This window comes from Lacerta agilis, chromosome 8, assembly GCF_009819535.1.
Source record: "Lacerta agilis isolate rLacAgi1 chromosome 8, rLacAgi1.pri, whole genome shotgun sequence".
Classification (NCBI taxonomy): domain Eukaryota; kingdom Metazoa; phylum Chordata; class Lepidosauria; order Squamata; family Lacertidae; genus Lacerta; species Lacerta agilis.
Window position 1 is genome coordinate 8,051,389 of NC_046319.1, and position 71,724 is coordinate 8,123,112.

A 71,724-nucleotide genomic window follows, 5' to 3' on the forward strand; every position below is an offset into this window, starting at 1 on the left:
CACTTGCTTTGAGGGCTGAGGCTTTTCTCTCCAAGTAGGCGAGGTCTTCCCACCCAGTCCCTGGCCAGCAGGGGAGAAGCTGCTTCCATTAAAAACGGGAAATTTAAGGGAAATAAAAAATAAGGGAGAGCAGCCGGAAACTGCTTGAAATAAGGGAGAATCCCGGGGAAAACGGGATACTTGACAGCCTGGGCTGTGTGTATGGAGATCCTGGGTTGCCCAGGAGACAGGGGCAGAGGAAGGGGTGTGTGGTGGATGCGGTCAGCCACGGGTGTCACCACTGAGGGGGGGGGGCGTGACAAAATGCCAGGTGGCACTCACCTGTGGGGCCTGCAGCGCGCCTGAGCCACACATTTCTCCTGGGAGTGATGTGGTGGCTTGGGCGCATGCAGGCTCCGCGCTGCCCAAATGGTCCTCCCGCTGCCTCCCCCCCCCAGGCTATAGGGTGGCTGAGTGGGAGGAGGCAGGCAGACTCCAGTGGCCCCACGGTGCACCCCGCCCCTATGGGAAGGGCGCCCTGCCCTTGCTCTGCCCCTATGGTACTTGATTGGTACTTATGTATCACACCCCAAAACCTGCACACCTTAAACTTCTGTTTCGCACCTGGTACATATAAAATGGTGCATAGGCGATTGGAAATAGTTGGGAGCTGTCGTGTGGACTTAAAAGGCCTGAGAGAGGAGAGAGAACAACAGCATTGCACTGCTCTGAGAACACCACAAGTGAAGTGCTGCAGGGATCTCAGATCTTCTTCTCTTCTGAAGTGTTGGACCCAGCACCTTCACGACGAGACATTTCCATGTTCTCCATTGGCTTTAAAAACTATGAGCGGAGGATGTTCCCTTAGGGGTCCACAAAAGAGACACACACAGAGAAACTGGAAACAGTCTATCCTCTGTACAATAGGCTTTGCTTTTGTATAAAAGCACTTTCCCCCAACCAAAGGGAGATTTTCTTCTCTCTGCACTTCCCTAAATTCATCCCAAACCAACTGGGCAACACCGTACTCCATAGGCAGACTTTTCATTCATTCGTTCATTCCAGAATATATAAAGGTAAAAGGTAAAAGACCCCTGGACCACTGGCGGAGGAAGGGAGGTGCGGTGGGGGTGGTCCGCCCTGGTTGTCATTCCTGAGGGGGGGGGTTGACACTGCCGCACCCTCCTGGGCCACTTCCCGCTTGCTGCAGGTGACCAGTGGGTGACTAGCCCCACCCCTGGGTGCATGGCATGTGTGCCGCTCTGGTTCCCTTGAGCAGCTAGCTCCGCCTCTAACCTGGACAGTTAAGTCCAGTCAAAGGCGACTACGGGGTTGCGGCACTCACCTCGCTTTCAGGCTGAGGGAGCCGGTGTTCGTCCACACACAGCTTTCCGGGTCATGTGGCCAGCATGACTAAACTGCTTCTGGCGCAACGGAACACGGCGACAGAAACCAGAGCCCACGGAAACGGCGTTTATCTTCCCGCCGCAGCGATACCTGCCACTACACATTCAAAAGACTACCTGAGCAGTGAATGGGGGGGGGGGGTCCAAGAGCACCCCAGACTGAGAGTTCAGGGCCCAATCCTGAGACCTAGAGGTGGTAAACTGGGAGGGGAGGCAGGGGAGGAGGGCAAATGCCCCCCAAGAATGGGGATTAAATTATGGGGGTTTAATGGGGAGGGGGAAGACCATGTGTGCCACCTGGAGTTCCTCGGAGAAGAAGGTGGGATTTAAACGTAGTAAATCAAGAAAACAAACAAACAAACAAATAAATCACATGTTGTCCCAGGGTCTTCTCTTTCTCCTAGCCCAACTCACTTCTGTTATGAGAACTCTTGTGGGGAGAGTTCAGGCAATGGAGCCTGTGAGTGAAAGCTTCCCCTTTACTTGATGCCAACATGACACAGGTATCCTCCCAATTTTATGTGTAGCTTGGCCTTGAGAGGGGAAGGAAAACAGGCAACAGAACCCAGGAGCTCCAGAGATGAATATGGTTGAAGTTCACTGTTTCATATAATAAACAGCCACTCGCTGGTTTCCGGCCTCCGGCGTATAATTCATCCTCTCTCTTCCTGACACGTTTTCTCCTCTTTGATTTCCAGGTAGAGCGTTCTCGTTTGGATGCCGCCGCAGTGAGCGGAGGTTTGTTTTGCAAAGTTCCCAGGCGTTCCTTCATTCCTAGGAAGTCCCTGGATGTGTCTCCATTCTTCGCCTGAAAGGGGAGTCCCTCCTGCCTCTTCTGTGACGTCAAAACAACCCATCCCAGCAGCAAAGGGAATCCAGTCGGCTTTCAAACAGAAACACATCACTCTCCCAAACATGATCCCTCCGTCGATGGAATCTCTGGGCCAGATTCTGAGGGGTTTTGAACGGGAGGCAAAGGCGCCAGCAGAAAACGATGCTTTGAGAAAGCACCACCTTATCTCAGAGCAAGACTGATATCTAAAATAAGACAATACACCTTCCCTTTCCAAGCCTAGGCCTGGGGGACCATTAGAATCGTGGGGTGTTTTGGGCACCCAATATATCGAAATGCCGCATTTGAGCCATCGACAATAGCACTCTGTCTCCTTTCCATTTTGGCCTTTGACACCAACCACAGTTCATTCCGCCTGCTTGGGAATTCGTCGGCAAGCTCAGAGCTGGAGCCTTTCTGCGTGCTGTGGATTTGTGCCCAGTCGAGGAACGTAATGAAACCGGCATGGCCAAGCTCCTGCTAAAGTTCCAGCGGTATTTTCGGCGGAAACCCATCCGCTTCTTCACGCTGATTGCCCTCTACCTGACTGCTGGGAGTTTGGTGTTCCTCCATGCTAGCTTCACCGGAGAGGTGAGAGTCTTGGAGAATGTGCCCAGGGCCAATGATGGCCCCGGGAATGGGATGGAAGCCCAGTCTTTGGTGACGCTGCAACTTGGCAGGGAGTTTAAAGAGACACCGGAATCTTTGACCGTGGCCCGGAGGTATGGATCTTGGTTTAAGAGCCCTTCCAAGGATACAACGGGGAGAAGCAAGATAGGGGACTACGGCGGGACTTGGAGTAGAGCTCTCAAGGGCAGGAACGTGCGAGACAAGGAAGAAGACAGAGGTAACATCTCCTTTGAGGGGGTATATGGGAGACAATTGAAAGCTTTTGGTTTGGAATGGAACGTAAAAGTTTTGCAGGGTTTTCTGAAATCCAGCCTCTTTTCCTTCCCTGTCCCCGCCCTCCCCAAACGTCTTCTCTCTACAGGTCACATCCTTATGAGGACTACGTCAAATATTCCCCTGGTTTGAATCTGGGATCAAAAATAATGATTGTTCAGAATCTGGAATTCAATTCTGTCTCCGGCTTTTGCTCCATTCTGAACTTTTGCTGCTGCTTTCTCCTTCTCCCTGGTTGGGTGATCCCAACCAATCAGGGATCGCAATGCAGCACGTTCCAGCCAATCAGGGAGCCCAGCAAATAAATATGTCAATGTTTTGTTATTTCTTTATATATTCAACTATTCAATATGTTTATAAATGACCTATGTCAGTCCATTCTGGCCTAAAATTAGGGGAAAACGTGGATAATAATAATAATAATAATAATAATAATAATTGGAATAAGAAAAAGAATTTAAAAAGAAGAAACAAGCAGTAACCTGGTTATGATTTCTGCTTGTAGTTGATTGGGGGAGGGGCTGTTTACAAAACTGAATTAAGCTGCATTCACAAGGCGGTTTATTCTGCTTTCATGACATTTCGCTGACTATGAGTTTCTGCATTTCATTTGAGCTTTCACGGGACATAGAAACGTCTTCAAACCCTCTGAGTTGTCTCAGGTTTTAAAATTTGTATGGATAATGATTGTGTTCTGACTGACGGTCGAATAAATTGTTATTGTATTGAAACGTCTTCCAGAAATATAGCAGAATATGGTGCAAGTTTAATGCTTATTTCCATATAATTTGCTTCCAGAAAAGAAAAGAAAAATGGTTTATAAGCAATATGGAAATGAGTGCTGAACTTGCTCTGTGCTCCCTATATTTCTGGAAGCGGCTTTTCCATCGTACGAAAGCTCAGATATAACGCTGAAATCAACAGTTATGGAAATGTCGTGAAAACGGAATAAGCAGCCGTGCAAATGCAGCCTTAGTGAATTGGATGATGTTGTGATACTATGGAAAGAAATCATAGTAAGCTCCCCTCTACGAAGTCAGGACATTGGTCTTTGTAGCCCAGAACGGTCTGCTCAGGGATGGAATTCTCTCCCCTTGGTGTGGATTTTAAAGCAGGTTTCAGTAAGCCACACGCTTTCAAATTGCATCTTCTTAAATGTGGCAGCCCTCATCCGCTTTGATTATTTTTATTTATCATTTTTTCCCCACAGCGTTGGGAACCGTCTCGGGTGGCCTAGTGCCCCAAAAGGTAGCCTAGAAACAATTTTGTAAGGAAATAGAAATAACAATATTTGTTCTCCGAAAGCATCCATTAACACGTGCTGATGAATTCTTTAAAAACAAAACAAATCAATTGCAAATGAATGTGGACATTAAGAGAAGGAAACTTAAGATTGAAAAACACTTACAGCTCTGCTCACCAGTACCTTTGCCACTGCTCGTTGTTCCCTCAGAATTTGCCTCCTGAGGCAATCGCCTCACTCTGCCTAAGGGTAGGGCTGGCCCTGAGTGTTCGGAGTGGCTGGAGGGCCTTGTTTTCCAATAATAATAATAATAATAATAATAATAATAATAATAATAATAATAATAATAATTTATACCATGCCCATCTGGCTACGTTTCCCCAGCCACTCTGGGCGGCTTCCAACAAAATATTAAAATACAATATGGTCTGTTAAACATTAAAAGCTTCCCTAAACAGGGCTGCCTTCAGGTGTCTTCTAAAAGTCTGGTAGTTGTTTTTCTCTTTGACATCTGGTGGGAGGGTGTTCCACAGGGTGGGTGCCACTACCGAGAAGGCCCTCTGCCTGGTTCCCTGTAACTTGGCTTCTCGTAGTGAGGGGACTGCCAGAAGGCCCTCGGCGCTGGACCTCAGTGTCCGGGCAGAACAATGGGGGTGGAGACGCTCCTTCAGGTATACTGGACCGAAGCCGTTTAGGGCTTTAAAGGTCAGCACCAACACTTTGAATTGTGATCGGAAACGTACTGGGAGCCAATGTAGATCTTTCAAGAACGGTGTTATGTGGTCTTGGTGGCCGCTCCCAGTCACCAGCCTAGCTGCCGCATTCTGGATTAGTTGTAGTTTCCAGGTCACCTTCAAAGGTAGCCCCACATAGAGCGCATTGAAGTAGTCCAAGCGGGAGATAACCAGAGCATGCACCACTCTGGCGAGACAGTCTGTGGGCAGGTAGGGTCTCAGCCTGTGTACCAGATGGAGCTGGTAAACAGCTGCCCTGGGCACAGAATTGACCTGCGCCTCCATGGACAGCTGTGAGTCCAAAATGACTCCCAGGCTGCGCACCTGGTCCTTCAGGGGCACAGTTACCCCATTCAGGACCAGGGAGTCCTCCACACCTGCCCTCCTCCTGTCCCCCCCAAACAGTACTTCTGTCTTGTCAGGATTCAACCTCAATCTATTTGAAGAGTCAGATGTGGGGCTGATTTCACTCATGTCAGATGTTCTTCAAAGCCAAAAGCCCAGGCATCATCACATCACTTTCATTTTGCTCCGCTGATGGTGTCTTTTGACTGGTGACTTATGGGGACTGTCTGGAGAGCACTTAGTGCCTTGAAGGCCTCATTTACTCTACCTGACAGGTTGCTTATTTTTTGGAGAGGAGAGGATGCCGCCGTGCCGCTGCTTCATTCATTACAAAGTAGAAGGGCAGCCCAGAGGCTCCTCTGTCATTCCGATGCCACAGCCCCCAGAACCCTGGTCAGCATGTCATAAGGAAAATGTGGGGACAGAGGGGAGTTTTTCTCCCCATCTCACAACCACAGGACATCCGAGGAACCTGAATGTTGGAAGATCCAGGACTTTAAAAAGAAAGGACTTCTGCACACAGCTCAGAGTTAAACTCTGGAACTCCCTCCCACAGGAAGCAGTGATGACCACCAACATAGATGGCTTTAAGAGGATTGGACAAATTCATGGAGGAGAAGGCTACCGATGACCACTAATCAGAATGGCTATGCTCTGCCTCCCCAACCAGGAGCAGAAAGTGCTCTTCAGCTCGGGTCCTGCTTGTGGTTTCAAATTGGGGCAGGATCCCGGACTAGATGGGCCACTGGCCTGATCCAGCAGGCTCTCCTCCTCGATTCATAGAATTATAGAGTTGGAAGGGACCATGAGGGTCATCTAGTCCAACTCCCTGCAATGCGGGAATATTTTGCCCAACTTGGGGCTTGGACCCACAACCCTGAGATCAAGAGTCTTGTGTTCTACCAACTGAGCTATCCCAACGTAAAAAAATTGCACGGGACCCAGACCCAGTGGCGTCGCAACGGGGGGGGGGGAGGTTTGCCCCGGATGCCATGTCTGGGGGGTGACAGGAAGGCACCCCATGGGGGCTCGTGGTGGCGCGAGCAGGCATCGCACTGCTGCTGCCGCATATGGAGGATCCTCCGTTTGTTGCTGCAGCCGTGAGCAGAGGATCCCGGCGCCGGCGGCAAACCGCTATGTGCAGCGCATGTGCAGCGGCGCACGCATGCGCTGTATGTATCGGCGCCGCACCTGCGCTGTACATAGCGGTTTGCCGCCGGTGCCGCTCGAGCGCCGTTTAGATGGCGGTAGGATCCCTCTGTCGCCGCTATAGCCACATGTAGAGGATCCTCCGTTTGCAGCTGTAGCGGTGACGGAGGGATCCCGGCACCATCCGTATGGTGCTGGAGCGGCGCCGGTGGCAAACCGCTATGTACAGCGCATGTGCAGTGTCGCTGCATACGGTGCATGCGTCATATGCAGTGACGCCTTCGTTCATCCCTGCCCAGACCACCTGGGTTAAAACCAGGAATCCTAACTGCTGGCTCTTATGTTCTTATAATTTGCAAAGGAGAGGGCTATTGATAACCACTAGGCAATGGTGACTATGCTCTGCTTCCATAGTCAGTGATGCTTGTGAATGACAGTTGCTGGAAACCACAGGAGGGGAGAGCCAGTGTGGTGTAGTGGTTAAGAGCGGTAGACTCGTAATCTGGTGAACCGGGTTCGCGTCTCCGCTCCTCCACAAGCAGCTGCTGGGTGACCTTGGGCCAGTCACACTTCTCTGAAGTCTCTCAGCCCCACTCACCTCACAGAGTGTTTGTTATGGGGGAGGAAGGGAAAGGAGAATGTTAGCCGCTTTGAGACTCCTTCGGGTAGTGAAAAGCGGGATATCAAATCCAAACTCCTCCTCCTCCTCCTCCTCCTCCTCCTCCTCCTCCTCCTCCTCCTCCTCCTCCTCCTCCTCTTCTTCTTCTTCTTCTTCTTCTTCTTCTTCTTCTTCTTCTTCTTCTTCTTCTTCTTCTTCTTCTTCTTCTTCTTTTTCTTCCTGCTCAGATCCTGCTTGCCACAAGGCATCTGGTTGGATGTTGGTCTAGACGGGCCACTTGCCTGATTCAACCCGCTCGCCTTATATCCTGATATTCTTATATATATTCATATCATGCCTTTCTGAATAATATGCCAGATATCTAGATTAGTACAAAGCTGAGATCCGGGGCAGGGAAGCTTTTCCAGCCTGAGGGAACAGTTCTTCATGTAGCCAGAGGCAATAGTTGATGGAGCACAGGATGAGAAACATGCCAGGCATGAGGCATCCTCACAGCTCAGGGATAAAGCAACACAAGGAGGCCCTGGGGGAAGGCCAACGAGGGCCATGTCCTATGGAAAGTTCAGAGGGTCAGACAGAGAGACAGACCCATTCCGCCCAGTTTAGACGAGCATCAAAGCTTCACTTGGCCATCTTTAGGTACCAGCGACAAAGGCATTCTCCAAACGCCCATCACAAATACAGCACCACCTGTGAACAAGACCATAGAATCATAGAGTTGGAAGGGACCACAGCGGTCATCTAGTCCAACCCCCTGCAATGTGGGACTCTCTTTCCCAACATGAGACTTGAACGCATAAGAGCCAACTCTTAGGAGCCGTGGGGGCTTCGGCCCCCATAGTAAAATATTAGGGGGAGGGCTGCTGCAAAGCTGAAGGTGTGTGTGCCCTGTGTTATGTGATCGATTGTGCAGGGCAGGTTTTACCTGAGCCCCCACAATATTTTGTTCAAGTTGGCACACCCTGCTGGAACCCACAAGCCTGAAATTAAGAGTCCCATGCTCTGCTGACTGAACTATAAGTGTGCGTATATGTTTGTGGGGTCAGCACACTCAGGAGAAGGGCAAAGTTTGCAGAAGGTCAAATGTTCTTTCGGAAAGGTTCGGCAGCAGCGGCGGGATGGGTGGTTGGTTGGTTGGGTTTAACCAGAACAGCCCGCCGAAAGGTTAGCAGGCTCAGTGGGCACAGAATGCTGTCAATCTGGGAAAGGGTGTGGAATGGAGTCTCGGAGCCGGCCCACCTATGAGGCACAGTGAGGCAGTTGCCTGAGGGTGGCGCACTCCCAAGGGTGATGGTGGGGCATAGCAGGGGTGGGTAAGGATATGAAACATCCCACCCTGGCCCCGTGGAGTCTCCCTGGAAGAAGGCATGGGTGGCTGCTGGGAGCTGGAGTGCTCATGCTGCAGCATTTTATTGCAGTTCTGATTTGCCGCAGCCATCGAAGACTCCGCCCTCTTTCCTTTCCCAGCGTAAGACAAGCGAAAAGCTTGTTGCATCCCGATGCCATCTTCTCAGGAATTCTCCAGTTGCCTCTAGATTTGCTTCCCTCGTCTGAAGTCGCCAGGGCAGCCCCTTCCAACGCCAGCTCCCCTCCATACCAACATTTCCCTCCTCCTCACGAGCTTTTGGCTCGGTTGCCACACTCTGTGAGTGAAGGAGAGGGGGCTGTGGACCCGTTTGGGGGGAACATATTTGGCCGGGCTCATTAGTTTAATTTGAAATGACAATCAGAGAATCTCTACCAGATGGTGAGTGAAGACTCAACTGTCAGCGGCGGCCATCGCGTTCCCAGCCATATGCAAGGTGTCCGGAACAATTAACCTCCGCTAGGACGGCTCCTAATTCCTAATGATGGTGACAGCGATTGGCCTTGGGAAATAACTGCATCACTCGACGTGGGTGAGCAGTGTCTGTCGCTGACACACGCCCCTCCGTTGACTCTCGTAAAAAGGAGGGCGAGCAGATGCAAATCCTTCCCCCATTCAATGCAACGTTTCTAGACGGCTTTGTTCGTTTGGTGTAGGGCTGCGTCAAAAGCCGGCTCCGGCCGTGATCCTCTGCAAGAGCCACCAAAGAGCCTGCCAATGGGCTCCCCTCTGGCTCAGCATCCTCTTCTCGCAGTGGCCGAGAAGATGCTCCAAAGGGAAACCAGCAAGCAGGACCTGAGCACAAGAGCAACTCTCCCTGGTTTCCAGGGGCGTAGCGTGGGTTGCAGGCACCCGGGGCAGGACAAGTGTTGCAACCTCTGGTAGACTGGCCAGCGGGGTCTCTGCTTGCAAACAAGGAAAAGGAGTCACCGCAGCAACAAAGGCCCAACCACACACAAAAAACGTAACCGCCTGATGAATTAGTCTCAATATTGCATAATTTTTACATATAAAACACACCAAACATGTGCAAAACTACAACAGTTTGGCGTGTTTTATATGTAAAAATTATGCAATATTGAGACTAATTTATCAGCCGGTTACGTTTTTTTGTGTGGTTGGTATATTGCTGTATGCAACAAAGGCCCAGCCTGGGCAAGGATTGCCTCCATGTGGCTCCAGCCTCAATGAGGAAGCCAGTCATGGGGGTGCCTTGTTGTATCCCCTCAGAAATCTGCAGCCGGGGCCACGGCCCCCCCTGCCCCTCGTGCTATGCCGCTGATGGTTTCCCACAACTTCTACAGACCCTCCAAGCGTCCCTATTTTCCAGGGACAGTCCCGGATTTACAGAAGCCATCCCGGTTTCTGATTTGATCCCCAAATCTCCCAGTTTCCTTAGGTCGGATGCCTCCATTTCCATCGGAGAAATGTTGGAGGGTATGGAATTATGCGACACCCGAGCCAAATAGATAAGCAACTATGCAACCTTTAGATAGAAGACATCTGAAGGCAGCTCTGTATAGGGAAGTTTTTTTAAAAATGTTGTATTATGTTTTTATATATGTTGGAAGCTTCCCAGAGTGACTGGGGCAACCCAATCAGATGGGTTGGGTACAATTATTATTATTATTATTATTATTATTATTATTATTATTATTATTATTATTTGTACCCCGCCCATCTGGCAGGGTCTCCCCAGCCACTCTGGGCGGCTTCCATCAAATATTAAAATACATTTAAAATATCACAGTTTTAAAACTTCCCTAAACAGGGCTGCCTTCAGGTATTTTCTGAATGTCAGGTAGTTGCTTATTCCCTTGACTTCTGATGGGAGGGCGTTCCACAGGGCAGGTGCCACTACCGAGAAGGCCCTCTGCCTGGTTCCCTGTAGTTTTGCTTCTTGCAGTGAGGGAACCGCCAGAAAGCCCTCGGCGCTGGATCTCAGTGTCCGGGCTGAATGATGGGGGGTGGAGACGCTCCTTCAGGTATACAGGACCGAGGCCGTTTAGGGCTTTAAAGGTCAACACCAACACTTTGAATTGTGCTCGGAAACGTACTGGGAGCCAATGTAGATCTCTCGGGACTGGTGTTATGTGGTCCCGGCGGCCGCTCTCAGTCACCAGTCTAGCTGCCGTGTTCTGGATTAATTGCAGTTTCTGGGTCACCTTCAAAGGTAGCCCCACGTAGAGTGCATTGCAGTAGTCCAAGCGGGAGATAACCAGAGCATGCACCACTCTGGTGAGACAGTCCGCGGGCAGGTAGGGTCTCAGCCTGCGTACCAGATGGAGCTGGTAAACAGCCGCCCTGGACACAGAATTAGCCTGTGCCTCCATGGACAGCTGTGAGTCCAAAATGACTCTCAGGCTGCGTACCTGGTCCTTCAGGGGCACAGTTACCCCATTCAGGACCAGGGATGATGATGATGATGATGATGATGATGATGATGATTATTATTGACACCCCTATTTTCACTGCAGAAATGTTGGTGGGAATAATGCTGGTGTTCAGAAGCATTACAGCCTCTAGTAGCATTTTGGCTCTCCTTACTTCCATATTATCACCTCAGTGTTTTTCTTCATGGACATATGTGTGTCAGTAACACAGAGCGACAAGGGAATTGAACTGAAAGTGGTAGCAAACCGTGAATGCTCCCATTCCAGCGTTAATTTCAGAAGATCTCCTACTTTAGGTCAAAATTCGAGAGGAGGATAGAATAAGAGGAAGGCGGAAGGGATGGAAGGGGATGGAATCTCCCCCTTGTAGCCATTTTGTGCATCCTCGGGATCTGGTTCAGCTGAGAGGCTAGGCCGAAGCCTTTCCGGGTGAGGTGTCTTTTAAGGAGAGATTTTTGCAGAAGGGACTTGCTCCCCTTTTTTAAAAAAGCAACAAAACAAAAACAATAACGCAGTTGCTATAGAGGTTTCTTTCTTTTTCCTTTCGGGAGCACGGATGCAGAATGAACACCCAGCGTGTTTTCCGCACAGAGCCTGACGGCTTGTAAATCAAAGCTTCGTCTGTATGCCGGAGAGCACTCTCAGCGGCCATGCCTAGCCTGTGGCTTAACAGGGCTGTCACCATGATTGATGATTCCCCAGACAGGGAAGTGGAGGTTTTCGGGGAGAAAGAGAGTGGGAGAGAGCGAGAGCTTGCACGCCACTTTGCGATGGCTATTGTTTCTGTGACACTCTGTGGCGATGGAGAGATGGAGTCAGAAGGGGCTGTGCTGGAAAGCAACGGCCCATCATCAGGGGCAATGGAAGGTGGGCCCAGATCCTTGCATCCTTGGGCATCACCACAGGGGAGGAAAATCCCTTGCTCCCTCATGCTCACTACTGTAGCTTGGCTGATTTGGGTCTCTCCTCTTCTCCTCTCATTTAGGAACATTACTGATGAAGCTGGTGTGTTGGGGGATCGAGCTGGCTGGCACTGGAATGACACTGAGCAGCCATGGCAGGGCAGGACCACCCAGGCACCAGGCTGGCGACAGCCGGGGGGGGGGAGGGGGAATCCAGAAAGAAGATATCACACACCATTGCTGCTCCTCTTTTGGCTGTGGATAGGAGCTGCTCCCACTCCAGTCACCCCGAAGGAGAATGTTCCCAGGGGCGTCTTACCCATAGAGGCTAGTGGCGCGGGGCGCCAGGGCACCAAGTTCTGGAGGATGGCAGGGAAGAGGTGGAGACTTGCCACATCACCCGCCTCCACCATGCCGTGCTGAAGGAGCGCCGTGCCCGGAGCCTCCGTCTGCCGTGGCCACCGTGGCACGAAGTGGCCAGCTGAGCTGGGAGGCGCCGCGTCCAGCCTCTGCCTCTTCCCCGCCGGAGGAGCCGCCCTCCAGCCACTGCCCGCCTCCTCCAGCCCCACCAGCAGCGCCGTCTTCCCTAAAAAACTCTGGGAAACGGGGGTGGGGGGTGGGTGGCGGCCCTGGAGGAAGCTTTGCACCATGGCGCCGGATATGCTTAAGACGGCCCTGAATGTTCCTCTTCCAGTGCCTGCTTCTCTCCAGCCTCCCCTTTCTTCCCCTTTCTCATGATGCCACCTCAGGCAGCAGGGGCAGAGGAGGTGGGGCATGCAGGCCCTAGCTGCTCTCTCCCCCCCCCCCCGCCGCTGCCACTGGCCTTGGCCACCGGCAAAATAACTGGGCTGCTCCAGAGTTTTGCTGCTTCTTCCCAGGAGACAGGGACCAAGATCAGCTGGCCTTCAATATCACTTGAAAGCAGCCTCGAACACAGGAAGAGATGACTGGAGATATGGAGTGCTCCACTAGGGGTGTGGTGGGGATTCAACTCTGTTCACGTTTCAGTAGTGTGAGCCTACCTGATTTGCTCTTCCTGAAAAGATACACAAAGCGAAAAACTCATTCCTCCTTTACAAATCTGTCTCTGTCTTCTGCCATACACTGCCCTGTCATTGCTGCTTCCTCCTCCTCCTCCTGGAGGTCCGGATAAAGGGCCTCATCCTGGACAGTTGCTGGGTAGGGTCTTCTGAGAGCCACGCTCAGTTTGGGTCCCTTGCTGTGTGCTGGTGTGACATGACTGGAGTCCAGCAAAGGGATGGGAGGCAGAAGGAGGCACTAAGATGCAGGGATTATCGTGCTAGCTTTCCTCATTGTTATATATTTAGTATATATAGTATTTATTTATATGCCACTCGGTTGTTTTAAAAAAAATCAAAGAATTTTATGAGAAAGGGGGGGGATCCCCAATAAAATTATTGCTAACAAAAACGAACAGCAACAATTTGAAACTTTTGAAAAGTTACAATAATGGTAGGCTAAATAAAGCTGAACATGTGGGTGGGCTTGTCCAAACAAAAGTGTTTTTAGCAGGCGCCAAAAAGGGTGATGTCCAAAGGCAGGGAGTTCCACAGTGTGCAAGTGCTGCCACACTGAAATATTGATTTCTTTCAGCTGCAAAACAGGCATTGTGTGGCACCTGGATCTGTGCCAGTTCTGCCAATCGACACAGTCGAGTGGGCATATATGGAGTTCATGCTGCTAGAATTCCTGTCCTGTTTCCTAACATTTCTTTCACACTGCAGGACCTGCTGCGTTGTGGAACTGCGGCTTGCTGATCAATCTACTGGCATGTTGCGTGAATTGTCATTCACGCCCAGTAGGCACAGCAACAAATGTCACTGGGCTTTGCCGCTACTCGACTCCGCTTCCCACACATGCCTGCTTCTGCCCTTCCCGTGATTTCGCCCATGAAAACAGCAGGAAAGGACCCTGTGCTGTTACAGCACCCCAAATTTCACTGCTTTATTCCCATGGTTTTCCAGGCTAAGAGGGCTGCAAACATAGTTTCCTTTCCTGGATCCCAATAACATGGAAATGGACGCTAAGCACTAATTGTATTCCATTAGTTTTCCTGAAGTGAATTTCATGTGATGTGAACGGACACCTTCTTCTTTCTTCTTCTTCTTTGGCAATCACTCATAGCCGAGTAAGATTGCCTTCCATAAACACTGTTTTAACAACGAGTCTGTAAGTGACTGTGGAGGCCAATTCTAGATCCACACGTCCTTCTACAGTGGGGACATTGGTTTCCGGGCAGGAGTCGATCACTGTGTGGGTTTGGCAGGCATGCCTTCCTCTTATCATGTTTCTCCCTTGCGTCCTGAGTTTGAGTGTCTTCAAAGCCCATGACACCTTTGGTAAAAGCTGTTCTCCGATAGGAGCCCTCACAGGCCAATGTTTCCCAGTTGTCAGTGTTTATACTACATTTTTTAAAGATTTGCCTTGGGAGAGTCTTTAAACCTCATTTGTTGACCACCAGCATTACGCTTTCCATTTTTAAGTTCATAGAATCATAGAGTTGGAAGAGACCACAAGGGCCATCCAGTCCAACCCCCTGCCAAGCAGGAAACACCATCAAAGCATTCCTGACAGATGGCTGTCAAGCCTCTGCTTAAAGACCTCCAAAGAAGGAGACTCCACCACACTCCTTGGTAGCAAATTCCACTGCCGAACAGCTCTCACTGTCAAGAAGTTCTTCCTAATGTTTAGGTGGAGTTGTAGTTTGAATCCATTGCTCCGTGTCCGCTTCTCTGGAGCAGCAGAAAACAACCTTTCACCCTCCTCTATATGACATCCTTTTATATATTTGAACATGGCTATCATATCACCCCTTAACCTTCTCTTCTCCAGGCTAAACATACCTAGCTCCCTAAGCCGTTCCTCATAAGGCATCGTTTCCAGGCCTTTCACCATTTTGGTTGCCCTCCTCTGGACACGTTCCAGCTTGTCAGTATCCTTCTTGAACTGTGGCGCCCAGAACTGGACACAGTATTCCAGGTGAGGTCTGACCAGAGCGGAATATAGTGGTACTATTACTTCCCTTGATCTAGACGCTATAGTCCTATTGATGCAGCCCAGAATTGCATTGGCTTTTTTAGCTGCTGCATCACACTGTTGACACATGTTCGGAATAGAGTAGTTGCTTAATGAGGAAATCAGGACTGCATTTACATGGCAGCGCATTCCATTTGCGCAATGTGTGAATTTCCCACATTATATTTGAGCTTTCGCACAACGTAAATGCTGCTTCTTGAATATAGCACAAGTTTAGCACTCGTTTCCATATTATTTGCAAACAGATCCGCCCCCCCTCCAGAAGGAAATGACACAGCAACAAGCATGACACTTTGCACTATATTCCACAAGTGGCTTTTACATCGTGTGAAAAGTCAAATATAAAGCAGAGCTTGACAGTCAGAGAAAAATCATGAAAATGGAATAAACTGATGGGTGAACATAGCCGGAGAGGGAGTCTGGATGAGCCGCTTTGGAACCATGTTTAGAAGACGATGAAGGGTCTAGAAACTAAGCCTTATGAGGAGCGGTTGAGGGAGTTGGATGTGTTCAGCCTGGGCTAGAGGGGTCTGCGAGGTGCTTTGAAAGCCACCTGCAAATAAAGGTGAAACTCAAAAAATTAGAATATCGTGGAAAGGTTCGTTTCTTTCAATAATTCAACTTAAAAGGTGAAACGACTGAACAACAACAAAAAAATGATTGCCACCTGTATCTGAGAAGCGCATCTGATAGGCGTGTGGCTATGCATGTGCGCATTGCGCTGAACCCAAAAGTGACTTGAAAACTTCATTAAAGGGGGCAGAATGAGGGGCAGGGGCAGAACAGGGTGTTTGCGAGATTTATCAATTGTGTTTCAAATATACGCTATTTCACTTAAATGCACGTTGCCTCAGAACGTATCTCCTGTGTGAATGGGGAGTTGCTGCCCGTATGCAATTTTATTTGACCGGAGAACTGTGCAAAATTCAGAGAAGTGTCGATTTTGAAGATTGGCTGTGTTTTGTATTACATTTTGTTTTGGAAAGTGCAGATTAGGTCGGTTTGCATTTAAACGTGAACTGAATTGAATTCCCTCTGCTCCCGGTCACACACAAACATACACGGTCCATTGCTATCCATTTAAATGTAAATATGAAAAAGAAAAGAAAAAACCAAATCATAGATCTCTGTTATGTCATCCAGTTAGGGTTTTGTTTTTGCTTTGTTTTTTTGGTTGGGGGTTAAAAAAGCTTCTAAGAAAGAAAAGAAAGTGTGAAGGTTGGGGTGGAGGGCAAAAGTTGGTTTATACAGGTGAAACTCGAAAAATTAGAATATCGTGGAAAGGTTCATTTATTTCAATAATTCAACTTAAAAGGTGAAACTAATATATGCGACAGACTCATGACATGCAAAGCGAGATATGTCAAGCCTTTATTTGTTACAATTGTGATGATTATGGCGTACAGCTGATGAGAACCCCAAATTAACAATTTCAACTTTGGGGTTCTCATCAGCTGGACGCCATAATCATCACCGTTATAACAAGCAAAGGCTTGACATATCTCGCTTTGCATGTCATGAGTCTATCTCATATATTAAACTCCAGTAGCTAATGAAAACAATTGCTTACATAAATGGACTTTTCCACGATATTCCAATTTTTCGAGTTTCACCTGTATCTATAGAGCTGTCCCGTGGAAGATGGAGCAAGTTTGCTCCAGAGAGTAGGATCCAAACTAATGGATTCAAATTACATGAAAGGAGATCCTGACTAAACATTAAGAAGAACTTTCTGACAGTAAGACAGTGGAAGGAATTCCCTCGGGAGGTGGTCGACTCTCCTTCATTGGAGATTTTAAAAGCAGAGGTTGGCTGGCCCACCTGCCAAGGATTCTTTAGCTGCAATTCCTGCAATGCAGGGATCGGACAGGATCACTTTGGGATCCCTTTCAATCCTTCACTGAAGATTTTTCAACAGATGGTCATCTGTCAAGGGTACTTTAGCTATGCACTGCAGGGAGTTGGATGAGATGACAAGAGGCTCAGTGGCAGACTTTAGGCTTTCAAATTTCAGTGATGTCCTGTGCAATGCCAAATTTTGTTGTGATCCCCGGCCTTTCACCTTACGTTCTAAGTCATCGTTGCAGTGCCCTCTCGGCTCGGCGCTCAGTGCGGGAGAACTGACCTTGCTCCCCTAAACCTGCCTCTGCTTTGCGGGTCCCTTCCAACTCTGTGTCGTTGTTCAGTCGTTCAGTCGTGTCCGACTCTTCGTGACCCCATGGACCAGAGCACGCCAGGCACGCCTATCCTTCACTTCATCTCGCAGTTTGGCCAAACTCATGTTAGTAGCTTCGAGAACACTGTCCAACCATCTCATCCTCTGTCGTCCCCTTCTCCTTGTGCCCTCCATCTTTCCCAACATCAGGGTCTTTTCTAGGGAGTCTTCTCTTCTCATGAGGTGGCCAAAGTACTGGAGCCTCAACTTCAGGATCTGTCCTTCTAGTGAGCACTCAGGGCTGATTTCTTTGAGAATGGATAGGTTTGATCTTCTTGCAGTCCATGGGACTCTCAAGAGTCTCCTCCAGCACCATAATTCAGAAGCATCAATTCTTCGGCGATCAGCCTTCTTGATGGTCCAGCTCTCACTTCCATACATCACTACTGGGAAAACCATAGCTTCAACTATACGGACCTTTGTCGGCAAGGTGATGTCTTTGCTTTTTAAGATGCTGTCTAGGTTTGTCATTGCTTTCCTCCCAAGAAGCAGGCGTCTTCTAATTTCGTGACTGCTGTCACCATCTGCAGTGATCATGGAACCCAAGAAAGTGAAATCTCTCACTGCCTCCATTTCCAACTCTACATTTCTGTGATTCCGAGGCTGGCTCAGTGGGTGATATTTTCACAGCTTCCTGCCTCTGGCAATTTCTGTCCTAATCAGTAAGACTTCAGGTTCCTTGTCAGGCCATATTAATAGGCATGGCTTTAACAGATTACAGAACAGCTGACTGCCCACCTGGCACTTGGAGAGGAATGTCCTCCCCTCTCCCCCCCCCCACCTTAATAGGCGTAAGAAATGGCAGTAGCTACACTTGGCTGAATAAACAGCCTGAGCGATGCGCACTGCCGAAGTTTCTGCCCAACAGGCCCCCGCTGCATTCTTTATTGCATCCGAGGGGGGTGGTGGGAGGGAGATGGCAAAATGAAGCTTTGCTTGAGCTGCTGTTTCAGGGAGCAGAAATTCCAGCCATAGCTTCAAGCCTCCTCGTTGCCACCAACTGCGCTGGACTATAGAGTGAGCCACCCCCCCAGGAAGGGTAGGCAAGCTGTCTTCTCTCTGCACACCAACCAGCCAGGATCATACGGACTCTTGTGGCAAAGCTGGCTTCTGCCTGGTTGTCTCGATAGGGAACTTGAAACCCACCAGGTTCCACCCTGGTTCTGCCTTTTCACTTTAGGCTACTTTACAGATAGCACAGAAAATGTGTATTGTATATCTGGCCAGAGATGCTTTTCAGACTCCCCTGGAAGGTGGTGGACTCTCCTTCACTGGAGGTTTCTAAGCAGAGGTTCGATGGCCATCTGTCATGGATGCTTTAGTTGAGATTCCTGCATTGCAGGGGGGTGGAATACAGTTGTACCTTGGAAGTCGAATGGAATCTGTTCCAGAAGTCCGTTCGACTTCCAAAACATTTGGAAACCAAGGCATGGCTTCCGATTGGCTGCAGGAAGCTGCTGCAGCCAATCAGAAGCCATGGAACCTGCGTCGGACATTTGGGTTCCAAAGAACGTTTGCAAACTGGAACACTCACTTATGGGTTTGACTCGCAAGGTGTTCAGCTTCCAAGGTACGACTGCAGACTATGTCTGGTGTCCCTTCCAACTCTACATTTATACAATTCCATGCTTTAAACCTATAGATCTGCTCAGACAGGGGCAGAGCAAGGGGGCGGGGGGGGCGGTCAACCCCAGGTACCGCCCTGGGGGGGTGACACTCTGGGGCGGTGCGGAAACTTTTAAAAGGCTGCAACGTGCGCTGCAGCCTTAAAACTCGGTGTGGCGCAGCGCCAGTTGGAAGGGGTGCCGGCTGCTCGCACCTGCCATCTTGGGTGGACTGCGCGTGTCCACCCAAGATGGTGGATGTGAGCGGCCGGCACCCCTTCCAACCGGCGCTGCGCTGAGTTTTAAGGCTGCAGCAGGCGAACAGCAGCACAGATGCTATGCTGCTGTTCGCCCGCTGCAGCCTTAAAACTCGGCACGGTGCGGCACCGGCCAGGTGCTGGCCGCTGGCGCCAGCCATCTTGGGTGGACTGCGCATGTCCACACATGTGCAGTCCACCCAGGAGGCTGTGCACGCGTCGTGACGTCAGGGTGCGCGGGCTAGGGAGCGGCGCCCCACCCCCAGGGGAGTGCCCTCGCATTTGCCGCCCCGGGTGGCAAAGCAGCTCTCCACGCTGCTGTGCTCAGAGATGCTGTTTTGTTGTGATTTCGTTGTGCTGCTAGTTCAAAAGAATCCCGTGCCACCTCCTCCCTGCCAAAAGGCAGGAAGGCACCGTATCGTGACCGATGTCTGCTGGTGGGCAAGTTGTACACAACAATGGATAATTTCTTTCCTGAAAGTTGTTCAAGGCTCATTTTTGAGAAAGGAAATACAGAAATCCGGGACACGGCAGCACTGTTAAATGCCTGATCTCTCCCCAGGCGCTGGGACGGTTGTGCTAAGGACCACAATCTCCTCACAATCCCTTTAAGAGCAGCCTCCCCCGTGACTTTCTCGGTAGCAAACGAGAGAGTTCCTACCAAGGAGGCAGCGCTGCCTCTGCGCACAGGCTCCCCGCGTGTCGTGTGTCGCTAAGCGGAATGGATGCAGCAACTCAGGTCATCGTGGCTGAGCGTTAAACTCTGTCTTTTAATGCTCTGAGGGGGCTTAGCAAAAGTGGAAGGCGGCGGCAAAAAAATGGCTGTGAAAGGGGACTTAGTGCTTGTACGACAGGCATCAACTGGCTCTGAATCCCAGTTACTGGAAACCCTGGGAGAGGAGATGACTCTTGTGCTCAGTCCAGCTTGCTGGTTTTGCTTTGGGGCACCTGGTTGGCCGCTGTGAGAACAGGATGCTGGACTCGGTGGGCCACCATTGGCCTGATCCAGCAGGTTCTTCTGATGTGCACGAGGAGGGACCCTGCCCTGATTTCCTCGAATAAAAAAAGGTGACGCATAAAGAATGATTTCGGTTGTTTGTGGTGTCCCTCAACAACGGCCGGTGACACTAGTGAGAAATTAAATTTCAATTAAGAACAGCTCCTTTTAACACCTCTCTCCCTTCCGCAGCAAAATACATCGGCTGCTACGTCGACAACACCCACCGGAGAGCCCTGCGCGGAGTGTCCTTCTTTGACTACAAAAAAATGACATTGTTCCGTTGCCAAGACAACTGCGCCGAACGGTAGGGTGGCGCGAGAGAGCTGGGACTTCATTAATTCCAAGGCATCAAGTGTATTTCTCTCCTGTCAGCTCTGGAGGCTCAACTCTTTCCCCGTGGTTGTTTTTCTTCCTCCCTCACTGCCTCCCAATAATTTCGAAAGATCGATTTCCCCCCCCTCACTGGGAGGGAAAGGCAAGGCCTCATTTGCAATGGAATGGCCTTCTCTCGACAAGACGGGGAGCCTAGAAACTCTGTTTGAGAGGAACCTGCAGCTGCTGTGGAGAGAGAGTAGGGAACCATTTTAAGTCATGGCTTCTTCCCCCAGAGAATTCTGGGAGCTGTGGTTTGTTGAGTTGTCTGGAGGCCCCTGTTCTTCTCGCAGAGCTATGATTCCTGAAGCAAGTCCGTCTCTCCTCCCAGGGAACTCTGGGAATTGTAGCTCTGGGAAGGGAAGAGGGGTCTTCTATCAACTGAAGGAGCAAAGGTTGCAGGCAAGGCTCAGTTGGGTGATAAGTGCCACGATGCCACTTTAAACAGCCACAACATCCCCTAGGGAACCCTGGGAGCTGAGAATTGTTAGCAGGCCCCTGTTCCCCTCAGAGAGCTGTAATTCCCGGAATGGTTTAACAACCAATTCCTCTCCACAGGGAACTCTTGGAATTGTAGTTCTGGGAGGGGAATAGTGGTCTCTTAATAAATATCAGCATCTTTAGCAAATGACAGCTCCTGGGCTTCTCTGGGGGAAGTCATGACTGGTATTCATAGAATCACAGAATCATAGAATTGTAGAGTTGGAAGGGACCCCAAGGGTCATCTAGTCCAACCCCCTGCAATGCAGGATTCTTTTGCCCGACGTGGGGCTCGAACCCACAACCCTGAAATTAAGAGTCTCGTGCTTTACCAGCTGAGCTATCCCAAGTCTAAATGTATGATGGGAACGTGGTCTCTGTGGCCCTTTCACACCAGCTTGGGGTACCAAGAGAGAGTCTGGCCTGTGGCAGAAACATGGTTAGGGTCCGGTTTCCCTAAAATCTCATTTTGCAGAAGCAAAGGAAAAAGATTGATTGGCAAATGGCGAGGGATGAGGGAAGCTGGAGTCCAACGACACCAGGAGTGGCAAAGGACCTGCTTCCTTGGTGTGGAGCAATGTGAGTGAGGATGTAGATGTGGGATTCTGGATTAAAAGAAAACCTCTCTGGAGCCTTTCCTGCCTTGTGTTTCTGGACCAGGAGCTCCCCGCATCACTAGCACCTGCCGGGTCTCTTTTACTTATCGCTTCAATTGCCGAACACACATCATACTGGCTTCCCCAACCTGCCTAGCCTTTAAGTAATGTGTTCGTGTCCCACTCTATGATCTATAAGGCACGCGGAGATTTTTTCTCTCTTTGAAAAGTGATGCTTCCTCCGGCTCGCTTTGAGTAAATCATTTGGCGCCGAGTGCCACGAGGCAACCCAAATTGCTTCTTTGCGCAGAGGGCATCTGTGCGGGTAGAACTGCAACAGGAAGTTGGCCCAATGGACATTTGGCCCAAGACAATTCCATTTCAAATATGAATCAATTATCATCGTGGGTTATTTTCCTTTGCCTTCCTCCAGAGATTTTAGGGCTATCGTACATGGTTTTCTTCTCCCCCACCACACACCCATTTTTATCCTCACAACAACCCAGTGAGGTAGGCCAGGCTGAGGGATGGTGGGTGGGTGGTCTTGGCTCATCGTTTTGTTTTGTGCTAAACTGTTTCACAGACAGGTCTTTGGGGGGGGGTGTCTTAAAGAGTTTTTTAGTTGGGCTCAGTAGGGGAACTGAGAATGACTCAGTTGTGAAAGTCCACCCATCATTTTATTTCCAAAGTTAAAAGCGCCTTACAACATGTGAAAGAAATACATAACTGCAAACGTAACAAAAGTAGTCATGAACAAAACATTTAAAAAGCACACAACCAATTTGAACAATTTCGACGTAAGCCGTAAGATTCAAAATAAAGATACCAAAAATTAACAGCATCCCCGGAACTCCCTAAACAATACCCCAGCCCAAGGTTTTGAGAAAGGACCTGCAGGTGGGGGATCCAGATTGAAACAGCCATGCGGTGGGGGGGGGGAAGGTTTTTAACCCTCCCCCCAAGTTATTTTCCCAGTGAACACAGTCACCCCCAGCTGCTATTTGTGTCCATGACAACGGGAGCTTTCCTTGCAATGCAAATAGCATCTTCAGAGGACCAATTTTCCAGCAGGACTGTAGCGAGGGCACTGGGTGTATAGGGTATCTGGTATCTGTCAGGCATCTGTTGCTGGACCGTGGCACACCACAGGTCAGTCTCCTCCTCTCAGCCTTAATTGGTATAATGGGGCTCTCGGGGATGATGGAGGATGGCAATGAGATGGAGGTCAGTGCACAGGAACCAGAGCAGCAGGACCCGTCACCAGAGGGTCCCTTGTCTCCCCAAACACAGCAGGCTCTGAGGCCTAGGGAGCAGCAGGAGGAGAACTCTAGGAAACTGAGGCAGGCAATGGCCCACAGCCCAGCTCTCTAACTCAGGGGTCCCCCAACTAAGGCCTGCGGGCCAGATAAGGCCTGAGAGACTTGTTTATCCGGCTCGTGGTGATCCCCCCGCCTTCTGCCGCCGCCCGCTCTTACCGGTGCTGTGCTGCATGGCTGTCCACTTCCGGGTCAGAGTAGCACCGGAGATAGCTTGTGCGCATGCGCAAGCTTTATTTTCGGTGCACATCTGGGCTGGAGGAGGGCCGTGCACATGTGCACAAGCTATTTCCGGTGCTCCTCCGACGTGGAAGTGCGCCAGAAATAGCGTGTGCACACGTGTATGGGCGCACGTTTCCCTGCCCTCTGGTCCGCCACGCGATCGGTGCTGGAGACACCAGCCCAAAGCACGGTAACTTTGCTGACCCCTGCTCTAACTGGCCAGGTGTCTTCCTTCCTTTGTACTAGGGATGGGGAATATGTCACTAGGGATGGAATTTTCTCAATAAACTTGATATTGAGGACAGGCCCCACCCCACCCCACCCAAAAAATCCTGTCTTGCTGCTTAATCTCAACAAGAGAATCCCCATCCCGGGCCCCGGTCACTAAAAATACAAACAATTATTGCATATTATCTTCATTATTATACATATAATGCTCTATGCCTATTAGGATCACGGGTTCAGATAGGGTCCTGATTCAATTTGGATCAATACGGACCTGATTTAACCAGATTCAGACCCCAAATCTGTATCAAAATTCAACAAACCCAATCTTCAGTGGTCAGGACCACCTCCGATTACAAGGGAAACATCCCAGTGTGTGCGAGAGAAATTTTGAGGTTGCTCCACGAAACTCAAGAAGATGCAGCGCCGCATTCGGAAGCGTACAATATTTTTGAAAACGAAAAGAAAAGAGGGGAAAGTGGGAAGGAAAAAGAAGGGAGGAAATGAATTTTGTGAGGCAAAGCCCTCCAGGGACCATAGACTGGAGAAGAGAAGGTTAAGAGGTGATATGATAGCCATGTTCAAATATATCAAAGGATGTCATATAGAGGAGGGTGAAAGGTTGTTTTCTGCTGCTCCAGAGAAGCGGACACGGAGCAATGGATTCAAACTACAAGAAAGAAGATTCCACCTAAACATTAGGAAGAACTTCCTGACAGTGAGAGCTGTTCGGCAGTGGAATTTGCTGCCAAGGAGTGTGGTGGAGTCTCCTTCTTTGGAGGTCTTTAAGCGGAGGCTTGACAGCCATCTGTCAGGAATGCTTTGATGGTGTTTCCTGCTTGGCAGGGGGTTGGACTGGATGGCCCTTGTGGTCTCTTCCAACTCTATGATTCTATGACTGTGTTCCCCCATAAAAAGCAGCATTGACACACAACTCCTTGCCAGGGCTAGCCCAGGGCACTTAAGGCAAAACTGAATATAACACCCTGCACAATCTCCTCCTCCACAAGCCCTGCACTGCCACGGCCAGCTCCTGCTGCTGCTGCTGCTGCCCAAGGAGACTGGGGAAGGCCCAGTGCGCTGGCAGAGGATAAAAAGGAGGCTGGAGAAGGGCAGATGGCAGAGGAGGAGGCAGCCCAGAAGTCCAAGAGACAGTGAGCGGCAAGCTTCTCAGATGCTGGATCTGCTGACCCTCCCAGCTACCAGGAGCCTGCTGCCTGGGGCGAAGGCTTCACCAAGCCCCACAGGTGGGCCGGCCCTGCTCCCCACGTATAGAAAGCAGCTCCCAACTTCTGTGTGCAGGCAGCCTTTCCTGCGGTGAGGCAGTTACGGTGGAAGCATCCCTCCTCACCTGATTGCTATCTGCACAAAGATGGCTTAGCGTGTTACAAGAACAGCTGATAAAGCTGTTGGACATGGCTGAGACGGGAACTTTAACGTGCTTAATTAGAGAAAAGTCATTAGTGGCATTTGTTAAGGATTGGACATTTCTTTTTCTATCTTTTAATAAGCTTTATTTAATTTCATGCCTTACAGAGTCAAAAAATTACATAAAAGTTACATAAACAAAACATACATCATACGTCCTATTTACCTTCACTTCCCTTTCCCCCCTTCCCTCACAGATTTCCTCCCCCCCCCTCCGTTGCTTCTCAGCCTTCCCATTACAGCATTTGTATCGTTCCTTGTTCTGTCTGCATGCCCTTATACCTACTTTATTTCTTCTTTTCCCCATTTACTTGAGCCTCTACAACTCTGCCAAAAGATCAGCTTTTTCGATATGTAATTTGATATAATCCTGAAATGACTTCCAATTGCTCTCTCTCTCCATTTCATTTATCCCTTTTAATTCCTCATATTTTGATGCCAAATTGTAATACATCATCATTTTTAGTTGCCAATCCTCTTTATTTGGTACTCTCTCTGATTTCCAATTTTTTTGCTATTAGGAGTCTGGCTGAAACTGTTGCATACATGATTATAGTTCTGTCTTTTACCTGGATATCCCTGCCCAATATTCCTAAAAGGAATGTCTCCGTGTTTTTCTTAAAGGAACACTTAATAATTTTTCTTTAATTCTTTGTATATCATCTCCCAGAACACCTTGATTTCATTACAACACCACCACATATGCATATACGTGCCTATTTCTTTTTTACATCGCCAACACTGGTAAGGATTGGACATTTCTTATGGACTTTTTGCGCGTGAAAGAGAAAATGAACTTGTAATATCTGTATTTGAAGTTCGGGAAAATACTGGCTTATAGCAGATAGAATGGTTGGATCTTAAGGAATGAACATCATATGTAGCTGCAGCAAAGAGAGCCAGAAGTCCTTTTATTTTTCTTCTTCTTTGTTTTGTTTTCTTCCTTTATTTCCCTTTCCCCCCTTGCTTTCTCTTTCTTTAGGTTTCTCCTTTTCTTGTCTTTCCTTCCTTCTGACTTTGTTCTCTTTCAAGACTAAGCAGCTGTTTTATCTCAGCATATTATAAAAAGGAGACACCCTTCACCCGCAAAGTGGCCAATTTCTAGGGGGGGGGGGCTGCACAGCATGAGATTTCGGAAGGTGCCGTTCAGCACCAAGGACAGCTGCACAAACGTTCAGCTTTCGGGTAGCCAAGTCCAGCCACTGAACCTGAACATGGGATGCCGCTACCACCACCAAAGCTCGAAACAAAATGCTCTCCCTCTCTCCCTCTCTCCTTTCCAGGGGTTACCTCTTCGCAGGCCTAGAGTTTGGGGCCGAATGCTATTGTGGCCACAAGATCCAAGCGGCAAACGTCAGTGATTCTGAATGCAACATGGAGTGTAAGGGAGAAAAGAGCAACATCTGTGGTGGGGTGAACCGACTCTCAATCTACCGCCTGGAGTTGGCCCAAGAGTCTGCAAGGAGGTGTAAGTATTGACTCATTTGGGGTTGAGAACTAGGGCAGCCCAAGGGAGCAGAGCCTGGGGCTCATGGCACTGAGATCAAGGGGTCCTAATGGCTCAAGGGAAGTAACTCTGATCCTGTTGGCTATTAGGGATGTGCAGGGCCAGTGTGGTGTAGTGGTTAAGAGTGGTAGACTCGTAATCTGGGGAACTGGGTTCGCGTCTCCACTCCTCCACATGCAGCTGCTGGGTGACCTTGGGCTAGTCACGCTTCTGTGAAGTCTCTCAGCCCCACTCACCTCACAGAGTGTTTGTTGTGGGGGAGGAAGGGAAAGGAGAATGTTAGCCGCTTTGAGACTCCTTCGGGTAGTGATATAGCGGGATATCAAATCCAAACTCTTCTTCTTCTTCTTCTGCGTCTTCTTCTTCTTCTTCTTCTTCTTCTTCTTCTTCTTCTTCTTCTTCTTCTTCTTCTTCTTCTTCTTCTTCTTCTGTGTGTCTTGCACAGGGGTCAGCAAACTTTTTCAGCAGGGGGCCGGTCCACTGTCCCTCAGACCTTGTGGGGGGGGGCGGACTATATTTTGAAAAAAAAAATGAATGAATTCCTATGCCCTACAAATAACCCAGAGATACATTTTAAATAAAATGACACATTCTACTCATGTAAAAACACGCTGATTCCCGGACTGTCCGTGGGCCGGATTTAGAAGGCGATTGGGCTGCATCCAGACCCCTGGTCTTGCAGAACACTAGACCCTCCACTCTTTACCCTCACTACAGCTGCAGCTGCTCCATACCCTCTGGTAATTTTACTAGGCTGTTTTTTAAAAAAAGGTAAAGGACCCCTGGATGGTTAAGTCCAGTCAAAGGCGACTATGGGGTTGCGGTGCTCATCTTGCTTTCAGGCCGTGTTTGACCACAGGCAGCTTTCCGGGTCATATGTGGCCAGCAGGACTAAACCAACGGAACACCGTGACGGAAGCCAGAGTGCATGGAAACGCCATTTACCTTCCTGCCCCAGCCGTACCTATTTATCTACTTGCACTGGTGTGCTTTCGAACTGCTAGGTTGGCAGGAGCTGGGGCAGAGCAACGGGAGCTCAACCCGCCACTGGGATTCAAACCACCGACCTTCTGATCAGCAAGCCCAAGCGCGTCATTGTTTTAGACCACAGCACCACCCGTGTCCCTTACCTTACCGTTCCTAGGCTGTAGTTAAACTATGGAAGTCGCTCCCCCAGGAGTGCATAGAGATGGCTCTATGCTCTGCCTCCATGGTTGGAGACAGTAAAGCTTCTGATTACCAGTTGCTGTAAATCATAGGCAAGAAGAGAGCTGTTGTGCTTGGGTACTGCTTGCTAGTTTCCTACATGCACCAGGCTGGCCATGGTGGGAACAGGATGCTAGACTTCATGGGCCGTTGGCCTGATCCATCTGGCTCTGTTTTCTTCTTTTCGCAAGGACTAGAAAGCTTGGGTTTCAAAACCAAAAACTGACGTTCTTTGGATGCTGCGCCATGATCTCAAATCCTACGCTTGAGGTGCATTTGTGAACACTGGCGATCTGCAGCCTTGGATAGTCGGGATTGGAAAACATGAAGGTGTTTGTGGGAGGGAAGGAATCCCTCACAGAGCACTCTCAGCCGACCAATTGAGTGCAATGCAGGGAAAGGAAGGTCTAGGTGCTTGAGCTGCCTTAATGAGTTTCAAATGGGCTTTTGATCTCTTCCCTGCTCTCAAAGGCTTTTCTGCATCTTGCCTCTAATTTTGCATTCATTGCGTTCCTCCCTGTCTTCTGTAGTTAAGAAGGTGGGCCGGGTGGCTCATTAGCTGGTGCTTAAATGTCAAAGGCAGAGAGGAGAATCCAGGCAGGCACGGGAAGGGAAGAGATTATGGGGCAACCTTGGTGGGCCATGGGGCAGCGGGATCAAGTTGGCAACCTACAGGAGGAAGCACGATTGTCCATAGCAAGCCTGCGAAGGAAAAGGCCAAAAGGTGTTTTCGCAGTGCCCTTCCTGCTTCCTATGCGCCAGGGGATGGATGCCTCTCCCAACACAGCAGAGAGAGAGAGAGAGAGAGAGACAGAACTACCATATTTTCCAGCGTATAAGACGACTGGGCGTATAAGACGACTGGGCGTATAAGACGACCCCCAACTTTTCCAGTTAAAATATAGAGTTTGAGATATACTGTATATACTTGAGTATAAGCCTAGTTTTTCAGCACATTTTTTGTGCTGAAAAAGCTGCCCTCGGCTTATACTTGAGTGAGGCGGGCGGTGGGGGCAGTGAGAAAGAAGCCCTTTCTCTCCGCTCGTGCCGCCACCCGCTCTCCCCAGTTAACCATTCCTTAAGAAGCGTACAAGAACGGCGGTTCTTTACTCTCCCCAGGCAGCTTGTTCCATTCCTGAACTGCTCGCATAAATGCAAACTTGGCAAAGGAGGAAGAGGAAGGAGCAGGCCAAAGGGCTGCTTTCGGGCTGCTCGTTCCTCCTCCTCCTCCACAGCGGCAAAGGTGAACTGGCTTATACTCGAGTCAATAAGCTTTCCCAGGTTTTTGTAGGAAAATTAGGTGCCTCGGTTTATATTCGGGTCGGCTTATACTCGGGTATATACGGTACTCGACCGCAGATTCTCCACCCGGCATATAAGACGACCCCTGACTTTTGAGAAGATTTACCTGGATTAAAAAGTAGTCTTATACGCCAGAATATACAGTAATCAGAAAATGATGGGGGAATGGTATTTTCTGCATTCCCCTTCAGTTGAAAGAGGAACCTGGCTCTCACCCGCAGTTTGCCTGGCAGTCTGGCACTCACTTCCCCATGGAATATGAGAGCAGGCAAAGGCACTGGGTGCACAGAGCACTCCGGCTGCCATGATCCTCTGATCCCATTCTTGGAAGCACAGATGATCCTGCTAATTGGGTTTTTTTTAAACTGGAGTAAACTACAGGCACGTGCTAGAGGTGACGAGACGAGAAACTGTGAAAACGAACCCAGCTACAAGGATTTAAAAGGTTTGGATTGAGAGGGGATTTCATTCGGTGAAAGAGACGGTGCAGTTTTTCTCTACGTTTATGATATGGCAAGCCTCCCTGGAATGCAATATACACGTACAAGTGAGAAAGGAAGAATTTGGAATTTAACAAAACTGGAACTGCTTGCGTGAAAGAAAGGAACTGAGAGGGAAGGGTGGGGGAACGCTGTGCTTTGAAAATATGCAGCAAAGTCCTCCCAAACCTCTGTTATTCATAAAGGAATGTGTTTGAGGTAAGGACAATTGGCCAAAATGAGTGGCAGGGAAGAAAGGAGTCTACCAGCTGCGGGAATAGAAGCTTTCAGATTAACTATTTGCAGTCTGGATTCAGACCATTCTTCCTAAGCTGGAAAAATGGCGAAGATGGCTTGCTTACTGGAAGCCAAATCACGGGATGAAGTGATGCAGTGACTTTTGGAAACTGTGAGATAACCGCTTCTCCCGAAGTGTGACGGGAACCATCAAAAGTTGTAGGAAGGAAGGATAAAACACCATATATGGATGGGAAAACATCATGGGGGGGGGGGGGAAACTTGTCATGTGCAGGAAAGAATAAAGATTACAGAGTTCCTCACTTGAAACTTTATAAATTACCTAATATAACGACACGAATGAAACCACAGCTGTCATATAAGGGATTATTATATCTGAATGGAATGCAATGGAAATTATTAAGATTTTGGAATGCAGAAAAAAATGTAGAAGAATGAAGCCAGCAAATCTAGCAGCAAATCTTTGCAGCGTTTTGCAGCAAAAAGCCCCTGCGGTTTGATCTCTGACAGTGGTGGTAGTTCTGGGGATCATTCTGACTTTGCGTGATTTTTGCCTTTAAGTGCAACCCCCGGAAAGGCATACATAAGTTGCAGTCCTACTGTACAGTTTTTACATGTGGCCAGGATGAAACCAAGAAGTTAACCCTAGCATGTGTTAGCACATGCCGTAACTGGGTTACAAGGGTTGTTGCTGGAGGAATAAGTTGCCTTTCTATCTATCGACAACCCCACACCCCCACTGGTTCAGGTAACCAACAACAAGTGTTCTTGTGTTACTCCCAACACACCCACACACCCACACCCACACACACCAGTGCTTTTCAAATTCAGAAGTCAAAAGAGGAGCCCATTGGGTGTAACCTTAGTCACTGTTAACAATTGGTGGCCAGTGGCCATGTGAGATTAATTTTAGCTTTTGATTTGTGCAGAGTTCGTGAGAACTGTAGAATTCCCTCGAGAGAGAAAGAGAGCTAAAGAGGGAGAGATCAATAGTTGAGAGCTGTGGTTTGGCATAAAAGCAGAGAAACAGGAGCCACGGCAGCTTGCTTAGAAATATTCCGGATGTTGGTGACAGATGCAATTTTCCAAATGACAGGAATAAGAGTTCCTGTTGGCTTCATGGCTTATAGTGCTGTTAAAGAACTTGGACAAATAAATTGGAAGGGGGGGTGTCAATTTTTTCTTCATTATATTTATTTGATTTCTATACTAAAATTAACATTGCTTAAAGTATAAATGTAAATTAAATCCCCCATTAATAATAATGACGATGATGATAATTTTATTGTTTATACCCCACCCATCTGGCTGGGTTTCCCCAGCAAAATATAAAAAATAATAAAATTTCAGACATTAAAAACTTCCCTGAACAGGGTTGCCTTCAGATGTTTTTCTAATAGTTGTGTAATTCTTTATCTCCCTGACATCTGATGGGCGGGCGTTCCACAGGGCAGGTGCCACCACCGAGAAGGCCCTCTGCCTGGTTCCTTGCAACCTCACTTCTCTCAGGGAGGGAACCGCCAGAAGGCCCTCAGCGCTGGACCTCAGTGTCCGGGCTGAACGGTGGGGGTGGAGACGCTCCTTCAGGTATACTGGGCCGAGGCCGTTTAGGGCTTTAAAGGTCAGCACCAACACTTTGAATTGTGCTCAGAAAAGTACTGGGAGCCAATGAAGATTGTCAGGGATCTGCCCTCCATGGCGCTATCTGGAGTCCTAGTGTTCTGGGCACCACAATCTAAGAAGGATGTTGACAAGCTGGGGAGTGTGCAGAGGCGGGCAACCAAGATGATCAAGGGACTGGAAACCAAGCCTTATGAGGAATGGTTGAAGGAGATGGGCATGTTTAGCCTGGAAAAGAGGAGGCGAAGAGAAGATACTGCTGTGTCTTGGGTAATACACAACAGATATCATTGCCACCTTCAAATCTCTGAAAAGCTGTCACATGGAAGTTGAAGCAAAGTTGTTTTCTGCTTCTCAGGAGGGGAGAAGCCCACTTCTGCATCGCAACGGAGGTGGATTTGCGGGTGTCACGACCCGATCACGCGGGTGGGGGTTGAGCTCAGCCCCTGTGCGATTGATAGAATATCCCCACGCCTCCCGCAGGCCGACCAATCCAGTCGGCCTGGGGGCGTGTCTTAGTTCCTTTAAACTAGAGACGGGCGGGAAACTCGCCCTCTTTGTCCTGCTTCCCTCCCTTTAGATTTAGCTTTGACCTTGCTATGGGCTTCGGTTGGTTGCCTTGGTTGGCCAGGGGCCTGGTAGGACTTTTTCCCAATTTGACAAGCCAATGGGTTTTTTCACCTACCTTGTAGCAATCATCACAACTCTTGGTTTGGCAGTTAGTTGTGGCCTTTACGCCCATTAAAATTTACACAATGCATCTGTGTCATTATTTCCATGGGGAGGGGAGGGACATTGCCACGCAACCCAAACAAATGGAATAAAATTACAAGAAAGGAGATTTCAACTGGACATTAGGAAGAACATTCTGAGTGTTGGAGCTGTTCGACAGAACAGACCCCCTAGGAATGTTGCGGATTCTCAGTTGTTAAATTTTTCTTTTTTTAACGGAGTTTGGATGGCCACCTGTAAATAATCCTTTAGCTGTGATTCCTGCATCGCAGGGGGCTGGATTAGATTACCTTTGGGGGTCCCTTCCAACTCTACGATTCTATGTTTTCATGTGGCGACTGAACCTAGGCCCCCAAATGGGTTAAGCCATGCCAAAGGAATGTTTCAAGCCACCAACTTGTTTCAAAATGACTCCTGGCATCCAAACATCGATTATGACTGCCGTCCCCACCTTGGGAAGCTTTGTGCTAAGTTTGGCAATGATAACTTGAGAGGCAGCCAAACCTAAAGAGAACAGATGGACAAAACGCTTTCCAAAAATTTATAATAGATAATACTAATTTTTCTTTCACATTTCTCTCTCCCTCCCCCCCCCCCCATCGCCTAATAGCAGGGCATGCCTGGAGCTGCCCAGGATTTTTTAGAAACTAAAAAATATTGTGTTTTTTAAGTGGATAGTGTAATTTGTGAGTTCCACCACACCAAAAATGGGGTAAAGTCATGTCAAAGCCACATTTCGGGCTGCTCCTTAACTTAAAGAAAACAAAAGAGATTATTGTGGACTTTAGGAAATGTAAATTGAATATTCAGTCACAAAGCCTGCCATCTCACCTCAGGAACCATTGTGCAAAGTTTGGTGACAATATCGCAAGAGGTGGCGAAGCCTATGTCAAAAAAATGGATGAAGTCACATCGGAGTCATGTTTTGGTCCACCATTTTGATTCAATATGTCAGCCAGTGTCCAAACAGCAACAGAAAGTACTGACTTGTAATCTGGTGAACCGGGTTCGCTTCCCCGCTCCTCCACATGCAGCTGCTGGGTGACCTTGGGCTAGACACACTTCTTTGAATTCTCTCAGCCCCACTCACCCCACAGAGTGTTTGTTGTGGGGGAGAAAGGGAAAGGAGAATGTTAGCCGCTTTGAGACTCCTTCGGGTAGTGATAAAGCGGGATATCAAATCCAAACTCTTCTTCTTCTTCTTCTTCTTCTTCTTCTTCTTCTTCTTCTTCTTCTTCTGCCCCTCCTCATCAACCCTCATACTAAAGTTTGGAGATGATATCTCAAGATATATAGGACGCAGAGAAACTGCTTTCCAAAATCTATAGCAGAATCAAAATAAAAATGACTCAATGAATTAGATCCACATTTCATTTTCTTTAATTCATCTAACCCTTCTTCAGTTGATCCTATTTCCCCTTTTAAAAGATCAAACCATTTTATATGGAGTTGGAACTGTTCTACCAGATTCCTGGCTATTTTAAAAATCACCAAATAGATGCCGGTGTGCCAAAAACTATTTGACAAACTTTACAGAACCAATATGCTAGATTTGTGAGCTTCTTCTTCTTCTTCTTCTTCTTCTTCTTCTTCTTCTTCTTCTTCTTCTTCTTCTTCTTCTTCTTAATGGTGTCAGTTTTCAACATATTTGTACATTTTAAAAGACCATAAAAATGGTAATTGATCAGTGGATCAATAAATCCTAGGTAATTAAATAAAAAGAAAAGAAACAGAAATTAACCTAGGGTGCAATCCTTTGGTGCCTGCTTACATCCTAGTAACCCATAAGATTTTCCACATCTCCCTCTAAAGATGTGCAGTGACCCAAACATTCACCTTGTAGCTGCATTTGCAGCATCTAAATGAAGCCTAATCTGTTTTGGATCTGCCCTGTCATTCCAGTTCGAGTCGTCATTCGGGTTAAATCTGCAAAGAGGACTGTGCAAATATTATTTCAGGAAGCCTTGATAGAGTTGGTTTGGTTAACTCATGAAGCAGTGACTTGGTTTGTAACTCCTAAAGAAAGGCAGTCCAGATGTTTTGGACCACGACTCCCATCAGCCAGGGAGGATGGGAGTTGTAGTTCAGCAACATCTGGAAGGCGGCACATTGACTACTCCTGCCCAGCACTGGCACATGGGCACCATAGTCCTGTTTGGGCTGGAAGAAATGGGGAGTGCCAGGAGGTATTCTGAAACACAGGGCTAGAGGTTGTCCACCTATGGTCCACAAGGGGGTGGGTGGGGAACTCTGTCAGGGAGGAAAAGGTTGGCTTTATCACATGATCTCCTAGTTGGTTTCAAATGTATTTTTTGTATGTGGTGGTGGTGGGTGTGGGGCCCGATGCTTGAGAAACACGATTTCGAAGTCCCCCAAGAGCCTTGCTGGATCAGGCCCATGGCTTTTCTCCAGCCAGAGCTCAGCTCCAGCACCTCTGAGATGGGTACCATTGCCATTATAAGAGAACAAAAAGGAGGCGTTTCTGGTGAGTTCCAGCACCTCTTTTCCTAGAAATGATGATCTGGGCTGAGCTAGGTGATCTGGCTCAGAAATCCTAGAAATCCTGTTCAAACGCTCAATTTCAAAGGACGCTTGCCAGCACAGTTTGGGAATCCTGCAGGATCAGCTGTGCCTTTGACTTTGGGAGCTCAGCAATTAACTGCTTCCTTTCCCCCACTGTCTTCTTCTCCTCTCCCGGTTAGACGGCAGCGCCATATTCCGCGGATGCTTCCGCCGGCCGGATAACATCTCCTTGGCTTTGCCGGTGAGCAGGGTCATGAGAAACATGTCTGTGGACCAGTGCGTTGACTTCTGCACGGGAAAGGTAAGCTAGCCAAGAGAAGAAGCTTGGGTCCTAAGCTTGGGTCACAAACCCTCCAATGTGACCCAGATAATAGAGGGAGACTGCCATGGATTGACTGCATGCAGAGGAGCGAGCCACCAGCTTGGGAACCCCCAAGGGGAGAAGACTCAGAGCCAGAGGGATGAGAATGCATGGTCAAAGGGAAAATAAATAATAGAAACCGTGAGAGTGATCAGGAGAGAGCAAATCCTATTGAACTCAGTGGGATTTAGCTCTGAGTAAAAATGCTTAGGATGGCCGTGTAAGGCTGCCCAGTCTTGACCCAGTTACTTGGGAGCAAGCACCACTGAATACAGTGGCACTTCCTTCTGAGTAGACATTTACAACAAAGGAATCAACACTCCCCGCGTTTCCCAAGAAACTGCTGGCTGTGGAAGCACGGCAGTTGAAAATTTAAAGCAGATTGGTGACCTTTTCCTTCAAAATTATATCAAGAGCTTCACAGTTTCCTTCATTTTGGTGCAGGTATTTCCACCGCCGGCCCCCAGTAGAAACAGGACTCAGTTTTTGCATCTACACATACCACTTTTGATTGTTCTCCAAGAAAACCGGAGAAAAGAGGCAGCTTTTGCAATCCCAGGACTGTCCCTGGCAAATCGGGACACTTGGAGAGTATGAGCTTCGTGGCCAAATGGGGATTTGAACCCTGGTCTCCCACATCCCACCATGGACTATCTCTGCTTTCTTACGGCACACAGTTTGGGCCTTGCCCCTGCTGTTGTCAGCCAGCTCTCTGAGGCGGCAACACAAACTCATTGTGGCATGCCCTTTGATTAACCCAGCCTTCCTGCCTTCCTGGGTATTAAATTGCCTGTCAGGCCTCACCACGTCCTTCATAACTCTGTGCTTTAAGGCTCAAATGAGGGCACGGATGTCGTACTCCATGGGCTTTTAAGCGGCCTTCGTCCAGGTGACAAACTCGCGCATTATCCAACTGCCACTGGGCCGTGATTTTGAAAGGGGTGCCATAAGCCTGGCTGTATAAACTCTTGACTGTAGTAAATAACTCCCTGGAGGCAAGGGCAATTTCCACACCGCTGCTTTGGGAAGGGAGAGATGAGGATGTCCCCCAACTCGGTTGCGCAGAAGTGGGGAGAGAAATTTGGTTTGCGGTTGCAATGCAACCCTGCCTGGTCCACATTTGTGAGGAAAAAACACATCGACTCAACTGCGCCTTCGAAATCTGCACTTCCGCAAATGTTTGCAACGCGTTGCCCAGCCAACGGATGTGTGCAAAGAAGGGAGATGGGGGTACACAAAAAGTGTACGTTTGTGGAAAATTACTTCCAAAAATGCATTACTTATAGGGGGATGGCTTTCAAAAATACATCTATTAGGGGAAATTGGGTGCAAAAAAAATTCAGATATCCAGAGGGAATGTGCAGGGTTGCAACCCTGTGAAATATACATATAATTTATTTTTTCATAAAATTTATATACCTATTGATTGTTTTAAAAAAAAACAACCAAATGGCTTACAAAAGGAAGAAAACTAACAGTTAAAAGCCACTATTTCTAAGAAGATAATTAAAATGAATGATAATCTAAAAACAGATCCAAACACCTATAAGCATTCCACATATCCAAGTAGGCTGGTCTAAACTGAAATGTTTTTATCAGGCGCTGAAAAAGAGTAGTTGCCGATCTCTAAACAGGGGTATTATATGGTCTCGCTCATGTCAGAAATTGTATCACAGCATTCTGCAGCCTCAGTTCAGTTGCAGGGGAAGCCCCACAGAGAATGCATTGGTAGGCATGTCTTAGAGCAGCAGATGGAAAGGGCCCCGAGATCAGGGGTCGGCAAGGTTTACCGGCCATGGGCTGGATCACTCCCATGGAGATCGTCTGTGGGCCGGTCTGGTTGCAGCGAGATGCTGGAAATTGCTTCTGTGCATGCCCAGATGCCGAAAATCTCGCCCGCACAGAAGTAATTTTTGGCTTCTGGACATGCGCAGACGCGATTTCCTGTATCTGCGAATGGGGGGGGGGGACTCACCGAGTGGGTGGCTCGGTTCAGGGGCAGCTCGTGGGCTGCTAAAATGGTCTTCATGTGCCGCATCCGGCCCATGGGCCGCACGTTGCCGACCCCTGTCCTAAATTCCATTTTTTCATATTTTATTTTCAATTTTCATTAACTTAACAATTTAACGTCCAAATTACTTACTTATTCATTCCTTCTAGACTTCACCCCCACCCCACACCTGGTTTCCAATTTCTCCCCTTTATTACCTTACACGTCTTTAGTTTTCCATTCAGTTACAACCCCATTGATAACCCTAACCCACATTACTTCATAGATGCTATGTCAACCCTGCTAATGTTTTTAAGTCTTTACAGTGGACCTTAAGATATTCTATAAATTCAGTCCAGTCTTGTATGAACTTTTTTTTCCATCTTGGTCCCGGATTTTCACGGTCGTCTTTGCCATTTCAGCATAGTCTACCATCTTTTTTTTTTAATTCTCTCTTTATTATTTAAAAACACACAAAAACACACAAAATAAACCTATACATCACATATATCAACTTCTTCAAATTTAAATATTTACATACATCCACCTTTACACACACGCCTTCTCGTACCTCCAATTATCCTCATTGTATTTTGTAGAGTTGTATTTGTATAGCGTACAGTTATAATTTCTTTTTATATTTCATTTTTTCCATCCTTAAATTTCTAATTACTTATTTGAGGGTTCAGTCTACATCTGCCACTAGGATTCCATTTATGCCATTATTCCTTAAATATTCTTTAAATATCCTCCATTCTTTCCATACTTCTTGGGTCATTTGTCTTCTTATTTTACCCATTGTTTTGGCTAGTTGCAAGTATTCTAACATTAGGTTTTGCCAGTCTGCTATGGTTGGTGCAACTTTATTTTTCCAATTTCTTGCCACTAGCATTCTCGCTGCTGTTAAACCATACATACACAATACTCTTTCTGTTTTTTTGATCTCCTCTGGTAAAATACTTAACAGGAACATTTCTGGCCTCTTTTTGAATGTACATTTTATCAATAGCATAGTTTACCATCTTAGTTATCCATTCCTCCTTCGTTGGTACTTCCTCTTCTTTGCTGTGGCCTTCCAGAGGGACTACAACTTCCATCATCCTGAACCACTGCCCATTCTGGGGGGTTGGACTAGATGACCCCCCGGGGACCCTTCCAACTCTACGGTTCTGTGACTCTAACTGCACTCCTTCTCAAAGGCATCGCACAAAAATTATTCTCCCCTGTTGCTTCCACCAGGAATACCCACTCGCGGCGCTGGCTGCCACCGCCTGCCACTGCGGCTTCCCTACAACCCTCTTTACGTTGCACGAGAGGGAAGACGAGCAGCTCTGCTCCCAGAAATGCAGCGGCGAGGAATTCGAGAGCTGCGGCACCTCCAAGTATTTCATCGTTTATCAGACTCAAGTTCAAGGTAGAAAGGGGTGGGCGGGCTGCTTTGTATTTGCAGGAAGAAGGTCCCATTCTCAACCCATCTGGATCCTTAGAGAGTCATTGCTGGTGTAGATCAGTGTTCTTCAGCCGGCAATGGGACTACGATGCCCATCATCCCTGACAATTGACTAAGCTGACTGAGGATGATGGGACTTGTAGTCCATCTGGGGAACCGAGGTTGAAGAACTCTTGTGTACAGGGGTACCTTGGTTTGCATACGTTTTGGATTACGAACACGTCAAACCCTTAACTACAAAAAATATTATTGTAATTATGGTAGTTAGAGTATGTATGGGATTTATGATCATGTAAGCAATGGTAGATAAAAGAAGTATAATATTAAGTATAATACTAAGAAAGTATAATGTGGAAGGTCTGAGGGAAGCCGTGGCTATGTTAGCCAAAACTGGAAAATGTATACGAGTGTTTGTTTGATTTTTTGTGTAGTATAGTATAAAATAATAAAAATTATTGATTAAAAAAAAAAAAAACACGTCAAACCCTGAGGTGCATGTCCTGGTTTGCAACCTTTTTTTGGGGGGGGGGATTACAACCCATTTTCTCCCCCGGATTACGAACCATTATTTTTTTTTGGAGGCCCCATTGGCGAAAGCGTGCCTTGGGTTACAACCTGTTTTTGTTTTACAAACGGACCTCCAGAACGGATTATGGTTGCAAACCAAGGTAGCACTGTATATGATATTGTTACAAAAGTTGGGGGTCACCCCCAGTCTCTGCTGAGCAGTAGCAGGATTCTAGGGGGTTCCCAGCACTCACCCAGGGTCTCTGGAGCCAGTGTAGTGTAGTGGTTAAGAGCAGTGGACTTGTAATCTGGTGAACTGGGTTCGATTCCCCGCTCTTCCACATGCAGCTGCTGGGTGACCTTGGGCTAGTCACACTTCTCTCAGCCCCACTCACCTCACAGAGTGTTTGTTGTGGGGGAGGAAGGGAAAGGAGATTGTTAGCCACTTTGAGACTCCTTAGGGTAGTGATAAAGCAGGATATCAAATCCAAACTCCTCCTCTTCTTCTTCTTCTTCTTCTTCTTCTTCTTCTTCTTCTTCTTCTTCTTCTTCTTCTCTGTTCCTTTGGAGAATTGAGACAAGGCGGAGACTGCATAGCTTTAAGAAATGTGATTTATTCGCATATTTACACCTGAGTTTGGAGGAAGGGAGTCCAGGACTTACAGCAGAGCTTTCCAAACCTTGTGTCGCGACACAAAAGTATGTCGGCTGCAGTGCCTTCCAACCAGTGCCTTTTTCAGGGGGCACTCAAGGGTACACAGTACCAGTGCCTCTTCTTTGGGGGGGGGGGTTTAAAAACTTGCTGTAACAAACTTCATGGTGAGCACCTATTTTACTAGAAAAAAGCACTGTTTCCAACTCTACAATTCTATGTGGTTACAGGAGTTGCAGTGTCTCTAATCACCACAGAGAACTTCCAAATCTGCATTCAATTATTTTATTTTATTTTATTTTTTAAAAAACCTCATCCTTTTATTTCTTTTAATTACCAAAGATATAAATTTTGCTTTGGAATGAAACAGTAATTAGTTCCGGCTTCCATCAGATGGATAGCTCCGTTGGTTAGATGCAGGAAACTGCTGTTTGACTTTTGCAAGAAGCGGTTGCCCGCTTCCTTTCTCCATTTCCCTCTCGTTCCCTTCTTGCTCTATTAACTCAGTTCCCTCTCTGGACTTGTTCATGCATTGCATTTCTATGTGTTGCATTCAGACCAATCTCCTTTTGGCTCTGTTGAAATGGACGTAAGACGTTCACAATGGCCTTGAGTGCTGTGGATTTCAGGGGGAACAAAGTTCCAATAACTCAGGCAGCAAATCCTATGCATACTGTTACTTGCACCCCAGTATGTATGTATGTATGTATGTATGTATGTATGTATACCCCGCCCATGTGGCTGGGTTTCCCCAGCCACTCTGGGCGGCTCCCAACAGAATATTAAAAACACGATAAAACATCAAACATTAGAAACATCCCCAAACAGGGCTGCCTTCAGATGTCTTCTAAAAGTCAGATAGTTGTTTATTTCCTTGACATCTGATGGGAGGGCGTTCCACAGGGCGGGCGCCACTACTGAGAAGGCCCTCTGCCTGGTTCCCTGTAACCTCACTTCTCACAGGGAGGGAACCGCCAGAAGGCCCTCAGAGCTGGACCTCAGTGTCTGGGCTGAACAGTGGGAGTGGAGATGCTCCTTCAGGTATACAGAGCCGAGGCCTTTTAGGGCCTCAAAGGTCAGCACCAACACTTTGAATTGTGCTCGGAAACGTACTGGGAGCCAATGTAGGTCTTTCAGGACTGCCGCATTCTGGATTAATTGTGGTTTCCTGGTCATTTTCAAAGGTAGCTCCACATAGAGAACATTGCAGTAGTCTCTCCATCGGCCTTCATTCCAAGTAAACCAACCCGCTGGTAGGTGCAAGAACCCCTGGTGTCTCTTGCCACTCAGAGATTGGGGTGCATGCAACAATGTGTTTTTAATTTTATTGTGAAATCACTTCGAGATGCTTTACAGGAAGTGGTTTCTGAATGAAAAAAATAATAAAGAAAGCAGCAGAGACAGGCGGGGCCTTTTCGGTGTTGTCCCCTCACTTTTAGGATTCCCTCTCCAGGGAGATGTCCAAGGCCCCCTCATGATTTACTTGGTGTTTTGTGCACTTATTCCCTCCCAGTGACCGCAGGATCCCTACATTCCTAGCTAACGCCTTCATTTTGATCTGCTCACAGATAACCGCTGTATGGACCGGAGATTTTTAACATCTCGGGCCAAGCAGTTTGTTGCCCTTGCAAGCTTTCCTGGGGCAGGTAATACCTGGGCACGGCACCTCATTGAACTGGCAACAGGTTTCTACACTGGCAGCTACTACTTCGATGGCTCTCTTTACAACAAAGGTGAGAGGGGAGTGCTTGTTTTCTTTTGGAATTTATTGGTGTTTTTAATATAAAAAGAATCAGGAAGGGGCTGGGAGCTGAAACCCTTTCCTGTAGTGACTCCACATCTGCACCATCCATTCGAAACATTGTGATAATACTTTAAACAGACATGGCTTCCCCCAAAGAATGCTGGGAGTTGTAGTTTGTGTTACTGAGAGTTGCTAGGAGGCCCCTGTTTCCCTCCCAGAGCTGCAATTCAAAGAGTAGCTTAACCATCAGTCCCTCTTCCCAGATGACTCTGGGAATTGCAGTTCTAGTAAGGGAAATAAGGGTTTCCTAAGAAATCTCAGGAAGGACGCAGGTGGTACTGTGGGTTAAACCACAGAGCCTAGGGCTTGCTGACCAGAAGGTCGGCGGTTCGAATCCCCGCAACAGGATGAGCTCCTGTTGTTTGGTCCCTGCTCCTGCCCACCTAGCAATTTGAAAGCACATCAAAGTGCAAGTAGATAAATAGGTACCGCTCTGGCGGGAAGGTAGACGGCGTTTTTGTGCGCTGCTCTGGTTCTCCAGAAAGCGGCTTAGTCATGCTGGCCACATGACCTGGAAGCTGTATGCCAGCTCCCTCGGCCAGTAAAGCGAGATGAGCGCTGCAACCCCAGAGTGGGACACAACGGGACCTAATGGTCAGGGGTCCCTTTAAGAAATCTCAGCACCCTTAACAGACCACAGCTCCCAGGATTCTTTTGGGGAAGCCATGACTATCTATGGTCTCTTGAACACTCTTGAACAGCTCTTACTGTCAACAAGTTCTTCCTGCTGTTTAGGTGGAATCTCCTTTCTTGTCACTTGAAGCCATTGGTTTGGGTCGTACCCTCTAGAGCAGAAGAATACAAGTTTGCTCCTTCTCCCAGGGCTGGGAGCCAGTGCGAAACAGGCTGACTTCAGACCCTTTTATGTGAATTGCGATCGGTTGCCCGGAAACTAACTGCGATACTCCCTTGGAAGTTCTGCATCGTCAGAGCTTTAAAATATCCATGGTATACAAAGGCAGATCAGTTAACAAGAGGAGTCTTCCTGGGGAACCAGGGGGAGAATCCTCAAGGCCAACTCAGAATACCAAAGAAAAGCCCCATTACATCAATCAATCTCCGATAATCTCCCAGGGAGACGAGGAATGTGCAGAGACTCGGCTTAATGATACAGTCAGGGCCAGCTACATGCAGCTTGTCTGTGACCATAAAACCAGCTAGGGAGAGCAGGGAGCAGGATTAACGGTCTTAAACAGAGACGTGCAAATTGAGAAGTAAGAATATCTCCAGATCCTGGTGTGAAAGAGGCCAAATGTTTTGGGGAGTGGGGAGCAGTCAATTTAACAACCCACCCCCCTGGTATGTTTCTGTCAGGACTGCATTTTAAATGTCTGGGGTGGTGGTGGGGATCAAATTCCCAGTCAGATTTATAATACTTCTAATGCACATAATGTTGGAGGGAGAGGTTTGGAAGAGAGATCTCTGCTCTCCAGAGTTAAGCACAATGGTGATTGCTCCAGGCATTTTAAAACTTGGCTAGGTTTGTATCTGCCCTCATCCACCTTAAAACAAACATTCCACATCAAAATACTTAGGCTAGAATAAATCACAGATGCTTAGCATCTGTGTTTCCAGATGTGTTACTTGGTTTCCAGAAGTTCCAGCAAACAAATCTCCATCCATTGACAGTAAAAAGGGGGGAAAAAACACCTCAAAGTGGTTTACAAAAAAAAATCAGGAAAACAATTAATAACAACTTTTTAAAACATACAAATAATAATCAGAACCAGTGATAACCCAAACCCCAATTAAAACACACACTAGCTTTTTACATATCTGGGTAGGCCTATTTGAACAAAAATGTTTTAAGCAGATTCATAGTTCTCCCCCTGTCTATTTTATCCTCATAACAACCCTGAGAGGTAGGTTAGCTGAACAGACCAAACTCACTCAGTGAGCTTCAAAGCTGTATTGGGTATTCCATGACATCATAGCAGCAGCACCAATGGCTGGAGAGTGTCACGGGAGAGAAGGGTCAGGTGACAGCTTTCGGCTTCAGATGTGAGTGGAGAGAGAGAGATGAATTGGGTTTTCCTAAGACTCCTTAATCTTATGACAAAGCTGGTCATTTCACCCCAAGTCTTCTTCCTGTTTGAGAAGACTCCCTGGCACAGCAGTACAGTAAATCTCTCTTACACACAGGCACTCTGCTTGTTTGGGCAAGAAAGAAATCTATTACAAACGGGGCTTTCTCCAGAGCAAATACTGCAGCTCAAAGCTTTTTTGGAATAATGCAGCACATTTCTCCGTCTTGCGTGGAGATGTGTGATTGTATTGCTTTGGGTTGGACCACCATGTTTCTCCTTGCCCTCACTGATTCAGAGGCCATCTATCTTTCCGTTCCTGTGGGAAATTATTTACGGAGTTAATATTTCATGGGCAACAAGCTCATCCTTTACTTCTCCCCCTAAGGCGGTTTAAGGGACAGAGCCAAGGCAGCCCACGCGAATGAAAGGTTGGCAGATGAAATTCCACACTAACAGGGAAGGTTACCATTCTATTCTGTCTCAGGTAGTCCACACCTGGAGCCCTGTTTCCAGTTCTGGTCACCTCAGTTTAAGGAGGACCAGCTGGAATGTGTACAGAGGAGGGCAAGCAAGATGATGAAGAGTCTGGGAACCAAGCCATATGAGGAATGGTCGAGGGAGTGGGAGATGTTTAGCCTGGAAAAGAGGAGACTGCGAGGAGATATGAGAGCCATCTTCAAATATCTGAAGGGCTGCCCCATGGAAGACAGAGCAAGCTTGTTTTCTCCTGCCCCAGAGGGAGGGACCTGAACCAATGGATTCAAATGATAAGAAAAGAGATTCCAAGTAAACATCAGGAAGAACTTCCTGACATTAAGAGCTGTTTGACAGTGGAACAGACTCCCTCAAAAGATAATGGACGCTCATTTCTTGGAGATTTTGAAGTTGGATGGCCATTTGCCAGGGATTTTTTAGCTGTGATTGCCGCATAGCAGGAGATTGGACCAGATGACGTTTGGGGTATAATAATAATAATAATAATAATAATAATAATAATAATAATAATAATAATAATAATAATAATAATTTATTATTTATACCCCGCCCATCTGGCTGGGTTTCCCCAGCCACTCTGGGTGGCTTCCAAAAGAACATTAAAATGCAATAATATATGAAACATTAAAAGCCTCCCTAAACAGGGCTGCCTTCAGATATCTTCTAAAATAATAATAATTATTTATTTATACATACATACATACATACATACATACATACATACATACATACCCTGCCCATCTGGCTGGGTTTCCCCAGCCACTCTGGGCAGCTTACAGCAAATAAAAAAGTAAAACATTAGACATAAAAAAATTCCCGATCCAGGGTTGCCTTCAGATGTCTTCTAAAAGTCAGATAGTTGTTTATTTCCTTGACATCTGATGGGAGGGCGTTCCACAGGGGGGGGGCGCCACTACCGAGAAGGCCCTCTGCCTGGTTCCCTGTAACCTCGCTTCTCGCAGGGAGGGAACCGCCAGAAGGCCCTCGGAGCTGGACCTCAGTGTCCAGACTGAATGATGGGGGTGGAGACGCTCCTTCAGGTATACAGGACCGAGGCCGTTTAGGGCTTTGAAGGTCAACACCAACACTTTGAATTGTGCTCGGAAACGTACTGGGATCCAATAATCCTAGGATTCTATGACATGTACCTGCAAAGTCAGGGGCTATGCTCTGTCATGATGGCTATGGTCCGCCTCCACAGTCAGAGTGGAAACCACGAGAGAAGAGTGGGCTCTTGTGCTCGGGTCTTGCTCTCTGGTTTCCCCATAGGCATCTGGTTGGCCACTGTGAGAACAGGATGCTGACCTAGATGGGCCACTGGCCTGATCCAGCAGAGCTCTTCTATATGTTCTTATTTCCTAACCATCATTCTTGTGTTACATGCCCTGTGCAGCTCACTGCCAGCGGGTATTATAAAACCCAAGAGTTACTTATTCCCGGTGGTAATAAAAGTCATTGTCATGTTACGTGATAGCAGTAATGATGACTCGTAATGAAGTACTGAAATTAATACCTGGCATATATGCAACCCAATCCTATGTATGCCCACTCAGAAGTAAGTCATATTATGTTCCTTAATTTGGGCTGATTGCACAGTTTGCAGCCTATGTGACAACAACAACAACAAAGATTTACAGTTATTTATTTAGAATTAGAATGTATAGCTATTATATTCGTGTATGAGCACTACAGTCACATCACTTGATACGAGATTAAACCTATGGAACTCATTGCCACACGATAACTGTGGTGGCCAATCATTATGACTGTTTGCTTCTGCTGGCCAGATATCATAGATGGTAGCTTACGGTTGTTTATTCTGAGCCAGTCTCCACTTACCTCGCTGGGTCAAAGCATATCCGAGCAATGAGCACAGTAGCTGCCATGAAACTCTTTTGTGCATGTTCTAATTGGAAGAAGCAAATTACATGTATGTAATTAATATCTTGTATCTCCTGCCATCTGATCTCTCCCCGTTGGCTAGAAAAAGTAGCTAGCATTGGTTGGTGTCCCAATTCGTCCTCCCTCCCAACATCGCTGAGCTTTGTCAGTCTTTGACTGTGTTGACTGAGAGCCAAACAGATGGTTTTCAGATGAAATTGTGCTGACAGATGCCCGCTGTCTGCCACAAAGGAAGCTGGTTACTGGGCCAACTGATGGAGGGATTGCAAAGGGAGTTCTGTCCACCCCTCACTTGAGGGGATGCTCACCCAGGGCTTTGTTCGCCTTAAATATCACTTGCAGAGGAAACTGGACCCTCTCAAGGAAGCAGATCAATGCAGGGAGGCAGGATGCAGAACATTCCAGGTGTCCAGAGGTGGAGCCTTCAGGACCCTGGAAAGCTCCAGAGAAGCAGAGTTGTTGCCCCAGCAAAGGGAAGGACCAAGCCTTATGAGGAATGACAGAGGGAGTTGGGGATGTTTAGCCTGGAAAAGAGCAGCCTGAGAGGTGACATGATAGCTATCTTTGTAGCCATATCTGAAGGGCTGTCCCAGGGAAGATGGAGCAAGTTTGTTTTATGCTGCTCCAGAGGGTGGGACCCGAACCAATGGGTTCAGATGACTAGAAATGAGATGACAACTAAAATGTTAGGAAGAACTTTGTAAGTGTTGTTCGACAGTGGAACAAACTACTTCAGAGGGGCGGTGGACTCTCTTTCACTGGATCTTTTAAAGCAGAGGTTGGATGGCCACCTGTTAGGGATTCTTCAGTTGTGATCCCTGCACTGCGGGGGGTTGGACCAGATGGTCCTTGGGATCCCTTCCAACTCTTCAGTTCTATGATTCACCTCAGCCCCAAAGTACCAGATGACGGCTCTCATGTCACATCTCGGTCACCTCTTCTCTAGGCTAAAAACCCCATACAAACTATTCTTCTGCTGCTCTGGAAGGTGAAATGAGGCCAGTGCCCAACACCACCTGTTAAGCTACTGTGGCATTGGGTGTCCCCTCTCCTCTCCCCTACCCCATCCAGTTTCTCTCCTTTCTTTAATGAACAAACTGCTATAAAGCCCCTAGATGAACCAATTTGTGGAGAGAGACAAAGGCCATTTGGCATTAATGGGCAGGATGGTTACGGAAGTTGGCTGGTTGGCTCCTGTAAAGTGCTTTCAAGTGTTGTTCCTCACTTTAAGAATTTAAGAATTCTTGCCAGAGCTCCTCTCTCTCTCTCTCTCTCTCTCTCTCTCTCTCTCATGCACACAAAGCACTGTTTTCTGAGTTATGAGGCCCATTGAAATGTCTTAGCCGGGAAGGCACAATTGAAACAAATCTTTTTGACCCTCCCTGCATTCAGCCCTGTTGGGCGGCGGTAAGGGAAAAAAGGATTTGTGTTTCTAAGGAGCCACAAAGATGTCAAGGAGAACGCAGGAAAATCAGCTGGTCAGAGACAGCAGAGACAACAGTGCTAAGAATTAGGGAATGTGTAGGCTTTATGGACATTTAGGGTAAGCTGTTGGTTGGGTCTTCTTCCATTCTTTTCTTCCTCTTTAGCTTCACTCCATCATCCCATATTTGTCCCTAAAGCTCATTCTTTGATCTTCCTTTTCCTCCCCCCCCCCACAACAGGGTTCAAAGGTGAACGGGACCACTGGCGAAGTGGGAGGACGATCTGCATCAAAACTCACGAGAGCGGGCAGAAGGAAATCGAGGCATTTGATGCCGCCATCTTGCTGATCCGCAACCCTTACAAAGCACTCATGGCTGAATTCAACCGGAAATATGGAGGCCACATTGGGTTTGCTGCTCACGCCCACTGGAAAGGCAAAGGTACATGCGGGGATCCACCCCACCAGCTTCTATCTGCTTATTAAAATATTGGGGTTTTTTTAACCTACCTTTTAGGGCACAGTGTCCTCACAGAGTACGTTAGGCAAAATTGCACACAAATGTATATTTTTTGGGAGAAATTCACACAAAATGCTGACAAATTTTAATTGGGATTTTTAAAAAATTAAAAAAAAAATTGATCAACTCCAGCAAAATACAAGCAGTATAAGATTCCAGGGGTCTTGGAAGTTAACCAGGGTTTGTGCTTCCTTTGGGAAAAATGAGGTACAGTGGAGACTGTAGTGTCTTTTATGAATTATGGTTTCAGTCTGTATGGCCTCTAGCCCCACCCTTCTCCTCCTCCAACCCCCCCCCCTTGCTAAAGCACAACCCAAACCTCATGCAAAAAGGGCATTTTTTCCTGTGGTGACATCACGCCTCCTGTAATCCTGGCAACCTCTCCCTCCCAACTCTGCTGTCATCTTTTGCTAACTAACACACAGCTGCCGGGGGCTGGGAGGGAGGGACGGACTCCACCTTCCATCTTGTTTGAGACTGAATGCCCCGCGTTTTGTCAGGGTGATGGCCTGTTCTGTTCTTTGATGGCGCCTCTCTCAGCCAATCTCCCGAGGAAGCTGGTTTATTTTTTTTTAGGGCTTGCTAAATCCTTTGATCAAACCTTGCATTTCCTAATTTCAGAAATTATGGCTAGAGCTTACGGCAAACCCATAGCAATACCTTAGTCACACGTAAGAAGGAAAATTGAGCAGGTACACTGTCAAATAACTGTATCATTGAATGCATCGCCAAAGTTTCAACTATCCATGGGTTTTTGTTTTCGTTTTTGTGGGAGAATGTTGCAGAAATGTGGAGAACTGAAATTTAAGACTAAAAGAAAAATGGAAAGAGCTGCAATGAACAGATCCAACTGTCCCTGGTTAGAACACAAACTGGATGAATTCCTGCCCCATGTCTATCATAGCTGCATAGCTGTCAACTTTTTCCTTTTTTAAAGGGAAATTCCCTTATTCCAAATAGGATTCCTCGCAACCCTTGTAGCTGTCAACTCTCCCTGCTGTTCCCCACTGCTATATAGGGACCCCTGACCATCAGGTCCAGTCGTGTCCGACTCTGGGGTTGTGGCGCTCATCTCGCTCTATAGGCCGAGGGAGCCGGCGTTTGTCTGCAGACAGCTTCCGGCTCATGTGGCCAGCATGATAAAGCCGCTTCTGGCAAACCAGAGCAGCGCACGGAAACGCCGTTTTCCTTCCCGCCGGAGCGGTCCCTATTTATCTACTTGCACTTTGACGTGCTTTCGAACTGCTAGGTGGGCAGGAGCTGGGACCGAGCAACGGGAGCTCACCCCGTGGCAGGGATTCGAACCGTTGACCTTCTGATCTGCAAGCCCTAGGCTCTGTGGTTTAACCCACAGCACCACCTGGGTCCCTCACTGCTATATACATAGCTGTCAACCCTCCCTGCTGTTTCCCAATGCTATAATAAGGGAATTTGCCGCAAAAAAGGGGAAAGGTTGACAGCTATGGCACCCTTGCAAGGGAATTTAAATAGATTGCCCCGCAGAACTGCACAAGTTCAGCCAAAAGAAATAAAACCAGACTGGTCTGCACTGGCAGCTCCAGGCTTTATAAATGCACCTAGCCAGCTTCTTGCTGAGTTGCTGCAGCTGTCAATTGTACTACCATGTGGTCAGATGGGCAGATCTTTGATGCCCACCTTAAGTGCCAGGCTGCAGCATTACCCTCCTCCCTACCTTCCGATTAAACTTTTCCTCCTGGCTCCCCCAAGCGAAAGTCTATGTGATTTTTACTTTATTAAAAAAAAAAAAAAAGTTCTGTGTTTTTGTTCCATGGCATTAATTTTATGATATCCCTTGGATCGGTTCCAAAGCAAAGTTTTATGTGATATGATTATGCAAGGTGAATTGTCCTGCTTCTGTTTAATGGAACAGAGAGTCCATTTAATTCAGAGGCGGGGGATAAAACACAGTTCAAGAGGATTAATAAGGGACATGGGGAGGGGAGGGTGGGCGAGGTTGTCTTTTCCTCAAGGAGGCAAAGGCAAAAAGTTCAAGGGTCCAAACTTTTTCTGCACCGCAAATGAGGCATCGGACCTGTTACAGTTGCAAACAGAATTCTGGCAGATTATATCTGGTTCATTATCCATTTTATCACCCAATTTTAATGTGAGGATCAATTAGCAGGAAACCTCCAGGGTAATTGAGAGATTTTCTCTCCTCCTTTTCTAAAGCAAGGGAGCATGTTTAACTGGGCCCAGGACCTGGTGGCTAACGGAGCAGCTTGCTAATGAGATCATATTAATCATCAACCAAAAGAGCCTAGCCAGGAAAGGCTTTTTTTTTTATATATAAGATTTTATTATTTTCCAATAAAACACCGAAAAACAAAATACAGCAACAACACAAGGCATAAAAACAACAATAAAACAATAAAAACAACAATAAAAACAATAACAATAACAATAGCAATAACATAAAGAGAAAAAAGAACATATACATACCTTAACCATTACCTATCTTTGTACTTTTCTTGTTACTGACTTCTCAATTTGGGGACTTCCCCCATTCCCTCCACTGTCTTCAAAGTCAAAAACATCTTAAAGGTAGCTTTGTATCTTGTTCATTTAACATTTGCTCATATTTTCAATATGCTCAACTTTACACAATCATAAACTTAATTAACTATAAATCTTATCTTAATGTCAAATCTTAACTCCTATTTAACAAATAAATCATTCATACCAAAATTTTCTTTTGCCAATTTTATCTAGTATAACCCTATTAAAGCCTCTAATTTGTCTCTGCTCAAATATTCAATTTTACTGATTTAACTAAATAGTCTTTAAATTTTTTCCACTCTCGTGACACCGTCTCCTCCCTCTGGTCCCGGATTCTGCCGGTCAGTTCTGCGAGTTCCATATATTCCATCATCTTCATCTGCCATTCTTCCACCGTTGGTATCTCTTCTCCTTTCCATGTTCTTGCCAATAATATTCTCGCTGCTGTTGTGGCATACATAAAAAACACTCTGTCCTGACTGGGTATCTCTTCGTTGGTCATGCTCAGAAGAAATGCCTCTGGTTTCTTACAAAAGGTAACTTTCATTACCTTCTTGAGCTCATTATAAATCTTATCCCAGAAAGCATTTACCGCTGGGCACAGCCACCACATATGATAAAAGGTACCTTTCGCATGTTTACATTTCCAACATACATCTGACATTTTGGTATTCATCTTAGCTATCTTAACTGGTGTCAAGTACCATCTGTAAACCATTTTCATTATGTTTTCTCTTAAACTATGACAAGCAGTAAATTTGATACCTTTCTGCCACAATCTCTCCCAGTCATCCATCATAATATTATGTCCTACATCTTTCGCCCAATCTATCATTGATGATTTAACCAGTTCATCTTTCGTATGCCACTCTAGCAGAAGATTATACATTTTGGAAAGGTTCTTAAAGTTCGATTCTATCAGTTCTGTTTCCAGTTTTGATTTTTCTACTTGAAAACCAACTTTTTTGTCCATCTTAAATGTTTCATATACCTGATGATAGTGCAGCCAGTCGGGGACCTGACTTTTCACCTGATCGTAGCTTTTTAGCTTAAAAGAGTCCCCTTCCTGCTGCAATATGTCCATATATCTTAACCAGTTTGCAGACATGTTCGGTCTCTTATAGGCCTTGGCCTCCACTGGAGAGATCCATCTAGGGGTCTTTCTCTCTAACAAGTCTTTATATCTAGTCCAGACCTGATACAAGGATTTTCTAACTATATGAGACTTAAAAGTTCTGTGGATCTTAACCTTGTCATACCAAAGGTATGCGTGCCACCCAAACATATTATCATGTCCTTCCAAGTCCAACACATCCACGTTCTCTAGCTTAAACCAATCCTTTAGCCAGCAAAAGGCTGCTGCTTCAAAATAAAGTCTTAAGTCCGGCAGGGCAAAGCCTCCTCTCTCTTTAGAGTCTGTTAGGATCTTAAACTTAATTCTTGGCTTTTTGCCCTGCCATATAAACTTTGATAAATCCTTTTGCCATTTCTTAAAGCAATCCAATTTATCCAAAATTGGTATGGCTTGGAATAAAAACAGCATCCTTGGTAGGACGTTCATTTTTATCACAGCTATTCTTCCCATTAACGACAATTTTAACCTTGTCCATATTTCCATATCCTTCTTTATCTCCATCCACAGTTTTTCATAATTATCCTTGTACAGGTTCAAGTTCTTGGTTGTGAGATTGATACCTAGATATTTTACAGATTTAACAAAATTGAGGCCAGTGCCTTCTTGTATTCTTTGAATCTGTTCTGCACTCAAATTTTTACCTAAAACTTTGGTTTTCTGCTTATTTAATTTGAAGCCAGCTACAAGTCCAAATTGTTCAATTAGTTCCAAAACTCTGGGGACACTGCTTTCCGGTTCCTGCAGGGATAGCATCAAATCGTCTGCGAAGGCGCGTAGTTTGTACTCTTTCTCTCCCACTCTAATTCCTTTTGTCTGTTTGTCTTTTCGAATCATATTTAGGAGGACTTCCAGGACCGTAATAAAAAGTAAAGGGGAGATAGGGCACCCTTGTCTTGTTCCTTTCTCAACTTCAATCTCCTCCGATATCACACTGTTTACTATTATTTTTGCTCTTTGTTCTGTGTAAATGGCCTTAATGCCATTTAAAAAATTTTCTCCAACTCCCATCTTTTCCAAATTCTTTTTCATGAATGTCCAAGATACTTTGTCAAAGGCTTTCTCTGCATCAACAAACAATAGTGCCGCACCTGTGTTTATGTCTCTCTCCAGTTTTTCTAGAATATCCACAATAATTCTCGTGTTATTACTTATTTGTCTTCCTGGTAAGAAACCTGCTTGGTCTCTATGTATATAATCTTTCAGCACTCTTTTCAGCCTTGTAGCCAAAACATTTGCAAAAATTTTATAATCCACATTCAAGAGGGATATTGGACGGTAATTTTTCATTAGAGTTTTATCTGTATCTGGTTTTGGAATCAGTGTGATATAGGCTTCTTTCCACGTCTCTGGTGCCCTATCTCCTTCTAGTGTTTTGTTGCAAACTTCTCTTAACGGCTGCAATAGCCAGTCTTTCAATGTCTTATAATATTTTGCTGTTAATCCATCCGGTCCTGGGGCCTTCCCCATTTGCATATTATTTATTGCATCTTCTATCTCTTGTGTCGATATTGGGTGGTTGAGGGATATTAATTTTTCCTCTGGGACTTTTTGCAATCCATTCTTTTCCAGAAATCGGTCTATCTCTGCTTCATCTATCTTCTCCTCCTTGTACAGTTGCTTAAAAAATTTCTGAAAACACCATCTGATTTCCTCCGGTTTCTCTACGTTTTTTCCATTTACTACCAAATTGCTGATGACATTTGCCTTTTGTCTTTTCTTTAGTTGCCAAGCCAATAGTTTTCCACATTTATTAGCAGATTCAAATGTTCTTTGTTTCATCATTTTCACTTTCCATTCAATGTCCTGATTCATAATATTCGCATATTGGGATTGCAAGTATTTAATTTCTTTTTGAGTTTTGGTAGATCTGGGATGTCCTCTTAATTCTTTTTCCTTTTCTTTGATTAATTTCAACAGTCTCTCCATTTCTGCATTTTGTTGTTTCTTCTTTTTTGCTTTTTCACTTATGAGGAATCCCCTCGTTACTGCTTTACTTGCATCCCAAGCAATCCTTTTCTCCACTTCTGAACTCCAGTTGATTTGAAAATATTCTTTCATCTTCTTCGCTGCTCTTTCCACTAGCTTGGTATCCCTCATCAGTGCGTCATCCATTCTCCATCTAAAAGAGTCCTTGGAAATCATTTTTAGGTTTAACTGTACCGGATTATGGTCTGAAAGTGTTTTGGGACCAATTTCTGCCTTTTGTATTTTTGGAGCCAATTCATTCGAAATCCAAATGTAATCTATCCTCGACCATGACTGCTGAGATTCACTAAAATACGTTGCCTCTGTTTCTCTTGGGTTTTTTATTCTCCAGGAATCCACCAAATTCAAGTTATCTACCATTTCGAAAAAAGTCCTTGGGAGTTTCCCATCGTTGGTTAATTTAGTTCTTTGAGATCTATCCATTAATGTGGAGACTGCCCCATTAAAATCTCCAAGGCAAACTACCTTATAGTCCAAATAATCCAGCAGCAGGTCATGTACTTTTTTGTAAAAAATCGACTTTCCATCATTTGGTGCATAAAGTCCCAGAATCAGAAATTTTTCGCCTTGTACGTTGATTTCAATTGCGATGTATCTCCCTTCTTCATCTTTAAATAGCTGTCTTGGGCTATATTTCTCCTTTGCATAAATCACTACTCCTCTCTTCTTGACCTTATCCGATGATATAAACTCTTGGCCTAGTTTTTTATTCTGTAGTAATCTTCTATGGCGGCGGACTATGTGAGTTTCCTGTAAACATATTATGTCCAAATTCTTCTTTTCAATGCTATAAAACACTCTGCGTCTCTTTGGTCTCTGATTCAATCCCCGAACGTTCCAAGTCATTAACTTGAGCGCCATTTCTTTGTTTATTCTTCTCCTCCAGTTGCCTGTCCTTTCTTATCTTGTTCTGGATCCTGGCTTGGTCCTGGAAGTCCCGACGATGATGGATCCTGGCTTGGTCCTGGTAGTCCCGACGGTGGTGGGAATACTTCTGGAAACTTGTAGAACTGTGCTGGATCCAATGGAGTCCCTTTGAAGTATTCCAGATGCTTGTCCAAAAACTTTTGCTTCTCCGCCAGGGATCTTATTCTTATCTTTTTCCCTTCAAACGTAAATGCCAGGCCTTCTGGAAACTCCCAACTGAAGGAGATCTTTCTTCTTCTTAACTCAGTCACCAAATCGTTATAAGGAGCTCTTTTATCCAAAAAGAATTTGGGGATATCCTTGTAAAAAATTACTTTGTTCTGCTGTACCACCAGGTTGTTTCTATAGTGTAAGTCCAGAAAAAAGTCTCTGTCGTGTCTATCATGCAGCACCAGCAAACAGTCACTGACTGTTTTGGTGCTTTTCTTTCCTCTGGAACCTCTAGGTCCAAATCTGAAGGCCTTCACTATGCGTGCTGAGACGTTTACCTCTTCTAATTCCCAATATGTTGAGAATTGTTGCACAATATAGGCTTTTAGGTCTTCCCCTTCCAATTCTGGAAGACCCCTTATTCTTATGTTTCCTTCTCTCTGATGTAGTTGCAGAAAAGCAAGAGATTCTTCAACAGTTCTCTGTCGTGTTCCAATATTCTCTATCTGCTCCAAATCTATATTATCCAATTTTTCCTCCACCTTTTTTATTTTTTCTCTGACCACTTTAATTTCCTCTGAGTCTTTTTTCAAAGTAGTCACCTCAAGCCCTATTTTATTAATTTCTTCTCTGTTCTTTCTTACATTCTCCTCAATTTGCCCAATTGATTTTTCCAAAGTCTCAGTAGAACTTTTAATATCGGCTTTTATATCAGCTTGGAGTTTTTCTATTGCAGTATTAACTGTTGTATTCACTGATGCACCAATAGTGTTCACTGATTCTTGTGTTTGCTTCAACCTTTCGGTGACACTGTTCAAACCTGCTGCAATTTCTGCCACGCTAACAACCAATTTCTCCATTTGTTCCTGGAGAGTTAAGGAAACAGAACCTTTTCTTTTCTCAGAGCCAGTTCCTTTAGATCTAAGTTCCATTCCCTGTGGGCTCTGTAACTGTAATCTCAAGGTCACTCCAGTTGCTGTAGTAACTATCTCAGACATTCACAGCAGAAGACCAACAGTCCCAAAAGTAAACACCAGGTGGCCTGCAGCACTTCTGAGAACAAAGAGGCTGCTGAGCCAGGAACCCACACCAGTCCAATAATCCAACTTTAGGCAAAGAGTTCAAATTTTTCCCAAAATTGTATATTCCTTAAAGCCAAGAAGAGTCTATTTTAAATAGCCCAAGTCAGTAGCTGTTTCTCACTTGCAGTGTTACCACCAAATCCTTGAAATAACTTGTATCTGGCTACCAAAGTCACAAAGTTTCCACTGGTAAACAGTCACTGAAACAATATCCAGGAAAAAGAAATGGCAACAATATTTTGCAGCCCGCTACTGACCCGGAATCCTAGTCCTGAGGGCGAGCGGGGTCTTCTTTTGCCATATCCACTAATCCTGAGTCTCAAATCATCCATAAAACAACTTTTAATCCACTTTTAAAAAGTTTGGCAGAGTTCGCAAAACTTTTCCGTTACTCGCGGCTTTAATCCTTTGGCGCTACCAAGCTCGCACAAACAGTTCAAAGGGAACAGGCTTCCTTTTGAAGTTTTCTCTGCAAGCAGTGTGCTCGAAACTTTTCAAAGTCCAAAAACTTTTACTTACAGAGTTTCTTTGGAAGTTTCTATGTCGGAAGTGCCGGGTGCTCGAGTCTGGCGGGATCGCTGCTTTGATCCTCCGAAGGCAGACGCTTCTTCAGTCCCGTGTCGGAGCTTCGCACACCCGATTTCCCCCCTTACGAGGGTCAAACGGGAGCGAAGACGACACGTCTGGGACCCACGAAGCAGGCAGTCCACGGGACGCTCTTCCCGTGGCTTTAAGGGATCCGTGGCGCAGGCACGGTGGTCCCTAAAGCCCTGCGGAGGACGGAGCCGTCGGACTCCCGTCCGCCATTGATTCGGCACCAAACCGGAAGTCCAGGAAAGGCTTTTTTTCTTAGAGAATGATGCGTTTATGGCAACAGGGGTAAGGTAGACATGATGAGATGACCCTCCCAATCAGCCCCTTTCCCCACAAAAGAGCATTGACTATGTTGGACCCATGTCAGGAGCTGATCTGCCTTGAGCCAATAACTCGTTCTCTGGGTTGCTGCCCTGGTAGTGAGGTTATAAACGGGTTCCCAGAATCAAAGAACGGAAGAGGTGGGATGGATCCCAAGGGTCTTCTAGTCCTGCAATACAGGAATCACAGCATGAATAATTCCAGCCAACCAGACTGGTTATTATTCATTATTATTGTTGTTGTTGTTGCATCTATATCCAACTTTTCCTCTAAGCAGCTCAAGGTGGCTGTCATCTCCACACTTGAGGAACATCAGGGCTCCAATATAGTCCTACTTGTAGAACATCTCTACAAGAATTCAGGCTTCCTTTTCATCGTTGGGCTCCTTTATCCAGCTTGCTACCCCAGCTTATGTTCCACCAATCTCCTGTAGGTTTGCCCCAGACCCTGGGACACGGGGACAGACAGACAGACAGACAGACAGACAGACAGACACACACACACACACACACACACACACACGCTAAAATCTGTGTCTTGTTGCCTTCTTACTTGTTCAAGTATAAGAGGACTCTGTCCTCTTATCTCTGTTCCCTCCAAACCAATAGCAAGGGTGTAGACATGGGGCAGGAATTCATCCAGAGACAAATGAAATCTGTTTATTGCAGCTCTCTCCATTTTTCTAGACTTAAATTTCTGCTCTATGTGCAGCTGTTTTAAACTGTTTTCATGGATGATTTGACTGTTTTGTTCCTTTTGGTTCCCCCCCCCCTGTAATATAAATTTTATGTGTATGGGGTGGGTGGTGGATGGGAGAAAGTAATTTTAAAAATCTCGTCAGGAAGCAAAACGACTCTGGCCTCCCTCCCAACCATACCTTTTTGAAGCTGAGCAGATCCAGGTCTGTTCAGAGACCACCTGCGAACCCTCATTTGTACCATCATGGACAAAGGGCAAGCTGTTTCTAACGTGTGTCTGTTGTGGGTCCCCTTGCACTTGGCACCCAATGTGCTCAGAATCCCACCCTGTGCCCTGCTGCCGATTAACAGGATGCCCCCCTCTCTTCTTTCAGAATGGCCAGAATTTGTCAAGAACTATGCCCCTTGGTGGGCGACGCATACCCTCGACTGGCTCAAATACGGCAAAAGCGTGTTGGTAGTGCACTTTGAGGACCTGAAACAAGACCTCTTCATTCAGCTCAAGAGGATGGTCAGCCTCTTGGGCATCGCGGTCCTCGAGGACCGTCTTCTGTGTGTGGAAGGCCAGAAGGACGGGAACTTCAAGCGATCCGGGCTCAGGAAGCTGGAATACGACCCCTATACCCTTGAGATGAGGAAACTGATCAACGGCTACATCAAAACAGTGGACACGGCCCTGAAACTCAGAAACCTCACAGGGGTACCAGAGGACTATTACCCAAGATGATGGTCGTGTTGGGTAGGGACATCTTTCGGCTGGGAGGAACGGGATCTGCCCAGGCAGGTGCGGCTTGTGTCCACCTGGCGAGTCACTATTTCCACCCAGTGGGTGGCCCTTTATCGGACTTCTGCTGCTCGCTGTTAACGAATCCCCTTGCATGAGCAAAAAGCGGCCAACATCCACCATTGCCAGTAGAAGATGCCTTGGCAAGCCCGCCCACTAGGGACCACCATCAACATACGGATGGGGGAGGTTTGCAAAATGAAGCTAGATCTTTGCTGCTGCTGTTTGGAAGAGTGTTGTCTCCCCTGCCCCACCTCATAATATGGATCGCCTCAGCTCTGTTCCAGCTGGTTGCAGTACCCAGATCTTTTGGGCTGCTGCAGAGGCATCACTGGGGCCTGATCCAAGCCAGGCAGTTTTTGTTCCTGGTCAAAAACCCAGGGTCCGTTTGGCTGCCCTGACACTCCTCAAGATTCAGGATTCGGACCTGGCTGGCACTTGTACGGACATCCCGGGTTCCTCTGCTCTGTACACTTGAGCCTGGTTCACATATCTGCACCTGGTGACTATGGCTGGTCTACTCATGCAGTACAGTACGGTTGCAGACCTGAGGTGGTTGAGTGGATTGTACCACTTTCAATTTCAGCTGGAGGATGCCATTTTTTTAATTCCCTTCCCGGGGGAGGGGGGCAATTCAACACACAAGTTCTTGATTTATTGGTGGTTGGAAGTTCAGGGATAAAAGATCTCCATTCTCTTCCTGTTGTCGACTTCATTTTCTGCTTGTAGGGGAGCATGCCAGGAAGTGGTACCATCCACCCTGAGCATTCTACCTCCTCATTACAGGAAGCTACCTTACACGAAGTCAGATTCTTCGTTTGGTTGGACCTGGGACCTTCTGTGCGCATGGCAGATGCCCTAACAGTGAGCTATGGCCCTTCCCCACATTCCCAGAGTTCCCTGGGAAGAGGGACACATTGTTAAACCACTCTGGGAAGTGCAGCTCTGTGAGGGGAATATCGGTCTCCTCATTCCAGTTCCACTTAACTACCTGGGCCAGACCTGCAGTTTTGCATGTCAGAATGGGCCATCGCCTTTTATCGCAATCACTTTGGGGGGCATCAAGGCTTAGTTCACATGCCTCCATGTCCAGAGCTGTCCTTGATGATGTTTGGTGTGTGGAACCTGTGACCCCTCCAGATGTTGGTGGACAACAGCTCTCATCCTCCCTGGCAATTGGCCATGCTGGCTGGGGCTGAGAATTGTAATCCTACAAAATCTGGAGGGCCACAACAGCCTCATCCCTAACACATGGAATTCATGTATTCTGGGATGGATTTGGAAGGTAGGACAGGAAACCCAGCCAGATGGATGGGCTATAAATAAATTATTATTATTATTATTATTATTATTATTATTATTATTATTATTATTATTATTATTATTATTATTATTATTTAATTATCTTCCCTCCTATTCACTTTAGTAAGATCGGCGTCTAGTTTCGCAGAATTGAAAATATGCCAACCTTTTACAGCATTAACACAGAAACTTGGGGGAAAGCTGTGTAACTTTTTAGAATTATCCAGGATGCCTGTGGCAGACTGGGTCTTCTCCTTTATTTATCCCTCTAAACAAAATAACAACATGGAAGTCTGTAATGTAAGGATATAAAAATATTGTTTACTTACATAAAGTTGCAGACTCGATTCAAGCAGAAAATATCAGTGAAATAAGTAAATCAGGCAAAATATACCGCTAGATTACAAAAAATACATGGTTTAGATCAGTGTTTCCCAAACTTGGGTCTCCAGCTGTTTTTGGACTACAACTCCCATCATTCCTAGCTAGTGGTCAGGTATGATGGGAACTGTAGTTCAAAAGCTGCTGGAGACCTAAGTTTGGGAAACACTGGTTTAGATCACCTTCTCCCTACGGCTGCATGACAAGAGAGTGACTGTTCCTCAGGTGTGAGGAAATGATGAAGGTTATCTTCCTATTCTTGCCCTTCTCACCCGGGCAAACAGAGGATGTGACCTCACAGAGTGCCCTCTAGGAATTTGCAGGGAACTCTTATGTGTCCTAACCCTTTTCTCACCTGACAAACATTTATATTTTGAATCTCCCTTCCACTTGGCCAGTTGCAGTGGCAAAAGCTCGCTACAATGACCTATGAAACTGATTAAATTACCAGCATCTATTTCATACCTCCTAGGTGTGCATGCACAGGGCAAAACGCCACAGTGCTTCAACCTGGAATGAGGGCCTCTTAGGAGCCAGGAGGTTAAAAAAAAAAAGCCCCCAAAGGATGAGGTTTGCAGAGATCTAGAAGAGAAAATGACTTCCAGTTGATAGAAAATCCCCTGGTTGTGGCTGTTCCTTCACTGTCTTTTCTCAGTCTCTACAGAGCATCTCGAAAACGACAAGCTCTTTGCAATTCTCCTTTTTTCGCAAGGAGGTGAAGGGGAAGCAAATTGTATTTGCAGGGTCGGGGGGGAAGGAAGCAGCCAGGAACTGAAAAGCTCTGCCGGCGATACAGTGCAGCGCTCCCTGGCCCCACGGATTGAGATGAAGATCAGGACAAACAGGCCTCAATTCCCAGCCCGATGCGATCCTGCCGGACGCCTCCTGTCCACATCGGATGTAAGACGCAAAAGCCATATGTCGAACCCAGATTCTTTTCTATCTCCAGTTCACTTAGATCTGAAGTCTTGGCTGCACAATTCTCTCTCCATGTTCAAGGACAGCAAAGATATTTCTGCTGCAATGACGGATGTTGCAAGAGAACTCTATTTTTTTATGCACCTTCGTGGGGGAGGGGGGGGCTCACAGACCGTTTGCACTGCTTGGGGCTGCTGCGGCTGCTGCTGGGGTGTGTCGATGCCGCTGTCTTCGTTGGCTTCTTATTTCCTCCTGCTTTTCTTTTATTGTTTTGATGTTTGACCAAAAGGCTCCAACAGAGCTCCCGTGCTCCTGAATGTATTTGGTAAGGAGCAACAGCAAAGTTATGGGAGGTGTGGGGGGGGGGGGGATTGTGGGTTGTTTTTTTGTGCTTTGAGCCTTTGTGAAGCAAGATTATTTATGGGTTTTCTTTGTTTTTTGGAGACCAAATAGTCGTAGTGAAAATGATATGATTTCTACCTTTCCCCTTCATTCATGCGGTAGCCCCAAAGCTGCCGGACTCTGTCTGAACAATCCTCAGGTCAAATGCCGCTCATTAAAAAAACGTTTTCTTAATATTTCTACCGTGTTCTGGGATGTCTTTTGTGAAGTGCCCCAAAACGCCAGATGCTTGCTCCTGTTGAAGTATTATATGTAGCACAAGTGCTGGGGGCGGCGACAAAGCATGACCCCTACACAACACCCTCCAAGTTCCCCTATTTTCCAGCGACAGTCCCAGATTTACAGAAGCCATTCCGGTTTCTGATTTGATCCTAGAATGTCCTGCTTTTTCCTTTGTTGTTCAGTCGTTCAGTCATGTCCGACTCTTCGTGACCCCATGGACCAGAGCATGCCAGGCACACCTATCTTTCACTGCCTCTCGCAGTTTGGCCAAACTCATGCTAGTCGCTTCGAGAACACTGTCCAACCAACCATCTCGTCCTCTGTCGTCCCCTTCTCCTTGTGCCCTCCATCTTTCCCAACATCAGGGTCTTTTCCAGGGAGTCTTCTCTTCTCATGAGGTGGCCAAAGTACTAGAGCCTCAACTTCAGGATCTGCCCTTCCAGTGAGCACTCAGGGCTGGTTTCTTTAAGGATGGATAAGTTTGATCTTTTTGCAGTCCATGGGGTCACGAAGAGTCGGACACGACTGAACGACTGAACAACAACAACAGTCTGATGAAGACTTTTAAGAAATATGCAGTTACAGGTAGGTAGCCGTGTTGGTCTATATACTGGTACTTATGTATGTGTGTTTACCTTGTGCAGTTATCAACAGTTACAGGTAGGTAGCTGTGTTGGTCTGCCATAGTCAAAACAAAATAAAAAAAAAATTATTTCCAGTAGCACCTTAGAGACCAACTAAATTTGTTCTTGGTTTGAGCTTTCATGTGCATGTGCAAGTCTTTAAGGTGACACAAGACTCGTTCTTTGCTTTCCCGGAACAGGTACATGTACTAACCTCTCTGAAAGTCACCCAGGGAGCTTAGCATTTTCAGCACAAACGTCTAGCAACCCTGTCTACCCTATCGAATCAGCATGCTGTAAGGGTGGGTGGTTCTGACTCCACTTACAGGATCCTGGCCATTTGCATCCAGGGAGCGTGCATGGAATAACACCACCCACAGCTGCGGTTGTGTCACAAAACTCCGGTTCCACACAAATGTGCATTGAAAGAACTGGGTGTGGGTGTGTGGATCAAGTCCTCTTTTCACGCGGCTGCAAAGGCCAATAAGCTGATTGATGCTATCCTGGCTGAACAAAAAAAAGGGGGGGGGGCTATTTCAAGGTCACGGATAAGGTTATACCATTTTCAGGGGAAGGCAGATGGAGTCACACACATTCCCTGCTGTCTTGGCTCCCTTTTATTTTGCCATTTCCTCTCTGCCATTTTGATTGTTTCTATGGAACCTATTTGGAATCTGGTGTATGAGAGGATGTGGAATCTGATGCCCACTGGTGTGTGTCAAATTACGGTGTGTTTGTGTGTGTGTGTGTGTGTGTAATAAATATTTGTTTGCATTAATACAGGTGTGCTCACCACACTCAACAAACAGAAATGTTTCTTTAAAACTTAAATGTGATTCTTTTGCTTAATGGCAGGAAATCACAGGACATTAATATAAACGGGATATTTCATTGCTGTTGTTATCCAGTCAATTAACTTTGCAGGTTATCAACACAATGCTCATCTTAACGAAGAAAAATAGAACGTTCTTGTCTTAAATGTTACAAAGCCTTCCTGCGCCTCTCCTTTTCAAGAAATCTGGCTCCTGCATATCCCTGACATAATTACAAGCACGGCTTTCTGAGTTATCATCTTACAATCACAAAGATAACTTGGTTGAAACCATTGTTCTCCAAAAACAAGCACCTAGAGGCAAGTAAAGGTGCCTCTTTTTTCGTAGAAGCCCAAGAACAGGAGCTCATCAGTCCCATTTGATGGGATCTAGAGAACTTTCAAATGCAAAAAGGAAACGGATAAACTCTTCCTGTCCAGCTGTTTGTCATAAATAAAAATGACAAGATTGGGATGGATGCATCTGTCCTTTGGGGTTTCCCCCCGATTTCTAACCCTTCCGCTCTGAAGTTCATTTCACCACATTTCCACATCTGTTTTCTTAAAAGACCTCACAAAAATTCACCGGCATCTTAGGCCACATTAACACCATACATTAAAAACACCAGAATGCCACTTCAAGCTGTCATGGCTCTTCCCCAAATAATTCTGGGGAGTATAGTTTGTTATGAGTGCCAGGAGTTGTTAGGAGACCTCGATTCTCCCCACAGAGCTACAATTTCCGGAGTGCTTGAACGGTCAATCTGTCTTCATGGGGAAATCTGGGAACATCCATTTTTATATGCAATTTTATGTAACTTAAACATGTTTGCTAGCCATTTCCCATAATGTGATGTTTGTTTTTCACCAATATATGCATTTCTAGGCAGACTTTTTCACAATACACAATTTTCTGTGCACATTCTATGGTTAAAGAGCACCGCAAAATTCAAAGAAGTGCAGATTTTGAATGACAGCAGGGTATTGTTTTGGGAAAAGCAATTCAGGTAGTTTTGCATTCAGATGAGAACCAAATCAAAATTCTCTGCCATATCTATGGTCCGAGTGGGAGGGGATAGGCTAGGGAGCCTGAATGCTTTCGATATGTTTCGTGCAGATTTTCTTGGCAGCTTTGCCGTGTTGGTTGACAATATGAGCTGCATGTGATCCATGTGGCAAAGTCACATAGGAGGAAGGCTGTGTCCATGATGAGCCAGCAGTAAATCACACCCTGCAACTTGGAGTTAACTCTTTGCTAGCCAAAACACGATTGGCAAAGGAGTGTTATGCCTAATGATCACAGCAGCTCATGTCCAGCAGATCTTGGCCCCATGAAGCAGTTGTAGAGGAGGAGGAGGAGGAGGAGTTTGGATTTGATATCCCGCTTTATCACTACCCAAAGGAGTCTCAAAACGGCTTACATTCTCCTTCCCCTTCCTCTCCCACAACAAACACTCTGTAAGGTGAGTGGGGCTGAGAGACTTCAAAGAAGTGTGACTAGCCCAAGATCACCCAGCAGCTTCATGTGGAGGAGCAGAGACGCGAACCCGGTTCACCAGATTACAAGTCTACCGCTCTTAACCACTACATCACACTGAAGTCCCCACATCCTCACAGCTGCCTAAATCCCCCTCCTCTCCAGAGCAATTGGAGACTGTATCTGAGCATCACCAATCTCTCCTCCACCCTTTTCATGCCTCTTCTGGTTCTCCAGGTAGGATTGAGAGGCATCTCCAGGTAGGATTGAGAGAGACTCCTTACCTAAAGCCCTGGAGAGATGCTGCCAATCACTCTACACAATTCTGAGATTGATAGACCAACCAGTGTGGTGTAGTGGTTAAGAGCGGTAGACTCGTAATCTGGTGAACCGGGTTCGCGTCTCCGCTCTTCCACATGCAGCTGCTGGGTGACCTTGCGCTATTCACACTTCTTTGAAGTCTCTCAGCCCCACTCGCCTCACAGGGTGTTTGTTGTGGGGGAGGAAGGAAAAGGAGAATGTTAGCCGCTTTGAGACTCCTTAGGGTAGTGATAAAGCGGGGTATCAAATCCAAACTCCTCCTGCTCCTCCTCCTCCTCTTCTCCTCTCCATATAAGGCCACTTCCCATGTACCATTTGTGACTACTCCTGATCGTTTTGGGTTGCCGCCTCTGAAAATAAACTACTCTGTCTCCCTTGGATGTGTTTTGGTTCCAAAGACCCCTCCTTAACTTCCCTCTGCTTTGTCCCCCTGAGAATATGATAGCAGCCAGCCTTTTTTTTTACTGAATTACTCCCCCCCCCGCAACCACCCACCCGCTGTGCTTTTTATATTGCCTCTGAGTGAGTCAGAGCTTCAGCATTGCCTCTCCTCCCCATTTAATTTTCTGTTGCTGGTCTGTTGTGGTGCCTTACTGCAAGACTGCACACCATTCTCCCATTCCTTTGCAATGTCTGGATTCATTCCAATTCTACATTATTGCAAACATTTGGGGAGATTATTCTCGGTGACACAAATGCCATTTTGCTCCAGCGCACTGCTTTCCATAATTACTGGGTGGAGTGAATTTCCCCACCCCACCCCACAACCCCCAGTGCACTGTCGGGCTCTTGAAATAAAGCGGTTTGTTACCTCTCCGATAAATCACCCCCTTTTGTCTGAGAATTGGACACGAGCAAAACAAAAGGAAGACATATTTGGTCGCTGTTTGCTCCTTCCACCACCGCGTTCCAAGCTTAGAGCCCATTTAAATTATCGCTCCTGCATTCTGGCAGATTGTGGGCGGTAAATTTTACGGAAAATAGTAAAAGCGATAAATAAACATGTTGCTATTGTTGAGGGATGAATATTATTGCTCTTCAGATTTATAACTCTCATCTCCCCATACATTTTATTGCTTTTATGAAAGTATGAGTCGAGGGCTCTCTCTGGTTTGCATTTTTAACGGTCCCCACCCCCCCCATCTCATTTAAATAGCTGCAAAAGCTGGCTGTGGGATATTTGGCTGGTGTGGCAGTAGGGGAAATCTCATTTTCAGGGTTGTTAATTGGACCTGCCTTTCATCTAGAGCTGTTTGGGTATCTATAATGTTACACACCACCCCAGTCTCCGAGCAGTGAGAAACTCCAGGAATTCCAGCACTTACCCGGGTTTGGTTTCCTTCGAATGAAGGTCGGCGGAGACTGCAGTGTCTTTATGATATATGGTTTTATTGACACCTATATACAACCTCAGCATAGGATGGAGGGGCTCACAGCATTAACACTCCAGAAGGTACTGCTTCTCCGTTAGCTTTAGATCTGGTACAGAGCAAGCAGGTCTCTGTGCCCAGCTTCCAGCCTGCTTCCAGCTCACAGACACCCAACTCTAGTTCTTGTCCTCCTCCCTAGCAGCTAGGTGAGGGGGTGAAGGAAAAGCCCACCCCTTAGCCCAGAGGCTACCATCTCTTCTTTGTAGCTGCTGCAACTCAGCTCGTTCTTTTGGGATGCTGATGAGGACACCCAAGTGGGCCGCTAAGGTCATTGTCTTGCAAAGACTCATATGAGGGATCATTAGGAAAGAGACTGAAAAACAGAAAATGCCAGTATCATAACTCTGCTATACAAATCTGTGGTGCACTCTCAGTTCGAATACTGTGAACAGTTCTGATCACCTTACAGCAAAAGGGATATTGTAGAGCAGGAAGAGGTTCAGAAAAGGACAAGCAAAATGATCAAGGAACAACTGCCCTGTTTGGAAAGGTTGCAGTATTCGGGGCTTTTTAGTTAAGACAGAAAGTGAGTAAGAGGTGACATGATAGACATCCATAAACGTATGCATTGTGGGAATGTTCAGGGAGGCAGGAGAGGATATATTGTTTACTAGCTGACCCGGCCATGCGTTGCCGTGGCTGAATTGTTGTAGTTGAAAAGGAAGTATAGTGGAAAAGAGGAAACGCGTGGTTCGCCAGACCTTATTTTGCTGAAGTGTTGGATGTTTGCAGTCCGTGTTGATGTTTATTTCTGTCGTACGGGGATTTGGAGGGGCCGCTGGAAAGTTGCTGCTTCTTGCGGTGGCAGAGGCCAGCTCGCAAATGGCCGGCGGAGCTTTGCTGGTCCGCGCATGGGCGGCAACGTTTTTGGACGATCTGCCTTTGTATTGGATGATGGCAGTGACGTCTGAAGAAGAGGGGGAGGCGGCAGAGGCGGCTATACTGTGCTATTGCTGCTAACGTCCACTGGAGGGTGCTTTTTTGCACAAATTCATGGATTTACCTGGGAAAGGTGTGATGTTTTTGCAATCTAGGTAGCTAAGAACCTTCCCATATGGCCAAGGAATGTTGTGTCCAAATTTGAAAGTAATCGGTCAAGCAGTTACGGAGCAAGGCCTTCGCATTCGCACACCCATCTTGAACATTTATATATATATAGATTAATATCCTTCCTAACTTGTTCTAGCAAGTTCCTTTACTTAGCAGAGTTTCACATTCCTCTTTTAAACGCACAGCAGGTAGCTTGTTGCAGGCTTGTGTAAGCCTCCCACTACCAGGTTCCTGGTAATTTCCCTTATATCCCTCTTAAAAGAATAAAACACGGCACTATCTTGTGTAAAGTCAATAAAAGAAGTTTACTCACCTCGGTTCACAGTTGGATTCCTGAAGGCAGGCTTAGTTACAAATATGTACATGTGAATCTACCTCATGGGGAGGAATGATCCAAGTGCTTCTGCTAGCTGGAAGCAGAGCAGTCCTAGCTAGAAGCTTGTCCAACAAAGAAAGACGTGAAAAGGGGGAAAGTGCCACGTGCCTTGTCCCTTTTGTTACCTGGACAGGTAAGGTCCCGCCCACCTCTAGTCACATGCAAAGGAAGTATGTCTCAGCCAGGAGGAAACAGGAAGTTTTCGATTGGCTGGACCAAACATTCCATCGCATGTCCACTCTAGGAAAACAAGGAATGTTGTACTTGACTGCTACTGATGTATCACATCCCACATGCATGGCATAGAGAAAGGGGACAGGGAAGTCTCTCCCCTGCTCTCCTAACAGTAGAACTTGTGGACATCCAATGAAGTTGAACCCTGGAAGATTCAGGACAGATAAAAGAAGAGACTTCTGCATGCTGCACTTAAACAGGAGGCAGGGGTGGTTTTAAATTTGAATGGTTAAGAGGACAGGAGAAATTAATGGAGAATAAGACTATCAATATGTCCTAGCCTTAATGGCTATGTTCCTCCACAGATGAAAGCAGTAGCCCTCTGGATACCAGGTGCTAAAAATTGCAAGTGGGGAGACTACTGTGCCACTCCCATCCTGCTTGTAGGTTTTGCGTCGAGCTATCTAGTTGGCCACCAAGAGAACAGGGTGCTGGTCTCGATGGTCCATTGGCCTGATCCAGCAGGCACTTCTTCATAACTGTGAAATGTCGTAAGTCACATAATTCGGAACCAGTATAAGTCCATAGCTTTCGTTCTTTGAGTTCTCTTCATCTTCAGAAACATTCACCCATCCAAAGTTGTTTAAAAAAAAAAATTGCAGGGTGATAAAGCAAGATTTATAATTTGGAGGTAGTGTTGCTACAGCAACCACTTGGTAAGTGACTTGGGTGTTTCGTTCTGCTTGTGGCTTCTAGCAGAGTGGGGGGAGGACACATTTTGAAAACAGGGAGCGAGGATGAAAGAGGAAGTTAAAGGCCAGCCAGGACCCCACCCCACCCCCCAAAACACTATTGCATAAAGCAGGGTGTGTGATGGTGTTTACAGTGTGTTCTGTTCAGCTCTGGCTTATCTTGCAAAATCAAGGTACAGTAACATCATAAATACGGGATGCGGGTGGCGCTGTGGTCTAAACCACAGAGCTTAGGGCTTGCCGATCAGAAGGTCGGCGGTTCGAATCCCCGCGATGGGATGAGCTCCTGTTGCCTGGTCCCTGCTCCTGCCAACCTAGCAGTTTGAAAGCATGCAGTGAAAGTAGATAAATAGATACCGCTCTGGCGGGAAGGTAAACGGTGCTTCCGTGCGCTGCTCTGGTTCACCAGAAGCGGATTAGTCATGCTGGCCCAGAAGCTGTCTGTGGACAATCGCCGGCTCCCTCGGCCTATAGAGCGAGATGAGCGCCGCAACCCCAGAGTTGTCCGCGGCTGGACCTAATGGTCAGGGATACATTTACCTTTACCTTTAACATAATAAATACCATCTCCAGTCAGGCATACACTCAATTTCACTGGATGTCCACAATTTTTTGTGTTATGAGAAAGGGAGAGAGCGAAATATCTATCCACTTTCTCCATGCCATGAAAACTTTTATAAACTTCTATCATGTCAACTGTTCCTCGCTTTCTATCTTAAGTAAAAAGTCCCAAACATTGCAACCTTTCTTCATAGGGGAGCTCTGAATACCAGTTGGTTTGGGTTCTACCACAAAGAAGAAAATGGCAGCCTTTTAATTGGAGGCAGAACTCAGAGGGCAGCACTAAGTCAATGTCTACCATGCCATGCTATATGAACTCAGCCGGTCGCTCCAGGATATTGCTGAGGCAACTTGTATGTTTGGTCTCGGTTGCAGAAGCACTGTCCATGGTCCTAAACTTCCACCTGAATCTCTTTATAAGGTACTGGCTTTTGTCTCGCCTTAGGCATTATTGACCGCCTCTTTCAAGGGGGACCCAATTTCTTCTTGGCAATGGGCACCATAGCCGTTTGCCTACCTCCAATTCGCTTGCCTTCGCTCCCCGCCGCTTCTTTCTCCCCCTCCCTTCTGTCGCTGGGGATGTTTAGTTTCACTAACTTAATGACAGTGTTGGATAATGTGGTCCTATAAATCTACTGGATATACATTTCACAATCTTAATGAAATTACTCCAAATAGAAGACGGACTAAATATGCTTCCAATGTGGTTTTTGGAAAGCAGCGCCAAATAACATATGGGAAGCAAGCAGATAATTTGACAGCCGCTCTTGCCAAGAGAAGACTGATTGTGACTCTGACCACGGCACCTCCTTATTCCCGCCAGCAGTTTTTCTGAAGGCTCCTTCCGCCCCCAGGGATTGTTAAAACAGCCAGCTTGGTTGGAATACAGGCTGCAGCAAGTCTGCGTATCACATAGCTGTGGGTGGCTCAACCGTTTTCAGATGCCTCGCAAAAAACCAAAAATGCATGGAATTTACCGCCCACAAGACTATGTGAAGGCCACCAGCCTACTCGACTTTAAGAAAAGGCATGGGCAAATTGCAAGAAGAGGGATTTCTAGACTAAACAGTAGGAATAACTTTCTGTCAGTAAGAGCTGTTTGACAGGGGAACGGACTCCCTCGGGAGGTGGTGGACTCTCCTTTGTTGGGGGGTTTTTAAGCAGAAGTTGGATGGCCATCTGTCATGGATCCTTTAGCTGAGATTCCTGCATTGCAGAGAGTTGGACTAGAGGACCCTCAGGGTCCAGCTCTACAACCACATGGGTCTAAGAACTTCCTGGCAGTGCAAGCTGTCCGACAGTGGGGCAGGCTTTTTCAGAAGGTGGTAGACTCCTTTGGTAGATATTTTTAAGCAGGAACAGAATGACCACCTTTTATTAGAGAGCCAGTGTGGTGTAGTGGTTAAGAGCGGTAAACTCGTAATCTGGGGAATCAAGCAAGGAGAGGTCAACAGTGGGGCACCCGTATCACAGGACACTGGAGGAAAGTCTCAAAGCTTCAGCCGGGGAGACCAAGCACCACCACAACACCTCCTGTCGTCCACTAAAACATATCTGGGAAATATGCTGGTCACATATGCAGTGCTTGAGTCAAACAGTCCAAGATGGGGAGTGTCTAGGGAGAAAGCAGGCTGGGAGCTGCCTCGTTTGGTATTCAGCACCACGGCCAGCACCAGAGGAAAGGAAGTAGCAGCTGCAGGAAGCGAGGAAGACACCGTATTTACTCAAATCTAACGGTCACCTTTTTTGGGCCAAATTATGATGCGAAAATTAAGGTGCACATTAAATTCAATGGCACATTTACATTCACCAGCAAATACTTTTTTTTTGTTTCAAGGTTCTGAAAATTGAGGTGCACATTAGATTTGATGGTGCATTAAAGGTAAAGGTCCAGTCGTGTGCGACTCTGGGGTTGCGGCACTCATCTCGCTTTACTTTGCCGAGGGAGCCGGCATACAGATTCCGGGTCATGTGGCCAGCATAACAAAGCCGCTTCTGGTGAACCAGAGCAGCGCATGGAAACGGCATTTACCTTCCCGCCAGAACGGTACCTATTTATCTACTTGCACTTTGACGTGCTTTCGAACTGCTAGGTGGGCAGGAGCTGGGACCGAGCAACGGGAGCTCACCCCGCGGCAGGGATTCGAACCGCCGACCTTCTGATCAGCAAGCCCTAGGCTCATAGATGTGATGGGGAGAGGGGTGGAAGGGGCAACTGACCTATTTGTTGCTGAAAGGATTTCCCTTCTTTATTGCTGGAAGGATTTTCCTTTCCTCCCCAGTACAAGCAGGACGCTGAAAACAGATCCCCAGTGCTCGAAAATAAAATTTTACTTTATTGACTTATCACATTTACACACACCTTTCTTCAAAGTGGCTCACATACTTCTCCTCCTCCATTTTTATCCTCACAACAACCCTGTGTGGTGGATTAGACTGGCCCAGAGGTCACCCAGTGAGCGTCATGGGTGTGTGGGGATTCGAACCCTGGTCTCTCCCAGCACTCTAACCACTACATGACATGGGCTTTCATTTGGCTACAAATGTCCTTCAGTCTTAGGTCAGTAAGAAAACACTGCCTAAGAGGAAAGGCGGAAATGTTTGGGGTTGTTTGGTTTATCAGAGGACGAAAGAATGACATAACTGAGGCTTATAAAATCACACATTTTGTGAAGAAAATGGATAGGGCGGTTTCTTCTTCTTTTAGGGTTGCCAGGTCAGGAAAATCCCAGCCCCTAAGATTTCAGGGTGATGTCAAAAGGTCCCACATCAGGAGCTCATGCCAACTCACAAACCTCTCCTCTTGAACCCAGCCCAGTTTGTTTTCTTTCTCTGAGCTCCCATCGCTAACCCCTGGAGATGGAGGTTAATTGGGATAGGGAAGGAGGGAGCAGAGGAAGGCAGACAGCCACCAATTTTGCAATTTGCATCTGTCTTATGCTGGGCTGAACCTTGCAAGCTGCATGCACAGTCTTCTTAACACACACACACACACACACACACACACAGCCCTTGTTCAAAGCTAGTTCCAGACCAACATTTCAAAGAGAATTGTCTGAAGCTGTCTGATTCCTAAACCCCTAGATGTCACCCTGCCGTATTTGGATGAAAAGCTTGTGGCACAGATGTTGATTCAACACATTCCCTACACCACATTGCCTCTCTCATTTACTGGAACAATCCTGGCCACAAACGCTGATACCAGGTGGTCCCCTGGTCAGGCAATGAGGCTGGCATCTTTTGTGAAGGTGCCCCTCGGGCGAACCCAGAAGCAGCTTATTTCCGATAGAGATGAGCTAACCACGGGCTGGTTTGGCCTCCTCCACAGG

General features: G+C 46.7%; 1 protein-coding gene across 1 annotated transcript; it reads left to right on the plus strand.

Annotated features, from left to right (window-relative positions):
* The first annotated feature begins 2,584 nt into the window (after nt 1-2,584).
* WSCD2 (WSC domain containing 2) lies at nt 2,585-57,920 on the plus strand. Its single transcript, XM_033159294.1, has 8 exons — nt 2,585-3,064; nt 20,194-20,308; nt 25,927-26,111; nt 34,450-34,571; nt 37,861-38,035; nt 40,799-40,963; nt 47,123-47,323; nt 57,186-57,920. Exons 1-8 carry the CDS (start codon nt 2,683-2,685, stop codon nt 57,536-57,538), a joined length of 1,698 nt encoding a protein of 565 aa, XP_033015185.1. The 5' UTR covers nt 2,585-2,682; the 3' UTR covers nt 57,539-57,920.
* Nucleotides 57,921-71,724: the final 13,804 nt, after the last annotated feature.

Bases quoted from the DNA above. Each gene is read 5' to 3' on its own strand.
- WSCD2 (XM_033159294.1), top strand. From the start codon at position 2,683: ATGGCCAAGCTCCTGCTAAAGTTCCAGCGGTATTTTCGGCGGAAACCC. The intron at 26,112-34,449 runs GTAAGTATTGAC...TCTCCCGGTTAG, and splicing joins CCAAGAGTCTGCAAGGAGGT to ACGGCAGCGCCATATTCCGC. The intron at 47,324-57,185 runs GTACATGCGGGG...CTCTTCTTTCAG, and splicing joins CGCCCACTGGAAAGGCAAAG to AATGGCCAGAATTTGTCAAG.